Source organism: Saimiri boliviensis (assembly GCF_048565385.1).
Source record: "Saimiri boliviensis isolate mSaiBol1 chromosome 16 unlocalized genomic scaffold, mSaiBol1.pri SUPER_16_unloc_1, whole genome shotgun sequence".
Classification (NCBI taxonomy): Eukaryota; Metazoa; Chordata; class Mammalia; order Primates; family Cebidae; genus Saimiri; species Saimiri boliviensis.
In genome coordinates, this window is record NW_027412499.1 from 1 (window position 1) to 54,685 (window position 54,685).

The window sequence follows — 54,685 nt, forward strand, 5'->3', positions numbered from 1 at the left end:
CGTCGACCGCCCCTCCCTGGACTCAGGTGATCTCCTCCTCCTCCTCCAAGTAGATGAGACTACAGGGTTCCCATAATGCCGGGAGGTAGGTCGCACGCTTGCACTTCCAGCGTGTGTGTGTGTGTGTGAATGTATGTGTGGGAGGCGAGGGGAGGCGAGGGGAGGCGAGGGGAGGCGAGGGGAGGCGAGGGGAGGCGAGGGGAGGGGAGGCGAGGGGAGGGGAGGGGAGGGGAGGGGAGGGGAGGGGAGGCGAAGGGAGGGGAGGCGAGGGGAGGGGAGGGGAGGGCAGGGGAGGCGAGGGGAGGGGAGGGGAGGCGAGGCGAGGGGAGGGGAGGGGAGGGGAGGCGAGGGGAGGGGAGGGGAGGGGAGGGCAGGGGAGGGGAGGGGAGGGGAGGGCAGGGGAGGCGAGGGGAGGCGAGGGGAGGGCAGGGGAGGGGAGGGCAGGGGAGGGCAGGGCAGGGGAGGGCAGGGCAGGGGAGGGCAGGGCAGGGGAGGGGGGGCGCGGGGAGGGGAGGGGGGGCGGGGCGAGGGGGCGGGGCGAGGGGAGGGGGGCGGGGCGAGGGGAGGGGGGCGGGGCGAGGGGAGGGGGCGGGGGGAGGGGAGGGGCGGGGGCGAGGGGAGGGGAGGGGGCGAGGGGAGGGGCGGGGGCGAGGGGAGGGGAGGGGGCGAGGGGAGGGGAGGGGGCGAGGGGAGGGGAGGGGGCGAGGGGAGGGGAGGGGGCGAGGGGAGGGGAGGGGGGCGAGGGGAGGGGAGGGGAGGGGGGCGAGGGGAGGGGAGGGGAGGGGGGCGAGGGGAGGGGAGGGGAGGCGGGGCGAGGGGAGGGGAGGGGAGGGGAGGCGGGGCGAGGGGAGGGGAGGGGAGGCGGGGCGAGGCGAGGGGTTCATTTTGACCTTGATTACCCTTTACCTTTTTTCTCGCCCTCTTATTTACGTTATTCTTACCGTTTCTTTTCACTTCTATGTGTTACACTGATTGTTCCTGGTTTCCTTGTTTAATTTTACATATGGATGGATTGATGGATTTATTTTTTTATTTTTATTTAATTTTTATTTTTATTTTTTTTTTGAGACGGAGTTTCACTCTTGTTACCCAGGCTGCAGTGCAATGGCGCGATCTCGGCTCACTGCAACCTCCACCTCCTGGGTTCAGGCAATTCTCCTGCCTCAGCCTCCTGAGTAGCTGGGATTACAGGCACGTGCCACCATGCCCAGCTACTGTTTTGTATTTTTATTAGAGACGGGGTTTCACCATGTTGACCAGGATGGTCTCGATCTCTCGACCTCGTGATCTACCCGCCTCGGCCTCCCAAAGTGCTGGGATGACAGGCATGAGCCACCGCGCCCGGCCGGATTGATGGATTTATTTAGAGGAAGGTAGGGGGGGTCTCTCTCTCTCTCTCTCTCTCTCTCTCTCTCTCGCCCTTTTCTTTCTTCAGTCTTATTTTCTTCACGCTGGTGTGTGTGTGTGTCTGTGTGTCTGTGTGTGTGTGTATAAATACATCCACAAATCATAAATAACATGCGGTAATATGTATGCCAATAATCACATACTACATACGAAATGAATAATTCTTTGACATCTATGTTTATTTTCATTCACTTTGATGCTTATTTTAATTACCACCTTCGTTCACGCCCTCTTGCTTGTTTCATCTTACGGTGTCTTAATTCTTCCGTGTCATTCTTACGTTTATCCTGTCTTCGTTCGTTTAGTTAGAGGCAGGGTCTCAAGTATTTCTCTACAGCCATTCATTCCTTCTCTACAGCCATTCATTCCTTTATTTGAAGACAGGCTTGCGTTTATTTATCTAATTAGAGAGAGAGGCTCGCGTTATTGTTATTTACTTATTAAGAGGCCGGCAGGCGGGCATTTCTATATTCATTCATTCATTTTATTATTGGAGATAGATAGATACATACATAGATAGATAGATAGATAGATAATACAGACGGGATTTCACCATGTTGGCCAGGCTGGGCTCGATGTTCTGTCGGCCTTCAGGTGATCACCCGCCTCAGCCTCCCGACGCAATGCGGGGATCACAGGCCTGAGCCACCGTGACCGGCTAGTCATTTCTTTCTTTATCTATCGATCGATTTCTTTAGAGGCAGGCTCCCTCGCATTGATTTGTTCGTTTGTTTCTTTGTTTATTATTTATTGGGGGAAGGCTCACATTTCGCATGTCTCTCTGACTCTCTCCCTCCCTCCCTCTGCCTGTCTCTCTTTAAAGGCAGGGTGTCGCTCGCTCTGACGCCCCGGGATCATTCCAGCCTCAACGCTTTGGACCGAGCCGTCATCCCTCCTCTGGTCCCTCCCGTCCCCACTATCTGGGACTACACGCGTGCGCCACGCCACCACGGGGGTTAACTATTGCATCGTCTTTCATGGAGGTAGGTATGTGAGATGGGGTTTGGGGTTCCGCCATGTCGCCCAGCCTTGTCCGGAACTCCTCCTCTCCAGAGAGGCGTGCGCCTGCCTTGGCCTCTCCCAGTGCCGCTGTTACAGGCGTGAGTCACTGCGCCGAACTCCATCTCTGTTTGCCTGCCTGCCTGCCTGCCTGTCTTACCTATCACCTTCTTAGTAGGCATGGGGTCTCGCTTTGTGGTCCACAGTCTGGACACGTATATTTCTATTTTTTTTTTCTTTTTTTTTTTTGGAGACGGAGTTTCGCTCTCGTTACCCAGGCTTGAGTGCAATGGCGCGATCTCGGCTCACCGCAACCTCCGCCTCCCGGGTTCGGGCGATTCTCCTGCCTCAGCCTCCTGAGTAGCTGGGATTACAGGCACGCGCCACCATGTCCAGCTAATTGTTTGTATTTTTAGTAGAGACGGGGTTTCACCGTGTTGACCGGGATGGTCTCGATCTCTTCACCTCGTGATCCACCCGCCTCGGCCTCCCAAAGTGCTGGGATGACAGGCTTGAGCCACCGCGCCCGGCACGTACATTTCTTTTTCCACTTGGATGCTGAGGCCGATGATGATCGTTTACACGGGTGGAGGTGATGTCGACCCACAGCTCGAGATGATCTCAAACTTCTGCGCTCCGGCCGTCCTCCCACGTCGGCCTTTCGGACCGCTGCGATGACGGCCGTGAACGTGGAACGGGCCCGGTCGCGTTTGTCCCGTGTGCTCCTTTCCGGTCCCTGTTTCCGGCCCGGAGGCATCGTTGACAGTACGGACCTTGCAGACGGAGCCGATTTTCACGCACGACTCACGATCCGGCCTTGCCTTTCCTGTGCCCCGAGCCCCATCGAGGGTGGCGCCCCTGATCTCTGATGGTGGTTTTCTATCGTGGAGAGAGCGCTGGCGTTGGCCGTGTGCACCTGCTTTTTTTTTTTTTGGACGGAGTCTCGCTCTCTGTTGCCCGGCAGGCGCGACCCCCACCTCCCGGGTTGGAGCGGTTCTCCTGCCTCAGCCTCCACGGCAGCCGGGACTGCAGGCACCTGCCACCACGCCCGGCTCCCTTTCCTCCCAGTAGAGACGGGGTTTCACCACGTGGGCCACGATGGCGCTCGCCTCTTGACTTCGTGATCCTTCCGCCTCGGCCTCCCGAGGCTTTCGAGGTGGGATTTCCGTGGGACGGGCGTGCTTGCGTGCGACCTGACGGGGCTTTCCAGATCCGTGTCCTGGCAGATGTCTCTGGCTCGGCGTCCCCCATATCGACTGCCTGACTTTTCTTCTTCTTCTAATTTTTTTCTCTCTCTCTAAGCTGGGCTCACCTTCCTACCCGTGTTGCTCGGTCGCTCAGGCTGGCTGGCCTCGACCTTATGGACTCTTTCTTTTTATTTTATGGTATTTCTTTATTTTTTTAAGACGGGGTTTCACCGTGTCGGTCGAGCCGGTCTTGAACTCCCGACCTCAGGTGATCCGCCCGCCTTGGCCTCCAAACTGCTTGGATTCCAGGCGTGAGCCACCGCGCCCGGCCTTGGCCCGTTTCAACTTTTGTATGCTTGGTGTTCCTATTCTATTTGCCAGGTGATGTGATGGAAGCTGCTGCCGCTTAGCTGTGTTGGGAACCTCTGTTCTTAGAACACATTTTCATACTCCCTGAGACTTTCCCCTCCAAAAGAGCATCTCTTGAAAGATGGAGACGATTTAAAACATAAAGAGAAGCACAAAAAGCACGCAGTGGAAGTTTCTTTGGCCGCACTCCCAGGGCGTACCTTGGACCAGTAGGAGGGAGGGAGGGAGGGAGGGAGGGAGCGAGCCAGCGAGCAAGCTGCAGTGGGTGCGTGGGTTGGTTAGATCTGGTGGGTTTTCCGTGCTAACTCCTCTCGGGAGGCCCAAAAGACCCGCCGGGAGCCTCCTCCCCAGGAGAACCGCATGGAGGCTGCTTTCAAATTGGCCAGCGAGAGTTTCGCCGGATGGCCTGGGAGGGCTGGATGGGACGAGACTGGACCGCCGGGGACTGTGCTGTTCTTCCTGGGTGTAGGGGTGGGTTGACTTACAGGATAAACGGCCCCGGCATGAAACGCGAAAACTCTTAAGATGCATTTCTAGGGTGCCCGGGTATGAGAGTGTCACATAGGACGCCCTTCTTTCCGTCAGCAGCTTGCCTTTAGCTTCCTCAGCCGTCAGGACGACTTCCCATCAGAGCCTATTGTCCCCCCTTTTCTCACCGCAGAGATGACACACGAGAGGGAGAAAGAAAGAGCTCAATAGATGCCGCTTGGCCTCATCTGTGGACTCCTCAATCACCAAGAGACAGATGGGCGACTAGACGGAGACGCAAATCAAACACCATTTCTGGGTCCTCATGGTCGGAATGCGCTCTCTCTCTCTCTCTCTCTCTCTCTCTCTCTTTCTTTCTTCTTTTTCACCTGGCCTAAAGAGACACCCACTGAAAGTAAGAAAGAGAGAGCTCCTTCCAATGATTGTATTGATTTCAAGACAGCGTCTCACTCTGTCACCCTGGCTGGAGTGCAGGGGTGTCATCGTAGCTCACTCACTCACTGCAGTCTAGAGACTCCTTAGCTCCAGAGATTTTTCCGCCTCCAGAGTACGTGGGACCACAGGCATGCGCCACTGTGCCCAGATCATTTATTTATTTATTTATTTATTCATTCATTCATTCATTTGAGATGGGATTTCACTAAGTTGGTCAGGCTGGTCTGGAACTCCCGACCCCAGGTGATCCGTCCGCCTCGGCCTCTTAAAGTGCTGGGATGACAGGTGTGAGCCACCAGGCCCGGCCCCTCAGGTAGGTTTTTTTGTTTGTTTGTTTGTTTTTGTTTTTTAAAGATGGGGTTTCACCATCGTTAGCCAGGCTGGTTTTGAACTCCTGACCTCAGGTGATCCACCAACCTCAGCCTCCCAAAGCGCTAGGATTACAGGCGTGAGCCACTGCGCCCGGCTTTCAGATCCGTGGTTTTTTATTTTTGAGACGGAGTTTCGCTCTCGTGACCCAGGCTGGAGTGCGATGGCGCGATCTCGGGGCTCACCGCATCCTCCGCCTCCTGGGTTCAGGCGATTCTGCTGCCTCAGCCTCCCGAGTAGCTGGGATGACAGGCACGCGCCACCGTGCCCAGCGAATGTTTTTGTATTTTTCGTAGAGACGGGATTTCACCATGGTGACCGGGATGGTCCGTTTTTAAATGTGTTTCTACAGACAGGGTCTCATCGGTTCGTCGCGATCCTCCTGACCCGGCGTCTCAGCGTTTTGGGATGACGGATGGGCTCCTGCCACACTGTGCCTGGTCTCCGGCGACCGATTTGCGACCACGACGGACGTGCTGATATTTTTTTTCTCTTTTTCATTCTTCTCTTTTTGAGATGGAGTCTCGCTCTGTGCCGGGCGAAGCGAGGCGCATCGCTTTGGAAGCAGCGGCGGCGCCGCCTTCTAGGGCCCCGTTCCGATGCAGAAAGCCCCGTTCCCCTTCTGGAGACGGAGGGGACGGCTCCCACCGCCTCGGGCTCCTCTCCGTTCATTCGGAAGCTGTTGCAGGCGCCGCCCCGCAGGAAGGCTGGCTGCCGCGGCTGGGGCTGGGAGGACGCGGTGGAGCTGGAAGAGTCTCCTCTTCTCCGGCTTCAGCCTTCAGTAGCCGGAACCGTAGGCGCGCACCACCACGCCCGGCCGCTTTTCCTATCTTCGGTACGGATGGGGTTTCGCCGTGTCGGTCAGGCTGGCCTCGAACTCCTGACCTCAAGTGATCCGCCCTCCTGGGTCTCCCAGAGTGCTGGGAGGACGGGCGGGAGCCACCGTGCTCATGGGGAGAGGGGATCGATGGCGTCGATGCGTGGCAGAAACGACCTAAGGAAGGGCCGGCCGGCCGCGGTGAAAGGTGGCAGGGTGCGAGCTCGCTCTTTTTTCCTTTTCCCCGTTAGTGACTCACTTAAGTCACTTGGACTTTGTGGCACCCCATCCCAAAGACGGATGTGTGGAATCCCACCGGGAGGGAGGGGAGACACGGATCGGGGTATCTGGCGACCTGGGCCTGGGGAGACCGTGGTCCTTCGCTGCTCATGGAAAGCTCACGTGGGGGCAGAGGGAGCGCTTTGCCTTTGGCCCTTTGAAGGTTCGCCTGAAACGTCAACTCGTCAGAGACGGATGAATCGGAGGACGGGCCGGACGCGTTTCGTTTCTGGGACCCGTCTTCACGGGAGCCCTGCGGAACGAAGGAAGGCCCCCGGGATGACTTGGGTGCCACAGGCTGTGTCTTCTCGGACTGTAGGTCCTGAGACCTTCGGCTCCGGGGAGGGCCCTGCTGGGCTTCCCCACTCGGCGTACGATTTGGGACGTCGAGGCCAGGCTCCCACTTGGATGGAAGGGGCGTGTTTCAGACGTTTCTCTCTGTCACTTGTGGCGTCTATACTTCTCGTAGTTCCCTGATAAACGCCTGGACTGAAAAATGAACGGTTAAGGAAAGTCTTACCTAGCGAAACCCATGGTGGAGCAGGCACAGAGGAAGAAAGCTCATAGCCGGGCGCGGTGGCTCAAGCCTGTCATCCCAGCACTTTGGGAGGCCGAGGCGGGTGGATCACGAGCTCAAGAGATCGAGAGCATCCCGGTCAACATGGTGAAACCCCGTCTCTACTAAAACTACAAAGAATTAGCTGGGCATCGTGGCGCGTGCCTGTCATCCCAGCTACTCGGGAGGCTGAGGCGGGAGAATCGCCCGAACCCGGGAGGCGGAGGTTACGGTGAGCCGAGATCGCGCCATTGCACTCCAGTCTGGGTAACGAGAGCGAAACTCCGTCTCAGAAAAAAAAAAAAAGGAAGAAAGCTCATGACCGTGGCATAGGTTTCTGGACATAGGACCTATCACGGTGTGTTGCTGTGAGTGATTTCTAAGACGTGGCCACTGTATCGCTACTGGGCTGGGACGGCAGTGGTGTTCTCGTGGTGAGACGCCGCGTGGAGCCACGCGCAGTGTGTGGACTCCGATCTTAGCGGTCAGATGTGGGTGCTCTGGGATTCGCCGAACTAGATTCCTGGCTGATTCACCAGAGGGTGGACTCTGGTGAACACGATTCAGAAATGCATACTAGGCCGGGCGCGGTGGCTCGAGCCTGTCATCCCAGCGACTCGGGAGGCTGAGGCAGGAGAATTGCCTGAACCCAGGAGGCGGAGGTTTCGGTGAGCCGAGATCGCACCACCGCACTCCAGCCTGGGCAACGAGAGTGAGCGAGAGCGGACGTTTGTGGGGGTGGGGGGAAGAAATGCAAACGTTGGGAGGGAAAACTTGACCCCGGGGCAGGAGGGAGCGTGCTGCGAGCTATCTTCTTCTCCCTGTGAAATCCACGCCGTGTCCGGGAGCGTGGATTTCACGGACCTTCGTTTCCCTGTCACAGGTATTGCCACCCTGAGGCGGTGGGACTGGAGTCCACTCGGAAACGCTATGCACTGGACTTCCATCTTAGATGGGGCCCGTCTCCACCCCTAGCGTCCGTCCACACGCCCCCGCCCCCGGTCTCCTCTCCCTCCTCTCTAGCGGAATTGAAGTGCCCGATGAACCCGTGGGCGGGTGCCTAGGCCGTGTCCCCTGGGGGCTCTGCTCAACTAGGTGCAGGCGGGCATCCCCTGAGAGAACTCCCTGGGCCCAGAAACGACCTGGTCCGAGCGGGATCGGGGAGAGGCCGGCGACGCGGCGCGGCGTGCCTGAGCCGCCCCCTCCCGCCCCCCGCCTCCCGCCCCCCCGCCTCCTCCACCTCCACCCGGACCCACAGCGATCCACGGTTCCCGTCTTCTCCGTGCTGACGCCTGCAAGCATCAGTTGTCTTCGGGCATCACCTAGCGGCCACTGGGATGGAAAAATCGAGGTGGCGCGGAGGGAGGTCCGCCCGACCGCTTCACGGAGCCTGGGGCAACCGGTTTCTCTTCCTCCCATCTGGGGGCGCGTCCCTCTCTCCGCTGTTGCCTGGGGAACCTCCGCCCTGGCGGGGGCCCGGTTATTCTTTTATCAGCACTTTGTGTTTGTTTGTTGGTGTCTTTCATGCACACAGACTCTTCGACTTGGGCTTTATGAGGAGTTGGTTTATTTTTGAAGCCCTCTCCCCCACCCCTTTACTCCGAATCAGTGACTTTGTGAGCTGCGTTCCCCCCAACACCGCGTGGAAACGTTCTGGAGCCAGCCGGGTGGGCCCCCATCTTCTCTCCCCTCCCCCCACGCTTTCCCGGTTGACATTTGCATCGGTGATCGCCAGGCCTCACCTCACTCGGTGGCCATTGTTTTGGAAGATGGGGGGCTGGGGGTGGAGCAGGGTCTCACTTCCCCAGAGGCAGCTGCGGGCGGTGGCACAGCCTTTGGTCCGCGTGGGCAAGCGGGTGGGCGGGCTGGACTGTAGCGGTGGGGTTTCTTTTCACCGCGTTCACTCGTCAGGCCTCCCTCCCTCCCTCCCTCCCTCCCTAGGAGAGCTTCATCTTGGCTGGGTCTCAGTCACCTTTTATCATGATGTCTTCTTTTCTCCTTCTCCCGACCAGCGTATTTGCAAAATGGGAAGGGCATCGTGGCTCCACCCTGGGCCGCAGTAGAATTTGCCCAACATAGACGTGCTATCTAAGAAGTCATGCTTTGCTCGCTGAAGATGACCGGAGGCGATGCCGGCCTCGGCACGGAATTCTAGGAAGGCGTACCTTTCCCTCGGGACGTGTCAGCTGCTGTCTTCCTCCAGAGGCTGACTAGCGCTTTTGTGGATTGCTCGAGGTAGAGTGACAGCCTGTTGATGTCAGCTGCACTTCATCATGTGATAACCTGTTTTTTGCCAGTTAAAACGAGCTCTCTCTTTCTCAGACTAAAAACTTGTTCAGGCTTTCTGTTAGCTTCCCGAGCTGGACAGACTCCATCTTAGCTTCTACATTTTCGTTATTTCCCCACCATTCCGAATGGAACCAGACTATGTAACTGGGGCGGGCTGGCACTCGGGCACCTCCCGGAATGCATTTGTTGATAAGAGGCCATCTAGCAGAATGGTGGTCAATGTGTGCATTCAACTGACAGAGGAAAACTGATGTGTGTTTGCGGCAGTTCGGAAACTTTTTCCTCGGAGAATGTAGCAACAGTCATTTCCAGCCCTATAGTGGCATATAAGAGTTAACAGTAAGAACGCATTTAAGGGCCGGGCGCGGTGGCTCAAGCCTGTAATCCCAGCACTTTGGGAGGCCGAGGCGGGTGGATCGCGAGGCTGACAGATCGAGACCATCCTGGTCAACATGGTGAAACCCAGCCTCTACTAAAAATACAAAAAATTAGCTGGGCATGGTGGCGCGTGCCTGGAATCCCAGCTACTCGGGAGGCTGAGGCAGGAGAATCGCCTGAACCCAGGAGGCGGAGGTTATGGTGAGCCGAGATCGCGCCATTGCACTCCAGTCTGGGTAACGAGAGTGAAACTCCGTCTCAAAAAAAGAATGCGTTTAAAATGAAAGACCCGGTTCTTAAACAAACTGATCTGCTGTGTGTTGGTTCCTTTTGGTACTTGTATCTATATTTAGATTCGCCGAGTTAGAAACACGTTTCTTCTAAAAGCTGCGTTTGGACATTCCAGAGTGGATGGGAGGACAGGCTGTAATGAGAAATATCTCGCTCTAAAACAAAAACGGAGTTATCTAGCAGAATGATTGTCAATGCGTGTATTCAACTTACAGAGTTAAACTAATGTGTGTTTGCAGCAGTTCAGAAAACTTTTCTTTGGAGAATGTAGAAACAGTCATTTCCAGCCCCGTAGTGGCATATAAGAGTCAGCAGTAAGCGTGCTTTTAAAACACAAAAGACGTGCTTCGTACAAACTGATCTACTGTGTGTTGGTTCCTTTTAGGAAGTTGTATCTATGTTTAGATTCAGCGAGTTAGAAACACGTTTCTTCTAAAAGCTGCGTTTGGACATTCCAGAGTGGATGGGAGTACAGGCTGTAATGAGAAATATCTGGCTCTAAAACAAAAACGGAGCTATCCAGCAGAACGGTTGTGAATGTGTGCATTCAATTTACAGAGTTAAACTGATTTGTATTTCAGGAGTTCAGAAACCCTGTCCTTGTAGAATGTAGAAACAGTCATTTCCAATTAGCTGGGCATGGTGGCACGTGCCTGGAATCCCAGCTACTCGGGAGGCTGAGGCAGGAGAATTGCCTGAACCCAGGAGGCGGGGGTTGCGGTGAGCCGAGATCACGCCATTGCACTCCAGCCTGGGTAACAAGAGCGAAACTCCGTCTCAAAAAAACAAACAAACAACAACAAAAAAAAATAAAAACAGAAAGAAACAGTCATTTCCAGCCCTATAGTGGCATATTAGAGTTAGCAGTAAGAATGCGTTTAAAACGCAGAAGACCCGCTTCTTACAAACTGATCTGCTGTGTGTTGGTTCCTTTCAGGAAGTTGCATCTATGTTTCGATTCAGCGAGTTAGAAACACATTTCTTCTAAAAGGTGCGTTTGGAGATTCCACAGTGGATTGGGGGTACAGGCTGTAGTGACAATTATCTGACTATAAAACAAAAACGGAGCTGTCCGGCAGAATGGTTGTCAATGTGTGCATTCAACTTACAGAGGTGAAGGGATGTGTGTTTGCAGGAGTTCAGAAACCCTTTCTTCCATTCTTTCTTTCTTTCTTTCTTTTTTTTTTTTTTTTTTTTTTTTTTTTGAGACAGAGTTTCTCTCTTGTTACCCAGGCTGGAGTGCAATGGCGCGATCTCGGCTCACCCGCAACCTCCGCCTCCTGGGTTCAAGCAATTCTCCTGCTTCAGCCTCCTGAGTAGCTGGGATTACAGGCACACGCCACCATGCCCAGCTAATTTTTTGTATTTTTAGTACAGACGGGGTTTCACCATGTTGGCCTGGATGGTCTCGATCTCTTGGCCTCGTGATCCACCCGCCTTGCCTCCCAAAGTGCTGGGATTACAGGCTTGAGCCACCGCGCCTGGCCAGAAACCCTTTCTTTGGAGAATGTAGAAACAGTCATTTCCAGCCCTATACTGGCATATAAGAGTTAACAGTAAGAGTGCGTTTAAAACACAGAAGACCCGCTTCTTACAAACTGATCTGCTGTGTGTTGGTTCCTTTTAAGAAGTTGCAACTATGTTTCGATTCAGCTACTCAGGAACAAATTTCTTCTAAAAGCTGCCTTTGGACATTCCAGAGTGGATGGGAGTACAGGATGTAAAGAGAAATTTCTGGCTCTAAAACAAAAACGGAGATGTCCAGCAGAATGGTTGTCAATGTGTGCATACAACTTACAGAGTTAAACGACACCTCCGGGACAGATGAATATGGTGGGTGCAAGTTTGGAGGTGAGGCGGGTACTTTGCTAGAGCCGAGGAGTTCAAGACCAGCCCAGGCATCAGGCTGCAGTGCATTCGTCTGGCCAAGGCCCATGGCAGCCTCCACTTCCCGACCTCAGGCAATCCTCCCACCTCGGGCTCCAAAAAAGCTAGGACTACAGGCGCCTGCCGTCATGATGCCCGGCCAATTTTTTTTTTTTTTTTTGAGACGGAGTTTCGCTCTTGTTACCCAGGCTGGAGTGCAATGGCGCGATCTCGGCTCACCGCAACCTCCGCCTCCTGGGTTCAGGCAATGCTCCTGCCTCAGCCACCTGAGTAGCTGGGATTACAGGCACGCGCCACCACGCCCAGCTAATTTTTTGTATTTTTAGTGGAGACCAGGTTTCAACATTTTCACCGGGATGGTCTCGATCTCTCAACCTCGTGATCCACCCGCCTCGGCCTCCCAAAGAGCTGGGATGACAGGCTTGAGCCACCGCGCCTGGCCTTAAACTTCATATTTGAATTGGATCCTCTGTAGATGCCCTAAGCCCAAGAGAAAACAGTGTGCTTTATGAAGTTCCATTATTGTCCTTTTTAAAATATTCGAACCATGCGAAACCAATCAGTCTTTTCTGACAAGTTACCTAAGAAATTTTTCTTTAAACGGAACGGTATTGAATGTCAGACTAAATTTTTAAAGTGACATTCTGATTATAAAGAAAAAAGGAATTCCTAAATGGAAATACTTGGAGTTTGCCTGCTGAAAATTTAGCTTGTGGAGATGTGAGAAAAAGATTTAAGCGTTGGCAAAAGATTGCAATAAGGTAAACGATGTGGTTTTCTCAGCGGTGATTTTGCAACTTGAAACATTCCAAAAAGAATTACTGATCACAAAGTTTGTTTTAGCTTCTAGCCCTGAAATGCTTGGCATACATAAAGCTCTTACAGATATTTGGTTAAATTAAATTTATATTGACATTTTCTTCTTCTTCTTCTTCTTCTTCTTCTTCTTCTTCTTATTATTATTATTATTATTTTGAGATGGAGTTTCGCTCTCGTTACCTAGGCTGGAGTGCAATGGCGCGATCTCGGCTCACCGCAACCTCCGCCTCCTGTGTTCTGGCAATTCTCCTGCCTCAGCCTCCTGAGTAGCTGGGATGACAGGCACGCGCCACCATGCCCAGCTAATTTTTTTTTGTATTTTTAGTAGAGACGGGGTTTCACTATATTGACCAGGATGGTCTCGATCTCTTGACCTCGTGATCCACCCGCCTCGGCCTCCCAAAGTGCTGGGATGACAGGCTTGAGCCACCGCGCCCGGCTATATTGACATTTTCTATAAGTTGGCCTACGTTTCTAGCTTGTGTGGGTATGTGTAAAACAGAGAAGATTTTGAGGCATTCCATTTTACAACTGATAGATGCTGACATCAACCTGCCCCTTTCTACACTCTATTCTTGAAAGTTGAATCACAGTGAAATTTTAAAAGTGGATTTTTTTCTCATAAAAAGCAGAAGTTTCTCAAAAAGGTAATAGTAGAATTATCATATGATGCAAAAACTCGACTCCTAACTATACACCTAAAAGAATTAAAAGTAGGGACTCAGCTACGGATACATCAGTGCTCATTCTAGCATGATTCAATCGCTGAAAGGCAGAAAAACTCACATGCCCATCCGCAGGTGAATCAATTAATAAAATAGGATACATTCATATCATGGAATAGGATTCGTCCTTTAAAAATAAAATTTTGATACATGCTATAACATGGACGAACCTAGAAAACATGACAGGTGTCATAAACCAGACACAAAAGAAAAAAATGTGGCATGATGATCCTTATGTAAAACATCTAGAATAAGCAAATTCATAGAGACAGAAGGTAGGTTAGAGGTCATCAAGGACCATAGAGGGGGTGGGGGCAATCAGGCGTTCTTGTTTCATGGTCCAGAGTTTCTGCTTGGGGAAAATGAAAAAGTTGAGAAATAAATCGTGGTGATGGTCGAATAACATTATGAATATAATTAATCCCACCAAATTGTATACTTAAAAATAGCTTGAATGGCAAAATTTATACTCTGTGTCTTTTACTACAATAAACAATTTTAAACGAGGTTTCTTCAAACTCATCCTCCAACAAAGTAACAAATACTCCTTGAAGAAAGCTAGGAAAACTTTAAAAAGTAAAATGAAATGAAAGCCACCTGTTCTTCCACCAAGTAGGGATAACATGTGATTAATGTGTTGTACAATTTGCTCTTCTGACCAGTAGTATAGATACATGCAGATACACACACACACACACACACACACACACACACACACACACACACAAAGTCTCTGAAACCAATGAGAATAAATTACATAGAAATATGACATCGGACCAATGATAGTATTGGTATAGAAAGGAAAAAAGAGCCGGGCGTGGTGGCTCAAGCCTGTAATCCCAGCACTTTGGGAGGCCGAGGCGGGTGGATCACGAGATCAAGACATCGAGACCATCCTGGTCAACATGGTGAAACCCCGTCTCTACTAAAAATACAAAAAATCAGCTGGGCATGGTGGCACGTGCCTGTAATCCCAGCTACTCAGGAGGCTGAGGCAGGAGAATTGCCTGAACCCAGGAGGCGGAGGTTGCGGTGAGCCGAGATCGCGCCATTGCACTCCAGCCTGGGTAACACGAGCGAAACTCCGTCACACACACACACACACACACACACACACACACACACACACACACAAAGTCTCTGAAACTGATCAGAATAAATTCCATAGAAATATGACATCGGACCAATGATAGTATTGGTATAGAAAGGAAAAAAGATGAACTTTTATAGATTAAAAGTGGATGGAAGACATTGATAGCAATTTGTCCCATTCGAATTATGAGCCGTTCTCTGACACGTTTATCTGTACCGAGATGCCCTTAGGGTTTACCTTGCCCAGGGGGTCACATTTGCCATCCTTAGCCATCCAAGCCTTCCCCAAGTCATAAGCAGAAGCGAGCACGGCTCTTTCCCTCCTAGTTTTGGCTACTGTCATTCTCTTTGCCATGAAATGCTTTTGCACTTCCTCAAGTACAAACCCATTCAATCCTCCGCATCCATCTAATGAGATGCTGTGGGCCAGAGGTCAGCAGTTTGGGGCCATGGGGGAGAAGAAACATCATAGGTGCAAATTCCACCCACGGATGATCGGGAGTGGTGAGCTCCCTCTAAAATAGGTTTTGAGGAGAGCCTGGGGATTGCCAAAGGCACCGAATCCTTTGAAAGGAGCGGGAGGCAGGGGCGAGGAAGCTGGGAACTGGGAGGAGGCGAGCTGGGAGTGAATGGGGGAGGGGCGCGGCGCGCGGCTGCTGCACCGGACTGAAATTTGGTACCTTACGGGAGTAGGTGAGCCGGGCTTGGGAATGGGGACCGGGAGGCAGGGTGGGATGGACAGACAGCCCCACTCCCGGGAGCACAGTATGTTTTCTACTGAGTGCGCAATGCTCGAAGAGCGCTCAGATTTTCCAATAGAAGAAATGTAGTTTTCAGGTATTGTGAAAGAAGAACGTGTTTGTACAGCGCCTTATCATTTATGTATGTTATCTTGTAAGCAAATTTCTGGAGTCTTAGAACTAATGCGTAATGTGTCAACTGTCATGATTATTACCCCTATTTATTTGTTTACTTCTTTCTTTGTGGATCCTTTTTTGAGGCAGGGTCTTGCTCTGTCGCCCAGGCTGCATCGCAGCTGCAGAGGCGTCAGCTCGGCTCACTGCAAGCTCTGCCTCCCGGGTTCAGGAGATTCTCGTGTCTCAGCTGCCCGAGTAGCTGGGATGCTCAGCATGGCTCTGCGCTCGGCTACATTTTTTGCATTTCGAGTAGAGACGCGATTTTGCCATGTTGGCCAGGATAGTCTCCAACTCCTGGCCTCAAGCGATCCACCCGCCTCGGCCTCCAAAGTGCTACGATTCCAGGCGTCAGTCACCGCGCCGGACCTATTAACCCGTTTTGTCTGTGAGGACTCTGAGGTCTGGGAAAACTGGACAAAGCAGAAACTCATGCCAAAGCCTTCTGTCCCCGTGTGCAGAGAGCGCTCCGTGACAGCCCAAGCTGATTTTCCAAGAATGTGATCACGCTTTGTCAGATTTGCAACGTTTCTGATATTAAGACATCAGGTCAAAGTGCAACGTTCATAGAGAACTGAAGGGCTTGCATTCAAACAATTCTTCTGAAAATATAAGAAATGGCTTTGTCGGCCGGCGCGGTGGCTCACGCCTGTAATCCCAGCACTTTGGGAGGCCGAGGCGGGTGGATCATGAGGTCAAGAGATCGAGACCATCCCGGTCAACATAGTGAAACCCCATCTCTACTAAAAATACAAAAAATGAGCTGGGCATGGTGGCGCGTGCCTGTAATCCCAGCTACTCGGGAGGCTGAGGCAGGAGAATTGCCTGAACCCAGGAGGCGGAGGTTGTGGTGAGCCGAGATCGCGCCATTGCACTCCAGCCTGGGTAATGAGAGCGAAACTCCGTCTCAAAAAAAAGATTATATATATATAAATGCATTCTGGAGCCAGGCACAGTGGTGTGTGCCTGCAGTCCCAGCTACTCGGGAGGCTGAGGCTGTTGTACTATCAACTGCCAGGTCTTAATCTTTCCATTATTTTGAACCCATGCAGTGAGCGTTTCCCTCGAAAGGGCACGTTGGTGCTCAAAATGTTTTCACCTTTTGGGCTCGATGCGATGGCTCACGCCTGTAATCTCAGAATTTTGGGAGGCCAAGGGGGGCGCATCACAAGATCCGGAGTTCAACACCAGCTTGGTAGACATGGTGAAACCCCGTCTCTACTAAAAATACAAAAATTAGCTGGGCGTGGTGGCACGTGCCTATAATCACAGCTACTTGAGAGGCTGAGGCAGGACAATCTCTTGAACCGGGGAGTCGGAGATTGCAGTGAGCCAAGATGGTGCCACTGCACTCCAGTCTGGCAACAGAGCAAGAGTCTGTCTCAGAAGCCATAAAAAATGTTTTCACCCTTTGTTGCGTTTCAGAGTTCAGATTTGTTTTTATCAGCGATGTTCAGTCTGTACTAAAACACCTGTGTAAGGGGTAAAAGAGCATCCCTGACCGACCTTCCTTCCTTCCTTCCTTCCTTCCTGCCTCCCTCCCTCCTTTCCTTCCTTCCTTTTGAGACAGAGTCTTGCTCTGTTGCCCAGGCTGCAGAGACTTGATCTTGGCTCACTACAACCTCTGCCTCCCACGTTCAAGCAATTCTCCCACATCAGCCTCCCAAGTAGATGGGATGACAAGCACCCGCCATCACACCCAGCTGATTTTTGTATTTTTAGTAGAGACGGGGTTTCACCGTGTTGACCGGGCTGCTCTTGAACTCCGGACCTCAGGTGATCCACCCATCACGGCCTCCCAAAGTGCTGGGATTATAGGCCTGAGCCACCACGCCTGGTCGTCTTCGACACTTAGCAGTAACTGCCAGTTGGCAGGGCAGGGCACAGTGGTCCCCTTGCATGCGATTGAATAGAAAGGTTTCCATGGATCTTGGAATAACGGTGGGGGAGGGTGATGGTATTTGCCTTGAGGGCAGGTGACAGATGGGGTGGGGGCTGTCAGCAAAGGAACAACTTGGTCATAACAGGAATTGACAAGAGGCCAACTCTTTCTTTTCTATTTACTTATTTTTTATTTATTTATTTATTTTTTGAGACAGAGTTTCGCTCTTGTTACCGAGGCTGGAGTGTAATGCTGCCATATCAGCTCACCGCAACCTCCGCCTCCTGGGTTCAGGCGATTCTGCAGCCTCAGCCTCCTGAGTAGCTGGCATGACAGGCACGCGCCACCACGCCCAGCTAATTTTCTGTATTTTTAGTAGAGACCGGGTTTCACCATGTTGACCAGGATGGTCTCAATCTCTCGACCTCGTGATCCACCCGCCTGGGCCTCCCAAAGTGCTGGGATTACAGGCTTGAGCCACCGCATCCGGCCAGAAACCCTTTCTTTCAAGAATGTAGGAACAGTCATTTCCAGCCCTACACTGGCTTATAAGAGTTAGCGTAAAGAATGCATTTAAAACACAGAAGACCGGCTTTTTACAAACTGATCTGCTGTGTGTTGCTTCCTTTAGGAAGTTGCAACTATGTTTCGATTCAGCGAGTTAGAAACACATTTCTTCTAAAAGCTGGGTTTGGACACTCCAGAGTGGATGGGAGTACAGGATGTAAAGAGAAATATCTGGCTCTAAAACAAAAACAGAGCTTTCCAGCAGAATGGTTGTCAATGTGTGCATTCAACTGACAGAGTTTAAACTGATTTTGTATTTCACCAGTTCAGAAACCCTTTCTTTGTAGAATGTAGAAACAGTCATTTCCAGCCCTATACTGGCATATAAGAGTTAGCAGTAAAAATGCGGTTAAAACCCAGAAGACCCGCTTCTTACAAACTGATCTGCTGTGTGTAGGTTCCATTTAGGAAGTTGCAACTATGTTTAGATTCAGCCAGTTTCAAACACATTTATTCTAAAAGCGACCTTTGGACATAGGAGAGTGGATGGCAGTACAGGATGTAAAGAGAAATATCTGACTCTAAAAAAAAAAAACGGATCTATCCAGCAGAATGGTTGTCAATGTGTGCTTTCAACTTACAGAGTTAAACTGATTTGTATTTCACCAGTTCAGAAACCCTTTCTTTGTAGAATGTAGAAACAGTCATTTCCAGCCCTATAGTGGCATATAAGAGTTAGCAGTAAGAATGCGTTTAAAACACAGAAGACCAGCTTCTTACAAACTGATCTGCTGTGTGTTGGTTCCTTTTAGGAAGTTGCAACTATGTTTCAATTCAGCGAGTTAGAAACACATTTCTTCTAAAAGCTAGGTTTGGACATTCCAGAGTGGATGGGAGTTCAGGAGGTAAAGAGATAATATCTGACTCTAAAAAAAACGGAGCTATCCAGCAGAATGGTTGTCAATGTGTGCTTTCAACTTACAGAGCTAAACTCATTTGTATTTCAGCAGTTCAGAAACCCTTTCTTTGGAGAACGGAGAAACAGTCATTTCCAGCCCTATACTGGCATATAAGAGTTAGCAGTAAGAATGCGTTTAAAACACAGAAGACCGGCTTCTTACAAACTGATCTGCTGTGTGTTGGTTCCTTTTAGGAAGTTGCAACTATGTTTAGATTCAGCGAGTTAGAAACACATTTCTTCTAAAAGCTGCGTTTGGACATTCCAGAGTGGATGGGAGTAGAGGCTGTAAAGAGAAATACCTTGCTCTAAAACAAAAACGGAGCTATCCAGCAGAATGGTTGTCAATGTGTGCAATGAACTTACAGAGTTAAACTGATGTGTGTTTGCAGCAGTTCAGAAACCCTTTCTTTGGAGAATGGAGAAACAGTCATTTCCAGCCCTATAGTGGCATATAACAGCAGTAAGAATGCGTTGAAAACACAGAAGACCAGCTTCCTACAAACTGATCTGCTGTGTGTTGGTTCCTTTTAGGAAGTTGCAACTATGTTTTGATTCAGCGAGTTACAAACACATTTCTTCTAAAAGGTGCCTTTGGACATTCCAGAGTGGATGGGAGTACAGGATGCAAAGAGAGATATCTGGCTCTAAAACAAAAGTGGAGCTGTCCAGCAGAATGGTTGTCAATGTGTGCGTTCAACTTACAGAGTTAAACTCATTTGTATTTCAGCAGTTCAGAAACCCTTTCTTCGGAGAATGGAGAAACAGTCATTTCCAGCCCTATGCTGAACACCACCACCATGTCCAATGCTACGGTCCATAGTAGCATTCGGCCTGTCTTTGGAGGGACCATCTACCGCCCTCCGGTGTCTCGACTTCCTCCTTCTGGCAGCAAGCCAGTCGCTACTTCCACCTGTTCAGGGAAGAAAACGCCCCGTGCCGGCAGGCAGGGAGCCGACAAGGGGATCCCGGAGCTCAGCGGCAGCATCCCGAGTGCGAGAACTTTCAAAGGCTTCGACAGCTGATGCTCCTCCTGGCATCCTCAATTCAACCCACATCCGGTCCTGAGAAGCCCTGAGCAGTCAACCAGCTGTGGCTTCCTGTGCCTCGACTGGACCTCATTTTATCAGGGAGGCTTTAGTTTTTCTTGAGCCTAGGTGTGCTCAAAACCCTAGCCTTGGACAGGCTCCGTGACCATGGGCCTATTTAGAGATGTCATGAGGGTTACAGATGAAAATCCACCACAGGTTTAGTGGTCCTACGAGACTTAGTTTTAAACGTTTATGGCAGAAAGTGCGAATTTTCGCATATGGGGCCTGACTTCTTCTCTACCATAGATTCTACTTCTTGAAGTGTGATCAAAAGCTTGTTTTACTTCACCACTGTGTAGGAAAATTATTAACTGTGCCCATCCCTAAGGTAATTCTGACTTGAGGACTTGTAATTAGTAATTAACATCTTTTTTTGTTTAGGGATGTTCAATTAGTGCTTTGGCTGTCAGCTTTGCTCTCCCCTGAAGGCTTGTCCCCACCACACAGGACAGCCTTCTTCCTGATGAGAATGGCTGTGTGTGTCCCAAGTTGAGATGGCCTGCCCTACTACTGCCAAAGAGGTGACAGGAAGGCGAGCACTGCTTTGTTAGATCGTGTTCAGTTCTGTTGCGGAGTGCAACGCCCTTCGTGGGCGGTATGTATGTATGAACACACGTGCTCGTTGGCACTCTTTCTTTGGCATCTGTCCCTGGCTCCAGTCTCCCCCTTTCCGGGCCTGCTATGCCCGAGTTCTTCTACCCCTGCAGTTGCCAGCCGCGTCGGGAGGCTGTTGGCTCCGATGGGTTGGCTTATCTTTGTCGTGGAGATCTGGAACTTTGCACATGTCACTACGAGGGAGTTGTTTTTACTCTAGCATCTGCGATGAGGTGCCCTCTTGACCAACCCTCTCGATCACTACTCTTCCTCAAGCACTATTATTTATTCTTCCTCCTTTTTTTTTTTTAAGCTGACAAAAAAACAATACTACGTTATTAGTGGCTTCTACAAGATTAGAATACATAGAAAAGTAGAAATAAATGCCAGTTCATTTGGGCAAAAATAAACGACAGGAAAGGCAAAGATTCAACACTCGACCCCGCACGGACGACACGCTGGAGCTGACAAAGCACACGCGTTTTAAACGGTTTTCCGAGTCACATGTTAGAACACGTAGGAAACTGGTTCTCCTCATTGTTTGCTTCGATTCTGCCGTTCCTTGCGCGCCACCTCCTCCTCCTCCTCCTCCTCCTCCTCCTCCTCCTGGTGCTTCTCGTAGTGGGCAAAGTCGTCGAAGATGGAGGTCGTGTCGTGTGCTTGTAGGAGCTGATGATTTTCAGCACCTGCTTTGCTTTTTCTAAGGGCACCTCCTGGGTGTCCCGGGAGTTTGTGACGGGTTTGTTGTCGTTGTGCTCCAGTCTGATGTGCCGCAGCTGGTTATTGGGCACGCCCTGAACAGAAATCCACTTGACATCAAACTGCCCCTTCCACTGGTCCTGAGACCAGACCCCAGCAATGGTGCCGTAGTCCACGGGGGACTTCATCTCGGCCACCCCACAAAAATGCCCGCTCCCGTTGACGCTGAAGAGCAGGTAGACGGGCCCCTTGCTGCTCATGCAGCGGAAGGCGCCGTCCAGGCGCGTGTTACCGTGCTCCGTGTGCACCGGATGGAGTACTTGATGGAGCGGTGGATGTCCTCGGAGTAGCTCGTGATGATGAACGCACACCCGCTTTTCAGATTCCAGTCAAACTCTTTAGGGTAATAGCGGTGAGCAGCCTTCAGTTTTTCAAGGACGGGGTGGGATTCGACGCCGGGCATATAAGAATTAGCATTAAGAATGCGTTTAAGGCTGGGCGTGGTGGCTCAAGCCTGTAATCCCGGCACTTTGGGAGGCCGAGGCAGATGGATCAGGAGGTCAAGAGATCGAGACCATCCTGGTAAACAAGGTGAAACCCCGTCTCTACTAAAAATACAAAAAATTAGCTGGGCATGGTGGCACGTGCCTGTCATGCCAGCTACTCAGGAGGCTGAGGCAGGAGAATTGCCTGAACCCAGGAGGCGGAGGTTGCGGTGAGCCGAGATGGCACCACTGCACTCCAGCCTGGGTAACGAGAGCGAAACTCCATCTCAAAAAAAAAAAGAATGCGTTTAAAACACAGAAGACCTGCTTTGTACAAACTGACCTACTGTGTGTTGGTTCCTTTTAGGAAGTTGTATCTATGTTTAGAATCAGTGAGTTAGAAACACGTTTCTTCTAAAAGCTTCCTTTGGACATTCCAGAGTGGATGGCAGTACAGGCTGTAATGAGAAATATCTAGCTCTAAAACAAAAACGGAGCTATCCAGCAGAATGGTTGTCAATGTGTGCATTCAACTTACAGAGTTAAACTCATTTGTATTTCAGCAGTTCAGAAACCCTTTCTTTGGAGAATGTAGAAACAGTCATTTCCAGCCCTAGAGTGGCGTATAAGAGTTAGCAGTACGAATGCATTTAAAACACAGAAGACCCGCTTCTTACAAACTGATCTGCTGTGTGTTGGATCCTTTTAGGAAGTTGCAACTATGTTTAGATTCAGCGAGTTAGAAACACATTTGTTCTAAAAGCTGCCTTTGGACATTCCAGAGTGGACGGGAGTACAGGAAGTAAAGAGAAATATCTGACTCTAAAACAAAAACGGAGCTATCCAGCAGAATGGGTGTCAATGTGTGCATTCAACTTAGAGTTAAACGGATTTGTATTTCAGCAGTTCAGAAACCCTTTCTTTGGAGAATGTAGAATCAGTCATTTCCAGCCTTATAGTGGCATATAATTGTTAGCAGTACGAACGCGTTTAAAACACAGAAGACCTGCTTCCTACAAACTAATCTGCTGTGTGTTGGTTCCTTTTAGGAAGTTGCATCTATGTTTAGATTCACGAGTTAGTAACACAGTTCTTCTAAAAGCTGCGTTTGGACATTCCAGAGTGGATGGGAGTACAGGCTGTAATGAGAAATATCTAGCGCTGAAACAAAAAAGGAGCTATCTAGCAGAATGGTTGTCAGTGTGTGCATTCGACTTACAGAGTTAAACGACACCTCCGGGACAGATGAATATGGTGGGTGCAAGTTCGGAGGTGAGGCGGGTACTTTCCAGCCCTATACTGGCATATAAGAGTCAGCAGTAGGGAGACAGATCCAAGATGGCTGATCACTAGCAGCTCAGGATTGTAGCTCCCAGTGTAAGCGCAAAGAACGAGAGGACGCCACACCTTCACGTGAATTCTTGTTGCTCACGCACCAGGAGATTCCCGGCGGAGGAGCCCCACGGTCGCCAGCGCGATTCTTGTGACCGGCGAGGCGGTTTTGCCGGCGCCTTGGAGCGACGGTTCTTGGTGCAGAGTCGGAAACGCACCGTCAATCTTAACGCCGCTGATTTGGTGGGCGCAGTGGGTTGCTCAGATTTCGGCGCTGAGAATCGGTAAGTTGGACGTCCACTCAGGAACCCAATTACAAAGACGGTGAATGCAAAGACCGCAGATGGATAAATTTATAACGAAGGGAGGAAAACAGCCAAAAAAGGCTGAGAATACCCAAGATCAGAACGCTTCTCCCTCGGGGGGGGGATCACAGTTCCTCATCAGCAACGGAACAAGGCTTGATGGAGAAGGAGTGTGTTCCAATTACAGAAGCAGGCTTCAAAATGTGGATAATGAGAAACTTCTGTGAATTAAAAGAACTTGTTTTAACCCAATCTAAAGTAATTAAGAACTTTGAAAAAAGATTTGATGAAATGTTAACAAGAATACACAATTTAGAGAGGAATATAAGTGAATTGATGGAGCTGAAAAACACAATAGGAGAACTTCGTGAACTATGCACAAGTTTTAACCGCCGAATTGATCAAGCAGAAGAAAGGATATCAGAGGTCAAAGACCAACTCAATGAAATAAAACAAGAAGACAAGGCGGGCGCGGTGGCTCAAGCCTGTAATCCCAGTACTTTGGGAGTCCGAGGCGGGTGGATCACGAGGTCGAGAGATCGAGACCATCCCAGTCAACATGGTGAAACCCCGTCTCTACTAAAAATACAAAAAAATTAGCTGGGCCGGGCGCGGTGGCTCAAGCCTGTAATCCCAGCACTTTGGGAGGCCGAGGCGGGTGGATCACGAGGTCGAGAGTTCGAGACCATCCTGGTCGACATGGTGAAACCCCGTCTCTACTAAAAATACAAAAAATCAGCTGGGCATGGTGGCGTGTGCCTGTAATCCCAGTTACTCAGGAGGCTGAGGCAGGAGAATTGCCTGAACCCAGGAGGCGGAGGTTGCGGTGAGCCGAGATCGCGCCATTGCACTCCAGCCTGGGTAACGAGAGCGAAACTCCGCCTCAAAAAAAAAAAAAAAAATTAGCTGGGCATGGTGGCACGTGCCTGTCATCCCAGCTACTCAGGAGGCTGAGGCAGGAGAATTGCCTCAACCCGGGAGGCAGAGGTTGCGGTGAGCCGAGATCGCGCCATTGCACTCCAGCCTGGGTAACAAGAGCGAAAACTCCGCCTCAAAAAAAAAAAAAAGAAAAAAAAAGAAGATTCGAGAAAAAAGGATAAAAAGGAACGAGCCAAGTCTCCAAGAAATATGGGACTACGTGAAAAGACCTAATCTACGCTTGATAGGTGTACCTGAATGTGACGAAGAGAATGAATCCAAGCTGGAAAATACGCTTCAGGACATTATCAAGGAAAATTTTCCCAGCCTAGTAAGGCAGGATAATATTCAACTCCAGGTAATACAGAGAACACCACAGAGATATTCCTCAAGAAGAGCAACTCCAAGGCACATAATCATCAGATTCATCAGGGTTGAAATGAAGGAGAAAATACTAAGGGCAGCCAGAGAGAAAGGTCAGGTTACCCACAAAGGGAAGCCTATCAGACTTACAGCAGATCTCTCAGCAGAAACCCTACAAGCCAGAAGAGAGTGGGGACCAATATTCAACGTCCTTAAAGAAAAGAACTTTCAACCCAGAATTTCACATCCAGCCAAACTACGCTTCACAAGTGAAGGAAAAATAAAGTTTTTTGTGAATAAGCAAGCACTCAGAGATTTCATCCCCACCAGGCCTGCTTTAGAAGAGCTTCTGAAAGAACCACTACGCATAGAAAGGAACGAACAGTATCAGCCTTTTTAAAAAAATTATCAAAAAGAGCATCAATATCATGAAGAATTTACATCAACTAATGGGCAAAAGAGCCAGCTAATATTAAATGGCAGTATTAAACTCACATATATTATTATTAATTCTAAATTTAAATTGACTAAAACCCCCAATCCAAAGACAGACAGGCAATTTGAATAAAAAACTAAAACCCAACAGTATGCTTCATCCAGACCCATCTCACATTCAAGAATGCACAAAGACTCAAAACAAGGCATGGAGAAAGATTTACCAACCAACCAGAGAGCTGAAGTAAATAAATAAAAAGCAGAAGTTACAATTAAGCAACAAAGATCAAAAGACGCAAAGAAGGACATTATATAATGATAAAAGGATCAATGCAACAACAAGAAGAGCTAAAGATCCTAAATATATACGCACCCAATACAGGAATACGCAGACATACAAGACTTATAAAGAGACTTAGACTCCCACATGATAATAGTCGGAGACTTCAACATTAATATTAGACAGATCAGTGAGACAGAAAATTAACAACGATATCCAGGACTTGAACTCAGATCTGGAACAAGTAAATGTAATTAACATTTACAGAACTCTCCACTTTAAATATACGAAATATACACTCTCATCAGTACCACATCATATCAACTTAGAAGTTTAAACGAAATGTTGGTTGGCTCCTTGTTTGTTATTCTCTTCCCTCATTTTCTTTCATGTCTCCGTTATTAAGGACAATTATAGGCATGCCCGTATTTAGACTGCATTCTAGCCCGGGCAATAATGCAATACCCCCATCCTCTCTCCCTCTTCCTCTTTCTCTTTCTTCGTCTTCTTTTTTCTTTTTCTTTTTCTTTTTCTTTTTTTTTTTTTTGAGACGGAGTTTCGCTCTTGTTACCCAGGCTGGAGTGCAGTGGCGCGATCTCGGCTCACCACAACCTCCGCCTCCTGGGTTCAGGCAATTCTCCTGCCTCAGCCTCCTGAGTAGCTGGGATTACAGGCACATGCCACCATGCCCAGCTAATTTTTTGCATTTTTAGTAGAGATGGGGTTTCACCATGTTGACCAGGATGGTCTCGATCTTTTGACCTTGTGATCCACCCGCCTCGGCCTCCCAAAGTGCTGGGATTACAGGCTTGAGCCACCGCGCCCGGTCCCCTATTCTTTTTCTTATAAAAAAAAAAAAAAAAGAGAGACTTTCCCTCTCTGTCTCTCTCTCCACACACACACACGCACACACACATACACACACAGTCACACACACACACATTTGTTTATCCATTTCTACATATTAGTCATTTCTCACAAGCTGTGCTTTTAATATAGACACATATGGTTTCCTATGAAGCCTACTTCCATAACACTGATTTCAACGAGGAACGATTGTGCTGTCTGCAGCAAAGCAGCCCATGGCCGAGTCATGGAGAGGCGGAGAAAAGAGGCAACGGCATTCTCAGGCCTGTCAGGCCTTGTACCCTGCGTTGGGGTGGAACAACTCATCAGAGGCGCAGCCTGGCTGGAGTGGGGACGGCCCCAGCCCTGACAGTGCAGGAAAATTGAGGGCTTCCTTTCCCGTGGTCTTGAACGCTGTGTCCTCAGCACTGAGTCTGTTGTCCTAGGTCAATGTCATCATCGACCTCCTCCACTTGCTGGAGCCCAGGGAAGCTCTGGAAGGCTGAGCTCCTGACTGGGGCTGAGACCTGCCCTGGGATTCAGAGCAGACTCGTCCCAGCAGAGCAGATGTTGAGGCATTTCCTGGCTGTCCTGGCAGCAGGACCCCAGTGACCCTCGATGTTGCTGGTGTTTTCTGAGAGTGGAGATTCTGCCTCCTGGAGACTCAATCCTGAGGACTGCTGGGTCAGCACAGGCCGAGACATGACTTCTGGAGGGACGGAGAAGTGCAAGACCCGTTTCTTAGAACCTGATCTGCTGTGCGTTGGATCCTTTTAGGAAGTCGCATCTGTGTTTAGATTGAGCGAGTCAGAAACACGTTTCTTCTAAAAGCTGCGTTTGGACATTCCAGAGTGAATGGGAGTACAGGCTGTAATGAGAGATATCTGGCTCTAAAACAAAAACGGAGCTATCTAGCAGAATGGTTGTCAATGTTTGCATTCAAGTTACAGAGTTAAACTGATGTGTGTTTGCAGCAGTTCAGAAACCCTTTCTTTGGAGAATGTAGAAACAGTCATTTCCAGCCCTATACTGGCATATAAGAGTTAGCAGTAAGAATGCCTTTAAAACACAGGAGACCCGCTTCCTATAAATTGATCTGCTGTGCCTTGGTTCCTTTTAGGAAGTTGCAACTATGTTTAGATTCAGTGTGTTAGAAACACGTTTCTTCTAAAAGGTGCGTTTGGACATTCCAGTGTGGATGGGAGTACAGGATGTAAAGAGAAATATCTGGCTCTAAAACAAAAACGGAGCTATCCAGCAGAATGGTTGTCAATGTGTGCATTCAACTTACAGAGTTAAACTGATTTGTATTTCAACAGATCAGAAACCCTTTCTTTGGAGAATGTAAAAACAGTCATTTCCAGCCCTATACTGGCATGTAAGGGTTAGCAGTAAGAATGCTGTTTAAAACACAGAAGACCCGCTTCTTACAAACTGATCTGCTGTGTGTAGGTTCCTTTTAGGAAGTTGCAACTATGTTTCGATTCAGCGAGTTAGAAACACATTTCTTCTAAAAGCGACCTTTGGACATAGGAGAGTGGATGGGAGTACAGGATGTAAAGAGAAATATCTGACTCTAAAAAAAAACGGAGCTTTCCAGCAGAACGGTTGTGAATGTGTGCTTTCAACTTACAGAGTTAAACTGATTTGTGTTTCAGCAGTTCAGAAACCCTTTCTTTGGAGAATGTAGCAACAGTCATTTCCAGCCCTAGAGACGCATATAAGAGTTAGCAGTAAGAATGCGTTTAAAACACAGAAGACCAGCTTCTTACAAACTGACCTGCTGTGTGTTGGTTCCTTTTAGGAAGTTGCAACTATGTTTCGATTCAGCGAGTTAGAAACACATTTCTTCTAAAAGCTGCCTTTGGACATTCCAGAGTGGATGGGAGTACAGGATGTAAAGAGAAATATCTGGCTCTAAAACAAAAACGGAGCTGTCCAGTAGAATGGTTGTCAATGTGTGCATTCAACTTACAGAGTTAAACTGATGATGCCCTGATTTTGGGCATCATCATGACCATTCTGATGATCATCATCCCAAACCCGATTCTGCAAGCCTATCGGTAGATCCAGAGGAATGACCCGGGCCAGAGGCTCTGCTCGTGACCTGTCTCCCTCCCTGGTATCCAGATTCCATCACTCGCCCTGTCCCCAGCCCATCCCGTATCAACCCTTGACCCTCACACACTTTTCTACAGTGGTTCAATAAAGTGCACGTGCTCATGGAAAAAAATAATAAAATAAAATAAATAAAACTCAAAATAATAAATAAGAGAAGCGTCACTGGGAAGTTTTTATTTTTTTATTTTATTTTATTTTTTAATCCATGCAACCAGTCTTATTTATGCATAATTGAGAAAACACAGGCCTAGAGAGGTTATGAAACTTGTCTACAGTTACGCAGCTTGTGAAGGGCACAGCCACGATTTGAAACCAGGCAGCTTTGCTCTCGGCGACATCAGTGGGCTGCCTTTTGGTAAATCCAGGACATGAGGAGCAGAGGAGGAGGGGCAGGGAAAGGGTGCAAGGTGGGGAGGGTCTGAGGGAGGCCGATGGGAGAGGACAGAAAGATCAGCCGATTGGCACTGGCTTGAGGCTGGCTGGCAGGCCTAAGCCCAGGGGCCCTGGGTGCATATGGCCCCGGGAAGCACGCTCCCCATTCCCTTCCTGCTCCTTCCTTCTTAAGGGCCTCTGCCCATGGTTCCCCTGGGGAGCCAAGCGGGGGTCTGCCAGGCAGCGTGCGTGAACATGGCACGGGTGAGGGTGACTGGGGCATCTGCCCACCTGATGCACACAGACGTTGCACTTGACACGGAAGCCCATCTCGTGGCCATCCTCGCCCTCAGGAGAGCGGCACACGTCACAGACGACATCCGCATCACACTCGATGCCCAGCCCCTCCTGCGTCTCGATGGCCCTGGCCCTATTCGGGTGGCACAGGGTCTCCAGCTCCTCCTGCACACGTTCCAGCGTCAGCTCATCCAGCTCTGGCCTCTCCATCTCCTGAAGTTCTGAGTCGATGAGCTGCAGCCAGTAGGCGTCCATCTCGTCCGGGTCCTAGCGGCTGCCTCCTGGCCAATCCGGCCGGGAGCCCTCCCCGAGCGTGGGGCTGCCTGGGGATGCCCGGGCAGAGGGGCCTTCCAGAGGTGGGAGGGTCCTCACCAGGGGCTCTGGGATGGCCTCTGCCCCGGCAGGCACCTGCACCCCTTTCTCCCATTCCTGTCGCCATGGGTCTGCCAGGAGGCAGGAGTCATCCGGGCTGAGCTGGTGTGAGTCCGGGATCCTCATGGCTGTGATGACATCTGTCCGGAAAACCTCCGAGGGCTTCTTTTCGTGCTGTCGGGGCCAGCCCGACTCGGTGCTGCTGGGCAGGCTGGAGCATCTCGAGGCGGATGTAGATGTCGCGTGACTGTCAGTGGTGGCAGAGTTGTCACTGCCGATGGGGTCTTTTCGCCTCTTCTCTTCCGTCTTGCTCCGCGGTCCCCCCCTTGAGGGGCGCTGCCCGCGGCTACGCGCCGCTGCAGGGACCGGCGCGGGATGGAGGCTCCCGAAGCCCGGAGCTCCCGGGGCCGGCGCGGGAGGGCGGGGGGCGCTCATCCAACAGGGGTCACGGCCAGGGAGGCGGCGGGGCCCGTGGCGTCCCCGCCGGGGACAGTCAACCCGCCAGACCCGAGCGGGTGCCACTAGGAGTGGGCGCAAAGTAACTCCATGGACGCTACTCACCCCCCCAAAAAAATAGCCTCCGACTGCGATGGCCGTGGTCGGCACCATTCACCAACCCCCTGTGTATGTTTCTCTTATTTTATTTTTTATTTTTTTGAGATGGAGTCTCGCTCTGTTGCCTAGGCGGAAGTGCAGTGACGCCATCTCAGCCCACTGCAACCTCTGCCTCCTGGGATCAAGTGATTTTCTGCCTCAGCCTCCCAAGTAGCTGCGATTCAGGCACCTGCCACCCATCCTGCTATTGTTTTTGTATTTTAAGTAGACATGGGGTTTCACCATCTTGTCCAGGCTGGTCTTGAACTCCTGACGCCGTGATACGCTCACCTCAGCCTCCCAAAGGGCTGGGGTTACAGACATGAGCCACCGCACCCAGCCGAGAAGAGATTTGCTAATTGAGTTCTGGATGACAGGTGTTTCATTGTAGGGGGTCTAAAGAGAGACTCAAATGCCTACAAGTTCAAGATCAGCTTGTGCAATATAGGGAGACCTCGTGTCTACAAAAACAGCCAAGCAACCAAAAATTAGCTGGGCACGGTGGCAGGGGACTCTGGTGCCAGTTACTCAGGAGGCTGAGGCCAGAGAATCGCTAGGGCCCGGGAGGTTGAGGCTGCCGTGAGTTGTGATCCCTCCACTGTATTCAACCTGTGAGTCTGAGAGTCGGTTTTAAAAAAAACACACAAAAAATAGAGGCCTGAACATGAATAATTATTCATGAGTGACCCTATGTTGAACAAACAAAGCTGCCCCCAGATCCTGAACCACGAAAAACCGTAAAATAATAAATGTTAATTGTTTCAACAATTCACGTAAATAGCCCACGAAGTGTAGGGGCAATTTGTGATACAGCAATCACTAACTAGTATCTCTAGATTTCTTTTTCTTTTTTTTTCATTGAGATGGAATCTTGCTCTGTTGCCAGGCTGGAGTGCAGTGGCGTGATTGATCTTGGCTCACTGCAACCTCTGCCACCAGGGTTCAAGTGATCCTCCTGCCTCAGCCTCCTGAGTAGCTGGGACTACAGGCACACACCACCACACCCAGTAAATGTTTGTATTTTTGGTAGAGAAGAGGTTTCTCCATGTCGGGCAGGATGCTCTCAACCTCTTGACCTCATGATCCACCCTCCTCAGCCTCCCAAACTGCTGAGATTACAGGTTTGAGCCACCGCACCTGGCCTAGATTTCTTTGGAAAGAAAAGCCATGTCCAGGAGGAGATTCAAAACCCACTTTTGTGTGTGTGTGTGTGTGTGTGTGTGTGTGTGTGAGAGAGAGAGAGAGAGAGAGAGAGAGAGAGAGAGAGAGAGATGGAGTCTTGCTCTGTTGCTTAGGCTGGAGTGGTGAGATCCAGGCTCACTGCAACCTCCACCTCCTGATTAAGTGATTCTCCTGCTTCGGCTAATTTTTGTGACGTTAGTAAAGACAGGGTTTCACTATGTTGGTCAGTCTGGTCTTGAACTCCTGGGTGCAGGTGATCCACCAACCTCAGCCTCCCAAAGTGCTGAGATTTCAGGAGTGAGCCACACCATGCCAAGCCTACCATTGCTATTGATCTTTGTAGCCAAGGATAATCATCTCAAAACAATGATGGCCTCCTCCTCGGTTCTTCTTTCAGAATCTCTGTCTTCCATTCCCTCCCTCAATATGCACACTTCATTTACTACAGCACTCCTTTCCCACCGCAAAGCCTACGTCCAAATAAAAATCTTCCGTTTTAGAGAGCTTTTCCCTGTTTATCATTTAGGTTGACAATTTCTTCTTTGAGCCTCGTTATGGGGTAGAACTTCCTCCCCACAAAGTATCTGTTGAAGTCCAAAAGCCCCCTCCATCTGCCGTACCTGGGGATGTGACGTGATTTCGAAATAGGGTCACTACACATAGAATGAGTTAGGGCTCAGTACAGGGACTCACACCTGTAATTCCAGGACTTTGGGAGGCCAAGGTAGGTGGATCACTTGAGGCCAGGAGTTTGAGACTCCTCTGGGCAACATAGAGAAACTCCTCTCTACAAACAAACAAACAAACAAAACTTAGCCAGCTGTGGTGGTTCACACCTGTAGTCCCAGCTGCTTGAGAGGCTGAGGTAAGAGGATCACTTGAGCCTGGGAGGCAGAGGTGGCAGTGAGCCAAGATGGTGGCACTGTACTACAGCCTGAGTGACAGAGCTAGACCCTGTCTCAAAAAAAAAAAAAAGATTAGTTAAGATGAGGTTACATTGGACTAAGGCGGGTCACATTGGATTAAGGCAGCTCTTAATTTTTTTTTTTTGTTTTGTTTTGTTTTTGGTGGGATGGAGTTTCCCTCTTGTTGTCTAGGCTGGAGTGCAACCGCACAATCTTGGTTCACTGCAACCTCTGCCTCTCAGGGTCAAGTAATTCTAGGGCCCAGCCTCCTGAATGGCTGTGATTACAGCGACTCACCACCACACCTGGCTAAATTTTTTTGTATTTTTAGTAGAGATAGTGTTTCTCCATGTTGGTCAGGCTGGTCTCGAACTCCCAACCTCAGGAGATCCGTCCACCTCAGCCTCCCAAAGTGCTGGGATTACATGCAGAAGCCACAATGCCCTGCCTTTTTTTTTTTTACGGAGTTTCGCTCTTGTTACCCAGGTTGGAGTGCAATGGCGTGATCTCGGCTCACCGCAACCTCCGCCTCCTGGGTTCAGGCAATTCTCCTGCCTCAGCCTCCTGAGTAGCTGGGATTACAGGCACGTGCCACCATGCCCAGCTAATTTTTTGTATTTTTTTTTCTTAGCAGAGACGGGGTTTCACCATGTTGACCAGGATGGTCTCGATCTCTCGACCTCGTGATCCACCCCCCTCCGCCTCCCAAAGTGCTGGGATTACAAGCTTGAGCCACCGCGCCGGGTCTTTTTTTTTTTTTTTTTTTTTTTTGAGGCGGTCTAGCTCCCTCACCCAGGCTGGAGTGCAGTGACGCCATCTTGGCCCACAGCAATCTCCACTCCCCAGGTTCAAGCAATTCTCGGGGCAGCCCCTAAAGCTAATGATTCACATTCTCCTAAGGAGAGGAAAATTTGGACGCAGATACAGAGACAGAGACAGGGAAGAAAGCCATGCAGTGATGGAAGCAGAGGCTGGAGTGAAGCCAGGCCACACCAAAGTCTGCCGGCCGCCACCAGAAGCTGGAGGAGGCAGGCGGGATCCTCCCTGGAGCCTTCAGAGGGAGCGCGGTGGCCCTGCCCACACCCCGACTCTGGCCTCCTGTCCTGTGCAAAAATACATTTCTGTTGTCTGACGCCGCCTGGTTTGTGGTCATCCATTACAGCACTACAGAAAACAAGTATCAGCTTCTTTCTTTTGTGGCAGGACGCAAACCTTGTCAATTCCAGCTCATTCTGGAAACGCGCTCTTCCTGCGTGTGGAGCCTGAGGGTGGGGTGAAGCTGTCCTCACAGTGTTCACAAGAACTCTGGACAGACATGGTTATGATTAAGCATTAGGCCGGGCGCAGTGGCTCATGCCCGTAATCTTAGCTCTTTGGGAGTCCAAGGTGGGCAGATCACCAGAGGTCAGGTGTTGGAGACCACGCTGGCCAATGTGGTGAAACATCCATTTCTACTAAAAACACAAAAAATCGGCTGGGCATGATGGCGCCTGCTTGTAATCCCAGCTACTCAGGAGGCTGAGGCAGGAGAGTCACTTGAACCTGGGAGGTGGAAGTTGCAGTGAGTCGAGATCACACCACTGCACTCCAACCTGGGCAACGAGAGTGAAACTCTATCTCGAAAAAATAAAAATTAAAAAATCAAAATTAATCCTCGACAGGGCACAGTAGGTCATGCCTGTAATCCTAGCACTTTGGGAGGCCGAGTCAGGTGGATCAGTTGAGGTCAGGAGTTCAAGACCAGCCTGACCAACATGCTGAAACCGCGTCTCTACTAAAAATACAAAAACTTGGCTGAGCATGGTGGCGAGCACCTGTAATTCCAGCCACTCTGGAGGCTGAAGCAGGAAAATGGCTTAAACCTGCGAGGGAGAGGTTGCAGTGAGCCAAGATCGTGCCACTGCATTCCAGCCTGGTAACAGAGCAAGACTCTGTCTCAAGAAACTAATCACGAGCCAGGCGCGGTGGCTCACGCCTGTAATCCCAGCACTTTCGGAGGCCGAGGCGGGTGGATCACGAGGTCAAGAGATCGAGACCATCCTGGTCAACATGGTGAAACCCCGTCTCTACTAAAAATACAAAAAAAAAAAAAAAAAAAAAAAAATCAGCTGGGCAAGGTGGCGCACGCCTGTAGTCCCAGCTACTCGGGAGGCTGAGGCAGGAGAATTGCCTGAACGCAGGAGGAGGAGGTTGCGGTGAGCCGAGATCACGCCATTGCACTCCAACCTGGGTAACAAGAGCGAAACTCCAACTAAAAAAAAAAAATAATAATGATAATATTGAGTGGCCGGGTGCTGTGACTCATGTCTGTATTCCCAGCACTTGGGCAGGGCTAGGCAGGCACATCACTTGAGGTTACGAGTTCGAGACCATCCTGGGCAACATGGGTAAACCCCTTCTCTACCAAAAACACAAAAATTAGCCAAGCACGGTGGCATATGCCTGTGATCCCAGCTACTTTGAAGGCTGAGGCAGAATCGCTTGAACCCAGGAGGCAGTAGTTGCAGTGAGCAGAGATCATGCCATTGCACTTCAGCCTGGTGACAAAGGGAGACTCCATCTCAAATGGTAATAATAAATAATAAGAATTTTAAAATACGGCCAGGTGCAGAGGCTTACGCCTATAATCCCAGCACTTTGGGAGGCCTAGGCGGGTGAATCACGAGGTTAAGAGATGGAGACCATCCCGGTCAACATGGTGAAACCCCATCTCTACTAAAAATACAAAAAATTAGCTGGGCATGGTGGCACGTGCCTGTAATCCCAGCTACTCAGGAGGCTGAGGCAGGAGAATCGCCTGAACCCAGGAGGCGGAGGTTGCGGTGAGCCGAGATCGCGCCATTGCACTCCAGCCTGGGTAACACGAGCGAAACTCCGTCACACACACACACACACACACACACACACACAAAGTCTCTGAAACTGATCAGAATAAATTCCATAGAAATATGACATCGGACCAATGATAGTATTGGTATAGAAAGGAAAAAAGATGAACTTTTATAGATTAAAAGTGGATGGAAGACATTGATAGCAATTGGTCCCGTTCGAATTATGAGCCGTTCTCTGACACTTTTATCTGTACCGAGATGCCCTTAGGGTTTACCTTGCCCAGGGGGTCACATTTGCCATCCTTAGCCATCCAAGCCTTCCCCAAGTCATAAGCAGAAGCGAGCACGGCTCTTTCCCTCCTAGTTTTGGCTACTGTCATTCTCTTTGCCATGAAATGCTTTTGCACTTCCTCAAGTACAAACCCATTCAATCCTCCGCATCCATCTAATGAGATGCTGTGGGCCAGAGGTCAGCAGTTTGGGGCCATGGGGGAGAAGAAACATCATAGGTGCAAATTCCACCCACGGATGATCGGGAGTGGTGAGCTCCCTCTAAAATAGGTTTTGAGGAGAGCCTGGGGATTGCCAAAGGCACCGAATCCTTTGAAAGGAGCGGGAGGCAGGGGCGAGGAAGCTGGGAACTGGGAGGAGGCGAGCTGGGAGTGAATGGGGGAGGGGCGCGGCGCGCGGCTGCTGCACCGGACTGAAATTTGGTACCTTACGGGAGTAGGTGAGCCGGGCTTGGGAATGGGGACCGGGAGGCAGGGTGGGATGGACAGACAGCCCCACTCCCGGGAGCACAGTATGTTTTCTACTGAGTGCGCAATGCTCGAAGAGCGCTCAGATTTTCCAATAGAAGAAATGTAGTTTTCAGGTATTGTGAAAGAAGAACGTGTTTGTACAGCGCCTTATCATTTATGTATGTTATCTTGTAAGCAAATTTCTGGAGTCTTAGAACTAATGCGTAATGTGTCAACTGTCATGATTATTACCCCTATTTATTTGTTTACTTCTTTCTTTGTGGATCCTTTTTTGAGGCAGGGTCTTGCTCTGTCGCCCAGGCTGCATCGCAGCTGCAGAGGCGTCAGCTCGGCTCACTGCAAGCTCTGCCTCCCGGGTTCAGGAGATTCTCGTGTCTCAGCTGCCTGAGTAGCTGGGATTCTCAGCATGGCTCTGCGCTCGGCTACATTTTTTTGCATTTCGAGTAGAGACGGGATTTTGCCATGTTGGCCAGGATAGTCTCCAACTCCTGGCCTCAAGCGATCCACCCGCCTCGGCCTCCAAAGTGCTACGATTCCAGGCGTCAGTCACCGCGCCGGACCTATTAACCCGTTTTGTCTGTGAGGACTCTGAGGTCTGGGAAAACTGGACAAAGCAGAAACTCATGCCAAAGCCTTCTGTCCCCGTGTGCAGAGAGCGCTCCGTAACAGCCCAAGCTGATTTTCCAAGAATGTGATCACGCTTTGTCAGATTTGCAACGTTTCTGATATTAAGACATCAGGTCAAAGTGCAACGTTCATAGAGAACTGAAGGGCTTGCATTCAAACAATTCTTCTGAAAATATAAGAAATGGCTTTGTCGGCCGGCGCGGTGGCTCACGCCTGTAATCCCAGCACTTTGGGAGGCCGAGGCGGGTGGATCATGAGGTCAAGAGATCGAGACCATCCCGGTCAACATAGTGAAACCCCATCTCTACTAAAAATACAAAAAATGAGCTGGGCATGGTGGCGCGTGCCTGTAATCCCAGCTACTCGGGAGGCTGAGGCAGGAGAATTGCCTGAACCCAGGAGGCGGAGGTTGTGGTGAGCCGAGATCGCGCCATTGCACTCCAGCCTGGGTAACGAGAGCGAAACTCCGTCTCAAAAAAAAGATTATATATATATAAATGCATTCTGGAGCCAGGCACAGTGGTGTGTGCCTGCAGTCCCAGCTACACGGGAGGCTGAGGCTGTTGTACTATCAACTGCCAGGTCTTAATCTTTCCATTATTTTGAACCCATGCAGTGAGCGTTTCCCTCGAAAGGGCACGTTGGTGCTCAAAATGTTTTCACCTTTTGGGCTCGATGCGATGGCTCACGCCTGTAATCTCAGAATTTTGGGAGGCCAAGGGGGGCGCATCACAAGATCCGGAGTTCAACACCAGCTTGGTAGACATGGTGAAACCCCGTCTCTACTAAAAATACAAAAATCAGCTGGGCGTGGTGGCACGTGCCTATAATCACAGCTACTTGAGAGGCTGAGGCAGGACAATCTCTTGAACCGGGGAGTCGGAGATTGCAGTGAGCCAAGATGGTGCCACTGCACTCCAGTCTGGCAACAGAGCAAGAGTCTGTCTCAGAAGCCATAAAAAATGTTTTCACCCTTTGTTGCGTTTCAGAGTTCAGATTTGTTTTTATCAGCGATGTTCAGTCTGTACTAAAACACCTGTGTAAGGGGTAAAAGAGCATCCCTGACCTTCCTTCCTTCCTTCCTTCCTTCCTGCCTCCCTCCCTCCTTTCCTTCCTTCCTTTTGAGACAGAGTCTTGCTCTGTTGCCCAGGCTGCAGAGACTTGATCTTGGCTCACTACAACCTCTGCCTCCCACGTTCAAGCAATTCTCCCACATCAGCCTCCCAAGTAGATGGGATGACAAGCACCCGCCATCACACCCAGCTGATTTTTGTATTTTTAGTAGAGACGGGGTTTCACCGTGTTGACCGGGCTGCTCTTGAACTCCGGACCTCAGGTGATCCACCCATCACGGCCTCCCAAAGTGCTGGGATTATAGGCCTGAGCCACCACGCCTGGTCCTCTTCGACACTTAGCAGTAACTGCCAGTTGGCAGGGCAGGGCACAGTGGTCCCCTTGCATGCGATTGAATACAAAGGTTTCCATGGATCTTGGAATAACGGTGGGGGAGGGTGATGGTATTTGCCTTGAGGGCAGGTGACAGATGGGGTGGGGGCTGTCAGCAAAGGAACAACTTGGTCATAACAGGAATTGACAAGAGGCCAACTCTTTCTTTTCTATTTACTTATTTTTTATTTATTTATTTATTTTTTGAGACAGAGTTTCGCTCTTGTTACCGAGGCTGGAGTGTAATGCTGCGATATCAGCTCACCGCAACCTCCGCCTCCTGGGTTCAGGCGATTCTGCAGCCTCAGCCTCCTGAGTAGCTGGCATGACAGGCACGCGCCACCACGCCCAGCTAATTTTCTGTATTTTTAGTAGAGACGGGGTTTCACCATGTTGACCAGGATGGTCTCAATCTCTCGACCTCGTGATCCACCCGCCTGGGCCTCCCAAAGTGCTGGGATTACAGGCTTGAGCCACCGCATCCGGCCAGAAACCCTTTCTTTCAAGAATGTAGGAACAGTCATTTCCAGCCCTACACTGGCTTATAAGAGTTAGCGTAAAGAATGCATTTAAAACACAGAAGACCGGCTTTTTACAAACTGATCTGCTGTGTGTTGCTTCCTTTAGGAAGTTGCAACTATGTTTCGATTCAGCGAGTTAGAAACACATTTCTTCTAAAAGCTGGGTTTGGACATTCCAGAGTGGATGGGAGTACAGGATGTAAAGAGAAATATCTGGCTCTAAAACAAAAACAGAGCTATCCAGCAGAATGGTTGTCAATGTGTGCATTCAACTGACAGAGTTTAAACTGATTTTGTATTTCAGCAGTTCAGAAGCCCTTTCCTTGGAGAATGTAGAAACAGTCATTTCCAGCCCTATACTGGCATATAAGAGTTATCAGTAAGAATGCGTTTAAAACACAGAAGACCTGCTTCTTACAAACTGATCTGCTGTGTGTTGGTTCCTTTTAGGAAGTTGCAACTATGTTTAGATTCAGCAATTAGAAACACATTTCTTCTAAAAGCTGCCTTTGGACGTTCCAGAGTGGATGGGAGGACAGGATGTAAAGAGAAATATCAGGCTCTAAAACAAAAGCGGAGCTTTCCAGCAGAATGGTTGTCAATGTGTGCATTCAACTTCCGGAGTTAAACTGATTTGTATTTCACCAGTTCAGAAACCCTTTCTTTGTAGAATGTAGAAACAGTCATTTCCAGCCCTATACTGGCATATAAGAGTTAGCAGTAAAAATGCGGTTAAAACCCAGAAGACCCGCTTCTTACAAACTGATCTGCTGTGTGTAGGTTCCATTTAGGAAGTTGCAACTATGTTTAGATTCAGCCAGTTTCAAACACATTTATTCTAAAAGCGACCTTTGGACGTAGGAGAGTGGATGGCAGTACAGGATGTAAAGAGAAATATCTGACTCTAAAAAAAAAAAAACGGATCTATCCAGCAGAATGGTTGTCAATGTGTGCTTTCAACTTACAGAGTTAAACTGATTTGTATTTCACCAGTTCAGAAACCCTTTCTTTGTAGAATGTAGAAACAGTCATTTCCAGCCCTATAGTGGCATATAAGAGTTAGCAGTAAGAATGCGTTTAAAACACAGAAGACCAGCTTCTTACAAACTGATCTGCTGTGTGTTGGTTCCTTTTAGGAAGTTGCAACTATGTTTCGATTCAGCGAGTTAGAAACACATTTCTTCTAAAAGCTAGGTTTGGACATTCCAGAGTGGATGGGAGTTCAGGAGGTAAAGAGATAATATCTGACTCTAAAAAAAACGGAGCTATCCAGCAGAATGGTTGTCAATGTGTGCTTTCAACTTACAGAGCTAAACTCATTTGTATTTCAGCAGTTCAGAAACCCTTTCTCTGGAGAACGGAGAAACAGTCATTTCCAGCCCTATACTGGCATATAAGAGTTAGCAGTAAGAATGCGTTTAAAACACAGAAGACCAGCTTCTTACAAACTGATCTGCTGTGTGTTGGTTCCTTTTAGGAAGTTGCAACTATGTTTAGATTCAGCGAGTTAGAAACACATTTCTTCTAAAAGCTGCGTTTGGACATTCCAGAGTGGATGGGAGTAGAGGCTGTAAAGAGAAATACCTTGCTCTAAAACAAAAACGGAGCTATCCAGCAGAATGGTTGTCAATGTGTGCAATGAACTTACAGAGTTAAACTGATGTGTGTTTGCAGCAGTTCAGAAACCCTTTCTTTGGAGAATGGAGAAACAGTCATTTCCAGCCCTATAGTGGCATATAACAGTTAGCAGTAAGAATGCGTTGAAAACACAGAAGACCAGCTTCCTACAAACTGATCTGCTGTGTGTTGGTTCCTTTTAGGAAGTTGCAACTATGTTTTGATTCAGCGAGTTACAAACACATTTCTTCTAAAAGGTGCCTTTGGACATTCCAGAGTGGATGGGAGTACAGGATGCAAAGAGAGATATCTGGCTCTAAAACAAAAGTGGAGCTGTCCAGCAGAATGGTTGTCAATGTGTGCGTTCAACTTACAGAGTTAAACTCATTTGTATTTCAGCAGTTCAGAAACCCTTTCTTCGGAGAATGGAGAAACAGTCATTTCCAGCCCTATGCTGAACACCACCACCATGTCCAATGCTACGGTCCATAGTAGCATTCGGCCTGTCTTTGGAGGGACCATCTACCGCCCTCCGGTGTCTCGACTTCCTCCTTCTGGCAGCAAGCCAGTCGCTACTTCCACCTGTTCAGGGAAGAAAACGCCCCGTGCCGGCAGGCAGGGAGCCGACAAGGGGATCCCGGAGCTCAGCGGCAGCATCCCGAGTGCGAGAACTTTCAAAGGCTTCGACAGCTGATGCTCCTCCTGGCATCCTCAATTCAACCCACATCCGGTCCTGAGAAGCCCTGAGCAGTCAACCAGCTGTGGCTTCCTGTGCCTCGACTGGACCTCATTTTATCAGGGAGGCTTTAGTTTTTCTTGAGCCTAGGTGTGCTCAAAACCCTAGCCTTGGACAGGCTCCGTGACCATGGGCCTATTTAGAGATGTCATGAGGGTTACAGATGAAAATCCACCACAGGTTTAGTGGTCCTACGAGACTTAGTTTTAAACGTTTATGGCAGAAAGTGCGAATTTTCGCATATGGGGCCTGACTTCTTCTCTACCATAGATTCTACTTCTTGAAGTGTGATCAAAAGCTTGTTTTACTTCACCACTGTGTAGGAAAATTATTAACTGTGCCCATCCCTAAGGTAATTCTGACTTGAGGACTTGTAATTAGTAATTAACATCTTTTTTTGTTTAGGGATGTTCAATTAGTGCTTTGGCTGTCAGCTTTGCTCTCCCCTGAAGGCTTGTCCCCACCACACAGGACAGCCTTCTTCCTGATGAGAATGGCTGTGTGTGTCCCAAGTTGAGATGGCCTGCCCTACTACTGCCAAAGAGGTGACAGGAAGGCGAGCACTGCTTTGTTAGATCGTGTTCAGTTCTGTTGCGGAGTGCAACGCCCTTCGTGGGCGGTATGTATGTATGAACACACGTGCTCGTTGGCACTCTTTCTTTGGCATCTGTCCCTGGCTCCAGTCTCCCCCTTTCCGGGCCTGCTATGCCCGAGTTCTTCTACCCCTGCAGTTGCCAGCCGCGTCGGGAGGCTGTTGGCTCCGATGGGTTGGCTTATCTTTGTCGTGGAGATCTGGAACTTTGCACATGTCACTACGAGGGAGTTGTTTTTACTCTAGCATCTGCGATGAGGTGCCCTCTTGACCAACCCTCTCGATCACTACTCTTCCTCAAGCACTATTATTTATTCTTCCTCCTTTTTTTTTTTTAAGCTGACAAAAAAACAATACTACGTTATTAGTGGCTTCTACAAGATTAGAATACATAGAAAAGTAGAAATAAATGCCAGTTCATTTGGGCAAAAATAAACGACAGGAAAGGCAAAGATTCAACACTCGACCCCGCACGGACGACACGCTGGAGCTGACAAAGCACACGCGTTTTAAACGGTTTTCCGAGTCACATGTTAGAACACGTAGGAAACTGGTTCTCCTCATTGTTTGCTTCGATTCTGCCGTTCCTTGCGCGCCACCTCCTCCTCCTCCTCCTCCTCCTCCTCCTCCTCCTGGTGCTTCTCGTAGTGGGCAAAGTCGTCGAAGATGGAGGTCGTGTCGTGTGCTTGTAGGAGCTGATGATTTTCAGCACCTGCTTTGCTTTTTCTAAGGGCACCTCCTGGGTGTCCCGGGAGTTTGTGACGGGTTTGTTGTCGTTGTGCTCCAGTCTGATGTGCCGCAGCTGGTTATTGGGCACGCCCTGAACAGAAATCCACTTGACATCAAACTGCCCCTTCCACTGGTCCTGAGACCAGACCCCAGCAATGGTGCCGTAGTCCACGGGGGACTTCATCTCGGCCACCCCACAAAAATGCCCGCTCCCGTTGACGCTGAAGAGCAGGTAGACGGGCCCCTTGCTGCTCATGCAGCGGAAGGCGCCGTCCAGGCGCGTGTTACCGTGCTCCGTGTGCACCGGATGGAGTACTTGATGGAGCGGTGGATGTCCTCGGAGTAGCTCGTGATGATGAACGCACACCCGCTTTTCAGATTCCAGTCAAACTCTTTAGGGTAATAGCGGTGAGCAGCCTTCAGTTTTTCAAGGACGGGGTGGGATTCGACGCCGGGCATATAAGAATTAGCATTAAGAATGCGTTTAAGGCTGGGCGTGGTGGCTCAAGCCTGTAATCCCGGCACTTTGGGAGGCCGAGGCAGATGGATCAGGAGGTCAAGAGATCGAGACCATCCTGGTAAACAAGGTGAAACCCCGTCTCTACTAAAAATACAAAAAATTAGCTGGGCATGGTGGCACGTGCCTGTCATGCCAGCTACTCAGGAGGCTGAGGCAGGAGAATTGCCTGAACCCAGGAGGCGGAGGTTGCGGTGAGCCGAGATGGCACCACTGCACTCCAGCCTGGGTAACGAGAGCGAAACTCCATCTCAAAAAAAAAAAGAATGCGTTTAAAACACAGAAGACCTGCTTTGTACAAACTGACCTACTGTGTGTTGGTTCCTTTTAGGAAGTTGTATCTATGTTTAGAATCAGTGAGTTAGAAACACGTTTCTTCTAAAAGCTTCCTTTGGACATTCCAGAGTGGATGGCAGTACAGGCTGTAATGAGAAATATCTAGCTCTAAAACAAAAACGGAGCTATCCAGCAGAATGGTTGTCAATGTGTGCATTCAACTTACAGAGTTAAACTCATTTGTATTTCAGCAGTTCAGAAACCCTTTCTTTGGAGAATGTAGAAACAGTCATTTCCAGCCCTAGAGTGGCGTATAAGAGTTAGCAGTACGAATGCATTTAAAACACAGAAGACCCGCTTCTTACAAACTGATCTGCTGTGTGTTGGATCCTTTTAGGAAGTTGCAACTATGTTTAGATTCAGCGAGTTAGAAACACATTTGTTCTAAAAGCTGCCTTTGGACATTCCAGAGTGGACGGGAGTACAGGAAGTAAAGAGAAATATCTGACTCTAAAACAAAAACGGAGCTATCCAGCAGAATGGGTGTCAATGTGTGCATTCAACTTAGAGTTAAACGGATTTGTATTTCAGCAGTTCAGAAACCCTTTCTTTGGAGAATGTAGAATCAGTCATTTCCAGCCTTATAGTGGCATATAATTGTTAGCAGTACGAACGCGTTTAAAACACAGAAGACCTGCTTCCTACAAACTAATCTGCTGTGTGTTGGTTCCTTTTAGGAAGTTGCATCTATGTTTAGATTCACGAGTTAGTAACACAGTTCTTCTAAAAGCTGCGTTTGGACATTCCAGAGTGGATGGGAGTACAGGCTGTAATGAGAAATATCTAGCGCTGAAACAAAAAAGGAGCTATCTAGCAGAATGGTTGTCAGTGTGTGCATTCGACTTACAGAGTTAAACGACACCTCCGGGACAGATGAATATGGTGGGTGCAAGTTCGGAGGTGAGGCGGGTACTTTGCTAGAGCCGAGGAGTTCAAGACCAGCCCAGGCATCAGGCTGCAGTGCATTCGTCTGGCCAAGGCCCATGGCAGCCTCCACTTCCCGACCTCAGGCAATCCTCCCACCTTGGGCTCCAAAAAAGCTGGGACTACAGGCGCCTGCCGTCACGATGCCCGGAGAACTTTTTTTTTTTTTTTTTGCGACGGAGTTTCGCTCCCGTTGCCCAGGCTGGAGTGCAATGGCGCGATCTCGGCTCACCGCAAACCTCCGCCTCCTGGTTTCAAGCTATTCTCCTGCCTCAGCCTCCCGAGTAGCTGGGATTACAGGCACGCGCCACCATGCCCAGCTAATTTTTGTATTTTTAGTAGAGACGGGGTTTCACCTTGTTGACCGGGATGGTCTCGATCTCTTGACCTCATGATCCACCCGCCTCGGCCTCCCAAAGTGCTGGGATTACAGGCTTGAGCCACCGCACCCGGCCAGAAACACATTTTTTCTAAAAGCTGCTTTAGGACATTCCAGAGTGGACGGGAGTGCAGGATGTAAAGAGAAATATCTGGCTCTAAAACAAAAACGGAGCTATCCAGCAGAATGGTTGTCAATGTGTGCATTCAACTTACAGAGTTACACTGATTGGTATTTCACCAGTTCAGAAACCCTTTGTTTGGAGAATGTAGCAACAGTCATTTCCAGCCCTATACTGGCATATAAGAGTCAGCAGTAGGGAGAGAGATCCAAGATCGCTGATCACTAGCAGCTCGGGATTGTAGCTCCCGGTGTAAGCGCAAAGAACGAGAGGACGCCACACCTTCACGTGAATTCTTGTTGCTCACGCACCAGGAGATTCCCGGCGGAGGAGCCCCACGGGTCGCCAGCGCGATTCTTGTGACCGGCGAGGCGGTTTGGCCGGCGCCTCGGAGCGACGGTTCTTGGTGCAGAGTCGGAAAAGCACCATCGATCTTAACGCCGCTGATTTGGTGGGCGCAGTGGGTTGCTCAGATTTCGGCGCTGAGAATCGGTAAGTTGGACGTCCACTCAGGAACCCAATTACAAAGACAGTGAATACAAAGACCACAGATGGATAAATTTATAACGAAGGGAGGAAAACAACCAAAAAAGGCTGAGAATGCCGAAGATCAGAACGCTTCTCCTTCGGGGGGCGGGGGGATCACAGTTCCTCATCAGCGACGGAACAAGGCTTGATGGAGAACGAGTGTGTTCCAATTACAGAAGCAGGCTTCAAAATGTGGATAATGAGAAACTTCTGTGAATTAAAAGAACTTGTTTTAACCCAATCTAAAGTAACTAAGAACTTTGAAAAAAGATTTGACGAAATGTTAACAAGAATACACAATTTAGAGAGGAATATAAGTGAATTGATGGAGCTGAAAAACACAATAGGAGAACTTCGTGAAGTATGCACAAGTTTTAACAGCCGAATTGATCAAGCAGAAGAAAGGATATCAGAGGTCAAAGACCAACTCAATGAAATAAAACAAGAAGACAAGCCGGGCGCGGTGGCTCAAGCCGGTAATCCCTGCACTTTGGGAGGCCGAGGCGGGTGGATCATGAGGTCGAGAGATCGAGACCATCCCGGTCAACATGGTGAAACCCCGTCTCTACTAAAAATACAAAAAATCAGCTGGGCATGGTGGCGTGTGCCTGTAATCCCAGCTACTCAGGAGGCTGAGGCAGGAGAATTGCCTGAACCCAGGAGGCGGAGGTTGCGGTGAGCCGAGATCGCGCCATTGCACTCCAGCCTGGGTAACAAGAGCGAAAACTCCGCCTCAAAAAAAAAAAAAAAAGAAAAAAAAAGAAGATTAGAGAAAAAAGGATAAAAAGGAACGAGCAAAGTCTCCAAGAAATATGGGACTACGTGAAAAGACCTAATCTACGCTTGATAGGTGTACCTGAATGTGACGAAGAGAATGAATCCAAGCTGGAAAATACGCTTCAGGATATTATTCAGGAAAATTTTCCCAGCCTAGTAAGGCAGGATAATGTTCAACTCCAGGTAATACAGAGAACACCACAGAGATATTCCTCAAGAAGAGCAACTCCAAGGCACATAATCATCAGATTCATCAGTGTTGAAATGAAGGAGAAAATACTAAGGGCAGCCAGAGAGAAAGGTCAGGTTACCCACAAAGGGAAGCCTATTAGACTCACAGCAGATCTCTCAGCAGAAACCCTACAAGCCAGAAGAGAGTGGGGACCAATATTCAACATCCTTAAAGAAAAGAACTTTCAACCCAGAATTTCACATCCAGCCAAACTAAGCTTCACAAGTGAAGGAAAAATAAAGTTTTTTGTGAATAAGCAAGCACTCAGAGATTTCATCACCACCAGGCCTGCTTTAGAAGAGCTTCTGAAAGAACCACTACGCATAGAAAGGAACAAACAGTATCAGCCTTTCTAAAAAAATTATCAAAAAGAGCATCAATATAATGAAGAATTTACATCAAATAATGGGCAAAAGAGACAGCTAATATTAAATGGCAGTATTAAACTCACATATATTATTATTAATTCTAAATTTAAATTGACTAAAACCCCCAATCCAAAGACAGACAGGCAATTTGAATAAAAAACTAAAACCCAACAGTATGCTGCATCCAGACCCATCTCACATTCAAGAATGCACAAAGACTCAAAACAAGGCATGGAGAAAGATTTACCAACCAAACAGAGAGCTGAAGTAAATAAATAAAAAGCAGAAGTTACACTTAAGCAACAAAGATCAAAAGACGCAAAGAAGGACATTATATAATGATAAAAGGATCAATGCAACAACAAGAAGAACTAAAGATCCTAAATATATACGCACCCAATACAGGAATACGCAGACATACAAGACTTATAAAGAGACTTAGACTCCCACATGATAATAGTCGGAGACTTCAACATTAATATTAGACAGATCAGTGAGACAGAAAATTAACAACGATATCCAGGACTTGAACTGAGATCTGGAACAAGTAAATGTAATTAACATTTATAGAACTCTCCACTTTAAATATACGAAATATACACTCTCATCAGTACCACATCATATCAACTTAGAAGTTTAAACGAAATGTTGGTTGTCTCCTTGTTTGTTATTCTCTTCCCTCATTTTCTTTCATGTCTCCATTATTAAGGACAATTATAGGCATGCCCGTATTTAGACTGCATTCTAACCCGGGCAATAAAGCAATACCCCCATCCTCTCTCCCTCTTCCTCTTTCTCTTTCTTTCTCTTCTTTATTCTTTTTCTTTCTTTCTTTTTTTTTTTTTTTTTTTTGAGACGGAGTTTCACTCTTGTTACCCAGGCTGGAGTGCAATGGCGCAATCTCGGCTCACCACAACCTCCGCCTCCTGGGTTCAGGCAATTCTCCTGCCTCAGCCTCCTGAGTAGCTGGGATTACAGGCACATGCCACCATGCCCAGCTAATTTTTTGCATTTTTAGTAGAGACGGGGTTTCACCATGTTGACCGGGATGGTCTCGATCTTTTGACCTTGTGATCCACCCGCCTCGACCACCCAAAGTGCTGGGATTACAGGCTTGAGCCACCGCGCCCGGCCCCCTATTGTTTTTCTTATAAAAGGAAAAAAAAAAAAGAGAGACTTTCCCTCTCTGTCTCTCTCTCTCCACACACACACATGCACACACACCTAAACACACAGTCACACACACACACATCTGTTTATCCATTTCTACATATTAGTCTTTCCTCACAAGCTGTGCTTTTAATATAGACACACATGATTTCATATGAAGCCGACTTCCATAACACTGATTTCAACGTAGAACGATTGTGCTATCTGCAGCAAAGCAGCCCATGGCCGAGTCATGGAGAGGTGGAGAAAAGAGGCAACGGCATTCTCAGGCCTGTCAGGCCTTGTACCCTGGGTTGGGGTGGAAGAACTCATCAGCGGCGCAGCCTGGCTGGAGTGGGGGACGGCCCCAGCCCTGACAGTGCAGGAAAATTGAGGGCTTCCTTTACCCTGGTCTTGAACACTCTGTCCTCAGCACTGAGTCTGTTGTCCTAGGTCAATGTCATCATCGACCTCCTCCACTTGCTGGAGCCCAGGGAAGCTCTGGAAGGCTGAGCTACTGACTGGGGCTGAGACCTGCCCTGGGATTCAGAGCAGACTCGTCCCAGCTGAGCAGATGTTGAGGCATTTCCTGGCTGTCCGGGCAGCAGGACCCCAGTGACCCTCGATGTTGCTGGTGTTTTCTGAGAGTGGAGATTCTGCCTCCTGGAGACTCAATCCTGAGGACTGCTGGGTCAGCACAGGCCGAGACATGACTTCTGGAGGGACGGAGAAGTGCAAGACCCGTTTCTTAGAACCTGATGTGCTGTGCGTTGGATACTTTTAGGAAGTCGCATCTATGTTTAGATTCAGCGAGTCAGAAACACGTTTCTTCTAAAAGCTGCGTTTGGACATTCCAGAGTGAATGGGAGTACAGGCTGTAATGAGAAATATCTGGCTCTAAAACAAAAACAGAGCTATCTAGCAGAATGGTTGTCAATGTGTGCATTCAAGTTACAGAGTTAAACTGATGTGTGTTTGCAGCATTTCAGAAACCCTTTCTTTGTGGAGAATGTAGAAACAGTCATTTCCAGCCTTATACTGGCATATTAAAGTTAACAGTAAGAATGCGTTTAAAACACAGAAGACCCGCTTCCTATAAACTGATCTGCTGTGCTTTGGTTCCTTTTAAGAAGTGGCAACTATGTTTAGATTCAGGCAGTTAGAAACAAATTTCTTCTAAAAGCTAGGTTGGGACATTCCAGAGTGGACGGGAGTACAGAATGTAAAGAGAAATATCTGACTCTAAAACAAAAGCAGCTGGGCGCGGTGGCTCAAGCCTGTAATCCCAGCACTTTGGGAGGCCGAGGCGGGTGGATCACGAGGTCGAGAGATCGAGACCATCCTGGTCAACAAGGTGAAACCCCGTCTCTACTAAAAATACAAAAAGTTAGCTGGGCATGGTGGTGCGTGCCTGTAATCCCAGCTACTTAGGAGGCTGAGGCAGGAGAATTGCCTGAGCCCAGGAGGCGGAGGTTGCGGTGAGCCGAGATCGCGCCATTGCACTCCAGCCTGGGTAACAAGAGCGAAACTCCGTCTCAAAAAAAAAAACAAAAAACAAAAGCAGAGCTATCCAGCAGAATGGTTGTCAATGTGTGCATTCAACTTACAGAGTTAAACTGATTTGTATTTCAGCAGATCAGAAACGCTTTCTTTGGAGAATGTAGAAACAGTCATTTCCAGCCCTATACTGGCATATAAGAGTTAGTTTAAAACACAGAAGACCCGCTTCCTATAAATTGATCTGCTGTGCGTTGGTTCCTTTTAGGAAGTTGCAACTATGTTTAGATTCAGCGTGTTAGAAACACGTTTCTTCTAAAAGGTGCGTTTGGACATTCCAGTGTGGATGGGAGTACAGGATGTAAAGAGAAATATCTGGCTCTAAAACAAAAACGGAGCTATCCAGCAGAATGGTTGTCAATGTGTGCATTCAACTTACAGAGTTAAACTGATTTGTATTTCAACAGATCAGAAACCCTTTCTTTGGAGAATGTAAAAACAGTCATTTCCAGCCCTATACTGACATGTAAGAGTTAGCAGTAAGAATGCGTTTAAAACACAGAAGACCCGCTTCTTACAAACTGATCTGCTGTGCGTAGGTTCCTTTTAGGAAGTTGCAACTATGTTTCGATTCAGCGAGTTAGAAACACATTTATTCTAAAATCGACCTTTGGACATAGGAGAGTGGATGGGAGTACAGGATGTAAAGAGAAATATCTGACTCCAAAAAAAAAACGGAGCTTTCCAGCAGAATGGTTGTCAATGTGTGCATTCAACTTACAGAGTTAAACTGATTTGTGTTTCAGCAGTTCAGAAACCCTTTCTTTGGAGAATGTAGAAACAGTCATTTCCAGCCCTATATTGGCATATAAGAGTTAGCAGTAAGAATGCGTTTAAAACACAGAAGACCAGCTTCTTACAAACTGATCTGCTGTGTGTTGGTTCCTTTTAGGAAGTTGCAACTATGTTTCGATTCAGCGAGTTAGAAACACATTTCTTCTAAAAGCTGCCTTTGGACATTCCAGAGTGGATGGGAGTACGGGATGTAAAGAGAAATATCTGGCTCTAAAACAAAAACGGAGCTATCCAGCAGAATGGTTGTCAATGTGTGCATTCAACTTACAGAGTTAAACTGATGATGCCCTGATTTTCGGCATCATCATGACCATTCTGATGATCATCATTCCAATCCTGATTCTGCAATCCTATCAGTAGATCCAGAGGAATCACCGGGGACAGGGGCTCTGCTCGTGACCTGTCTCCCTCCCTGGTATCCAGATTCCATCGCTCGACCTGTCCCCAGCCCATCCCGTATCAACCCTTGACCCTCACACACTTTTCTACACTGGTTCAATAAAGTGCACGTGCTCCTGGAAAAAAAATAAAATTAAAAAATAAAACTCAAAATAATAAAGAAGAGAAGCGTCACTGGGAAGTTTTTATTTTATTTTATTTTATTTTATTTTTTTAATCCATGTAACCAGTCTTATTTATGCATAATTGAGAAAACACAGGCCTAGAGAGGTTATGAAACTTGTCTACAGTTACACAGCTTGTGAAGGGCACAGCCACGATTTGAAACCAGGCAGCTTTGCTCTCGGCGACCTCAGTGGGCTGCCTTTTGGTAAATTCAGGACATGAGGAGCAGAGGAGGAGAGGCAGGGCAACGGTGCAAGGTGGGGAGGGTCTGAGGGAGGCCGATGGGAGAGGACAGAAAGATCAGCCGATTAGCACTGGCTTGAGTCTGGCTGGCAGGCCTAAGCCAAGGGGCCCTGGGTGCATATGGCCCCAGGAAGCACGCTCCCCATTCCCTTCCTGCTCCTTCCTTCTTAAGGGCCTCTGCCCATGGTTCCCCTGGAGAGCCAAGCGGGGGTCTGCCAGGCAGCGTGCGTGAACACGCACGGGTGAGGGTGACTGGGGCATCTGCCCACCTGATGTACACAGACGTTGCACTTGTCACGGAAGCCCATCTCGTGGCCATCCTCGCCCTCAGGAGAGCGGCACACGTCACAGACGACATCCTCATCACACTCGATGCCCAGCCCCTCCTGCGTCTCGATGGCCCTGGCCCTATTCTGGTGGCACAGGGTCTCCAGCTCCTCCTGCACACGTTCCAGCGTCAGCTCATCCAGCTCTGGCCTCTCCATCTCCTGCAGTTCTGAGTTGATGAGCTGCAGCCAGTAGGCGTCCATCTCGTCCGGGTCCTAGCGGCTGCCTCCTGGCCAATCCGGCCGGGAGCCCTCCCCGAGCGTGGGGCTGCTTGGGGATGCCCGGGCAGGGGGGCCTTCCAGAGGTGGGAGGGTCCTCACCAGGGGCTCTGGGATGGCCTCTGCCCCGGCAGGCACCTGCACCCCTTTCTCCCATTCCTGTCGCCATGGGTCTGCCAGGAGGTAGGAGTCATCCGGGCTGAGCTGGTGTGAGTCCGGGATCCTCATGGCTGTGATGACATCTGTCCGGAAAACCTCCGAGGGCTTCTTTTCGTGCTGTCGGGGCCAGCCCGGCTTGGTGCTGCTGGGCAGGCTGGAGCATCTGGAGGCGGATGTAGATGTCGCGTGACTGTCAGTGGTGGCAGAGTTGTCACTGCTGATGGGGTCTTTTCGCCTCTTCTCTTCAGTCTTGCTCCGCGGTCCCCCCCCGGAGGGGCGCTGCCCGCGGCTCTGCGCCGCTGCAGGGACCGGCGCGGGAAGGAGGCTCCCGAAGCCCGGAGCTCCCGGGGGCCGGCGCGGGAGGGCGGGGGGCGCTCATCCATCCGGGGTCGCGGCCAGGGAGGCGGCGGGGCCCGTGGCGTCCCCGCTGGGGACAGTCAACCCGCCAGACCTGAGCGGGTGCCACTAGGAGTGGGCGCAAAGTAACTCCATGGACGCTACTCACCCCCCCCAAAAAATAGCCTCCGACTGCGATGGCCGCGGTCAGCACCATTCACCAACCCCCTGTGTAGGTTTCTCTTATTTTATTTATTTATTTTTTTGAGATGGAGTCTCGCTCTGTTGCCCAGGCTGGAGTGCAGTGACGCCATCTCAGCCCACTGCAACCTCTGCCTCCTGGGATCAAGTGATTTTCTGCCTCAGCCTCCCAAGTAGCTGCGATTCAGGCACCTGCCACCCATCCTGCTATTGTTTTTGTATTTTAAGTAGAGATGGGGTTTCACCATCTTGACCAGGCTGGTCTTGAACTCCTGACATCGTGATACGCTCACCTCAGCCTCCCAAAGGGCTGGGGTTACAGACATGAGCCACCGCACCCAGCCCAGAAGAGATTTGCTAATTGAGTTCTGGATGACAGGTGTTTCATTGTAGGGGGTCTAAAGAGAGACTCAAATGCCTAGAAGTTCAAGATCAGCTTGTGCAATATAGGGCGACCTTGTCTCTACAAAAACAACCAAGCAACCAAAAATTAGCTGGGCATGGTGGCAGGGGACTCTGGTGCCAGTTACTCAGGAGGCTGAGGCCAGAGAATCGCTAGGGTCAGGGAGGTTGAGGCTGCCGTGAGTTGTGATCACTCCACTGTATTCAACCTGTGAGTCTGAGAGCCTGTTTTAAAAAACACACACAAAAAATAGAGGCCTGAACATGAATGATTATTCATGAGTGACCCTATGTTGAACAAACAAAGCTGCCCCCAGATCCTGAACCACCAAAAACTGTAAGATAATAAATGTTAATTGTTTCAACAATTCACGTAAATGGCCCACCAATTGTAGGGGCAATTTGTGATACAACAATAACTAACTAGTATCTCTAGATTTCTTTTTCTTTTTTTTGTTTTTTTTACATTGAGATGGAATCTTGCTCTGTTGCCAGGCTGGAGTGCAGTGGCGTGATTGATCTTGGCTCACTGCAACCTCCACCCCCTGGGTTCAAGTGATCCTCCTGCCTCAGCCTCCTGAGTAGCTGGGACTACAGGCACTCACCACCACACCCAGTAAATGTTTGTATTTTTGGTAGAGAAGAGGTTTCTCCATGTCGGCCAGGATGGTCTCGACCTCTTGACCTCATGATCCACCCTCCTCAGCCTCCCAAACTGCTGAGATTACAGGTTTGAGCCGCCGCACCTGGCCTAGATTTCTTTGGAAGGAAAAGCTATGTCCAGGAGGAGATTCAAAACCCACTTTTGTGTATGTGTGTGTGAGTGTGTGTGTGTGTGTGTGTGTGATGGAGTCTTGCTCTGTTGCTTAGGCTGGAGTGGTGAGATCCAGGCTCACTGCAACCTCCACCTCCTGATTAAGTGATTCTCCTGCTTCGGCTACTTTTTGTGACGTTAGTAAAGACAGGGTTTCACTATGTTGGTCAGCCTGGTCTTGAGCTCCTGGGTGCAGGGGATCCAACCACCTCAGCCTCCCAAAGTGCTGAGATTTCAGGAGTGAGCCACACCATGCCAAGCCTACCATTGCTATTGATCTTTGTAGCCAAGGATAATCATCTCAAAACAATGATGGCCTCCTCCTCGGTTCTTCTTTCAGAATCTCTGTCTTCCATTCCCTCCCTCAATATGCACACTTCATTTACTACAGCACTCCTTTCCCACCGCAAAGCCTACGTCCAAATAAAAATCTTCCGCTTTAGAGAGCTTCTCCCTGTTTATCATTAAGGTTGACAATTTCTTCTTTGAGCCTTGTTGTGGCGTAGAACTTCCTCCCCTCAAAGTATCTGTTGAAGTCCAAAAGCCCCCTCCATCCGCCGTACCTGGGGATGTGACGTGATTTGGAAATAGGGTCACTACACATAGAATGAGTTAGGGCTCAGTACAGGGACTCACACCTGTAATTCCAGCACTTTGGGAGGCCAAGGTAGGTGGATCACTTGAGGCCAGCAGTTTGAGACTACTCTGGACAACACAGAGAAACTCCTCTCTACAAACAAACAAACAAAAAACTTAGCCAGCTGTGGTGGTTCACACCTGTAGTCCCAGCTGCTTGAGAGGCTGAGGTAAGAGGATCACTTGAGCTTGGGAGGCAGAGGTGGCAGTGAGCCAAGATGGTGCCACTGTACTACAGCCTGAGTGACAGAGCTAGTCCCTGTCTCAAAAAAAAAAAAAAAAAAAAAAAAAAAAAAAAAAAAAAAAAGATTAGTTAAGATGAGGTTCCATTGGACTAAGGCGGGTCACATTGGATTAAGGCAGCTCTTAATTTTTTTTTTTTTTTTTTTGAGATGGAGTTTCCCTCTTGTTGTCTAGGCTGGAGTGCAACCGCACAATCTTGGTTCACTGCCGCCTCTGCCTCCCAGGGGCAAGTAATTCTAGGGCCCAGCCTCCTGAGTGGCTGTGATTAGAGCGACTCACCACCACACCTGGCTAATTTTTTTTGTATTTTTAGTAGAGATAGTGTTTCTCCATGTTCGTCAGGCTGGTCTGGAACTCCCAACCTCTGGAGATCCGTCCACCTCAGCCTCCCAAAGTGCTGGGATTACATGCAGCCACAATGCCCTGCCTTATTTATTTATTTATTTTTTTGACGGAGTTTCCCTCTTGTTACCCAGGCTGGAGCGCAATAGCGCGATCTCGGCTCACCGCAACCTCCGCCTCCTGGGTTCAGGCAATTCTCCTGCCTCAGCCTCCTGAGTAGCTGGGATTACAGGCACGTGCCACCATGCCCAGCTAATGTTTTGTATTTTTCTTTTTAGTCGAGACGGGGTTTCACCATGTTGACCAGGATGGTCTCGATCTCTCGACCTCGTGATCCACCCGCCTCGGCCACTGCGGTCTAGCTCCCTCACCCAGGCTGGAGTGCAGTGACGCCATCTTGGCTCACGGCAATCTCCACTCCCCAGGTTCAAGCAATTCTCGAGGCAGCCCCTAAAGCTAATGATTCACATTCTCCTAAGGAGAGGAAAATTTGGACGCAGATACAGAGACAGAGACAGGGAAGAAAGCCATGCAGTGATGGAAGCAGAGGCTGGAGTGAAGCCAGGTCACACCAAAGTCTGCCGGCCGCCACCAGAAGCTGGAGGAGGCAGGCGGGATCCTCCCTGGAGCCTTCAGAGGGAGCGCGGTGGCCCTGCCCACACCCCGACTCTGGCCTCCTGCACTGTGCAAAAATGCATTTCTGTTGTCTGAAGCCGCCTGGTTTGTGGTCATCCATTACAGCGCTACAGAAAACAAGTATCAGCTTCTTTCTTTTGTGGCAGGACGCAAACCTTGTCAATTCCAGCTCATTCTGGAA

At 49.3% G+C, this 54,685-nt stretch overlaps 1 long non-coding RNA gene and 2 pseudogenes across 2 annotated transcripts; 1 reads left to right on the forward strand and 2 right to left on the reverse strand.

The window, feature by feature from the left end:
* The first annotated feature begins 8 nt into the window (after positions 1-8).
* On the forward strand, positions 9-9,093 carry LOC141583168 (uncharacterized). 2 transcript variants are annotated; one of them, XR_012515889.1, is made up of 3 exons: positions 9-85; positions 2,231-2,390; positions 8,920-9,093. It is a non-coding gene; the product is annotated as an uncharacterized LOC141583168 (long non-coding RNA). The 2 variants fall into 2 exon arrangements; XR_012515888.1 differs by lacking the exon at positions 9-85 and adding an exon at positions 1,222-1,373.
* Positions 9,094-20,868: 11,775 nt separating this feature from the next.
* On the reverse strand, positions 20,869-21,496 carry LOC141583148 (YTH domain-containing family protein 1 pseudogene; annotated as a pseudogene).
* A 20,035-nt stretch (positions 21,497-41,531) lies between these two features.
* On the reverse strand, positions 41,532-42,159 carry LOC141583149 (YTH domain-containing family protein 1 pseudogene; annotated as a pseudogene).
* Positions 42,160-54,685: the final 12,526 nt, after the last annotated feature.